Genomic DNA, 72,089 nt, shown 5'->3' with positions numbered 1-72,089 from the left:
CCTGCCCACAAAACTGGCCACACCCCCAGGTTGCCAATTGCGCTGGTTCCGGAAGCCTCTTCCAATTGCATTCATTTTCTTAGGCGCATGGGCACTAGTAGGCATGTTTTAAATGTTTTTTTCATATCAAAAAATATTTAATTTACTGAGAAACTGACTTAGTGTACACCAGTGAAACTATTAAATGGTGCAGTGTAGTATTTTTAAAGTTATTTTCAGTCAATTTAAATCTGGTTACTCACAGGCAGAGGACTGGACACACAATATGCCCATTTTGAGGGGGTTGTAAGAGCAAACGGATCGGGGGTGCATATTCACAAATCTTTGAAGGTGGCAGGGCAAGTTGATAAGGCTGTTAAGAAAGCGTATGGGATACTTGGCTTCATAAATAGGCATGATGTGGAGATGCTGGTGATGACCCTGCCACGGTAACCTCTGCAAGACATGCCAGATCATCGACACAGATACCACCATCACACGAGAGGACACCACCCACCAGGTGCACGGTTCATACTCCTGTGACTCGGCCAATGTTGTCTACCTCATACGTTGCAGGAAAGGATGCCCCAGAGCATGGTACATTGGCGAGACCATGCAGACGCTGCGACAACGGATGAACGGACACCGCGCAACAATCGCCAAACAGGAGGGTTCTCTCCCTGTCGGGGAACACTTCAGCAGTCATGGACATTCAGCCACCGACCTTCGGGTAAGCGTTCTCCAAGGCGGCCTTCGAGACACACGACAACGCAAAATCGTCGAGCAGAAATTGATAGCCAAGTTCCGCACCCATGAGGACGGCCTCAACCGGGATCTTGGGTTCATGTCACACTACACGTAACCCCACCAGCGAACAAATGTTATCTGTTTTTAATATAACGGGTCATTGACTGTCTTCCTTATCTCTCTCTCTCTCTTTTTTTTGGGGGTTTGTATATTCGGTGGCCTTTTTAGGTGACACCTTTCTGTCTGCTCACTGTGATTGCCTTGGCAACGGGCAGTAATCACCAGGCATTGTTCTGTGATCGAAAATGTCATTTCCACACCGCCTGAGGAAGGGGGAAGCCCCCGAAAGCTTGTGGGATTAAAAATAAAATTGTTGGACTATAACTTGGTGTTGTAAAATTGTTTACAATTCATAAATAGGGGCATTGGATACGAAAACAAGGAAGTCAAGCTAAACCTTTAAAAATCACTGTATAGGCCTCAACTGGACTATTGTGTACAATTTAGGAAGGATGTCGAGGTCTTGGAGAGGGTACAGAGGAGGTTTACCTGGGATGAAGGTCTTTAGATATGTGGAGAGATTGCAGAAGCTGGGATTGTTCTCCTTCGAGAGGTATTCCAAATTATGAGGGGTTTTGATGGAGCAAGTAGGGAGAAACAGTTTCCTCTGGTAATCAGAGGTCACAGATTTAAAATAATTGGCAACAGAACTAGAGGGGAAATGAGGAGAAATATTTTCACAGAGGGTTGTTAAGATCTGGCACCACCTGAAAGAATGTGGAAGCAGATTCCATAGAAACTTTCAAAAGGCAATTGAACATGTGCTTGAAGAGGACTAATTTGCAGGGTTATGGGGAAAAAGAAACAGAGTTAACGTTTCAGGTCGAAGACCTTTCGTCAAAACTGGAAGAAGTTAAAGATTTAACAGTTTTTAAGCAGGTACAGAGCCAGGGAAAGGAGGGGGGGGTGGTGGGTGGGAGGAAGGGGACGGGAGGAAAGAACAAAAGGGAAGGTCTGCGATAGGGTGGAGGACAGGAGTGATTAAATGACAAAAGATGGTGCAAGGCAAGGGAGGTGATAATGGGACAAACGAAGAAACAAAGACTGTATTGTTGCAGTGTATTTAAAAGTGGAAGTGCATTAGGTGCTGTGTCAGGTCCCTGAGGTCTTCCAAATGAACTAACCGTTAATAGTATCCTTTTTCAGTGCTGTATTATACATGCAATAGCTGTAATGGTTTCTTTACTTGAGTCATTGGGATCTATTTTCTAGTAGTGATCCTGAAGCAGCCCTCCCTAACTGTGCAACGTGAGCTCCAGGCCTGGATTGAGCCGGCAGGTAGAAAATAATACATGTCATCAGTTCTTAAAGGGGTTTCATGTCAGAGTTCAACATATGTGGCAAGTTAAAGGTAAGTGGCTGCATGTGGGGCAAAATTATTTTTCAGTTTTACCAAAGAAACTATGGGCCAAAAAAAAGTGGCTGGCAACAAACAGTGGTTGGCAAAACAAATATGGAGACAAGAAAATGAGTCTTTGGGCAAGTCATGGGTGGGTCAGCACCTGAAGCCTTTGCTTGTTGGCTGGTGAGGCACAAGTGTTGCTGCACGAGGTAGATCGGAGGAACGTTGTCTTGTTTGGCATTCCACAACAGTTCAGTAAACCTGACAGGAGATTGTGGCCAGGCGGACCACTAACATCAGTATCTGCAGGATTTGGGAACAGATGTGGAAGAAGATGGCATATCCTAAGAGAGTTGTCAAGATAAGACTATCTAACAGCACCATTTACCAGGTAATGATTCAAGTGTGCATCCCATAAAGTGTCACCTGCCCTCCTGTTTTACAATTATTGCTTACCCATGCCAAGCCCTTGCACAACCTTACAGCTTTTTCATTCTTTACTGTACATACCCATACTCTGGCAGGGCACAAATTCAAACTGCAAGAGGCTCTAATTCCCACCACTGGGAGAAACACCTGAAAGGAGCATTAGAATCATAGAGTCATAGAATGATACAGCACAGAAGGAGGCCATTTGGCCCATCGTGCCTGTGCCCTTCAGTTTTAGAACACATATACTGGGATCAAGCATTATCACATAGAAACATTCATCACCTTTAGAGCATAAAGTCTGATTATTTCACCTATGATCAGAGCACTTTCTTCTGATGGTACAGAATAAAACATCAATAGAGCAAAGAATGGCATCCAAGGTAATTCAGCTGGTGCAGAGGACAATGTTGCTGAAGGAGTTTTGGGCCACTGCATGACAATATTGGACAGCTCAGCCACTTAGGTAATTGTCTTGTTTATAAGAGAGTGACTTAGGATTCTCCCTGTCTGCAAAGGTATTTCAGCAACAATAGAGTCGATATTGACGCAAGGCCGGGATCTGAGCGGGGAGGGGGGCAGGGATGGGGGGGCAATAGCGGCCGTGAAACCTGGAAGATCATGGGATGCATAGGAATGTCCTATTTCAACAGAGATGCCTCATTATCATTCTACTTTCAGGTTTCGCATCTCCAGTGCGCGTGAGCGGGCATGATGCGCACCTGCATGATGCGATTTCACCTCGACTATTTAAAGGGCTAGTACGAAGATGGCATTTGGAGGAGTTGGGAGCATTGTAGGAGAGAGAGAAATATTTACAGATGGAGTCAGGAAGGGCAAAGGCTGCGCCCCATTTCAATGAGGCGTCACTTGATGTACTGCTGGGTGCAATGGCAAGAAGAAACCTGCTGCTGTGATGAAGAAGGCATGGTTAGAGGTGGCTGTGCAGGTCAGCAGCAGGAGTATTGTGCTTTGTACCTGGATCCAGTGCAGGAAGTGGCTTAATGACCTAACCAGGTCAGGAAAGGTGAGCACAGTTGCAGATTCACCTACATCCTGTAGTGCACCCCCCCACCCCCCTCACTCTGCCTTGCCAAACGCACTCCATCACATCACTCTACACACCCACTTAATTTTAAGTAGCACCCATTGTTCCATTTTAATGCACTTCCTCACCTCCCCCTTTTCCATCCAACACTGCCACTCACCTCTATCCTCATGTAATCTGATACCACCTCAAGTCAGCTCACGTGATTCTCAGCACACATCCTCAAATGGCACAGTCAACACATTCCTCAAATGTATGCCAGTGCCACTCGTGATGCATCTGCCTGATTATCACCCTCACCGAATGCATTGCATCCATCGAATTCACACATGCCTTAGAGCCGCTCATAGGTCTGTCGTTTCCCCTTGCAGGAGAAGAGAGGGCAAAATACAAGGGAGAAGGAGAGGACCGGAACTGGACCACCACAGATCTTCCAGTTGGCATCTGCAGAGGAGGGAGCCATGGAGATAAGTGAGAAATCAGCATCCTTAAGCATCATAGATGGCAAGACTCGAACATCACTGCTGCATGATCACAGCATTAAATATTTCCGACCCACATCTCATGCAAGACTAAGTCATGGTGACTTGATTTCAGCACCAAATTAAATATGATCTCTTTAATAATGCTGAATTTCAACATTTTTACATTCCCATGACTAAATCATATCCGTCTCTCTGTCCTCAAGGGTCATCATGCAAAGAACAGTTGCCCGTGCCCCTTGAACTGACATTTCCTCAGAGGAGCTGATTCCTTCTGAGGGTGCATTGTCTTAGGACACATGCTTACCAGGCACCAACACTGATACGAGCACTTCGTTGGGTCCTGTTAGAGAGTTAGGTGGGATCTCACTTGGTGAATGACACTTCATAAGTGAGCACGAGAGAGCAGTGGCAGGGACAGCTGTAGAGAGTCTACGTCAGAGGGCACAGTCCTGTCTAAGCTCTGATCAGCTGGACAAAGATGCTGAACCCGGAAGGCCATCAATGAAAAGGAGAATGATAGAGGATCAGCAGCAAATGTGCGAAGTATTGGCTGTCATGCCAGGATACATTTTCCACAATATTAGAGAGGATGGAGGAGTTCAGCTCAAACATTTGTGGATTGATGTTGCAGGCCATTGCGAAGATGTCTTCCATGGATAGAGTGGCCTCCCCTGTGGGACTTGAATCGCAGTACACTGAACAGTCCCTGCAAGATCTGATGATGGCCGTGGAAACTATGGATATCAATTTTTCTGCTGGCATAAACAGGATGACAGATACATTAGCCGTGGCCTTACAAGGCGTCACTGATGTGCTCCAAGCAGCACTCCCGCAGAGAGGTAGGAGAGATGTGCCGCTGGCCCAGGAAAGGGATGATGGAGAAAGGGGACATGGGAGTTGGGAACTCCATTCAAAGTGCTCCCATGTCTCACCCGTCGCCACCCCCCTCAACCAGTACCAGACATGCTGCCTCTTCTCCCGATGGCCAAGTCTGCCCCTGCACAGGTGCAGGTGGAGCAGTCTTTGGTAGGGCGTGTTCTCACTGGAAAAGGGAAGGTTGAGAGGGGATATGATTACTGTTTTTAGGATTCTAAAGGGACTAGATAATGTAGACCATGACAAGCTGTTTCACCCTGTGCAGAAGAGTGGAACCAGAGGTCACTGTCTGTGCTTGAAGGGGGGTAAATTCAAAACTAATCTGCAGAAACATTATTTCAGTGAGCAAGTGATCAATCTATGGAACATGCTGCCTAGGGAGATGGTGAAAGCAGATAGTATTGATTCATTCACATTCACAAATCATTAAAAAAGCAACACAAGTTAACAAGGCAATAAAAAATTCAAATAAAGCACTGGGTTCATTTCTAGAGGGATAGAATTGAAAAGCAGGGAGTTATATTAAACTTGTATAGAACCTCGGTTAGACCACACTTGGAGTATTGTGAACAGTTCTGGTCACCAAAAGGATATAGAGGCACAGGTGCAAGTAAGATTTTCAAAGATGATAGCAGAATGGAGAGGTTATAACTATCAGGAAAGACTAAAGAGGCTGGGGCTCTTTTCTCTGGAAAAGAGAAGGCCGAGGGGTGACCTAATAGAGGCCTTTAAAATTATGAAGGGTATTGTTAGGGTAGATGTAGAGAAGATGGGTTATTAATTCAGCCATTTTTTAGGCGCTACACGGCATCCTAAGGTCCCAAAATGGCGTCCGGAATGTGTGCGCACGTGCGCTGGATGGCATCTTGGCAAAGGCATTTGCGCATGCAGAGATAACGAGCGCCGGTACCATGTAAAGTAAGGAGAATATGCGTTGGATCAGTGTGCAGCGCTGATTTAAAGGGATAGATACCATTTTGGCACTCACCGCTCCAGCCAACTCATTGACTGAACCGCGAACAGCTGAACATGTCGTAGATGGCCTGGAGGATCCCCCACCATCGTTATTTAAAGGGACCGTGCAGGATTTACAGGTTAGTTGCTGGATTATTTCTTCTAGCTGCTGTTGCATTTGTACCTGTTTTTGGAGGCCTCCTGTACTTGAGTACTAGGACTAGGGGACTTAGCCTAAAATTTAGAGCTAGGACTTGCAGGAGTGAAGTTAGGAAACGCTTCTACACACAAAGGGGGTAGAAGTTTGGAACGCTCTTCTGCAAATGGCAGTTGATGCCAGCTCAGTTGTTAATTTTAAATCTGAGATCGATGGATTTTTGTTAACCAAAAGTATTAAGAGATATAGGGCTAAGGCGGGTATCTGGAGTTAGGTCACAGATCAGCCATGATCTCAATGAATGGCAGAACAGGCTCGAGGAGCTAAATGCCACTGCCACTTGCTGCTTCCTGTTATGTGCCACCTTCTCCGACAAGAAAGCGAGAGTGAGTGCCCTGCAGGATGTTTGGGTACTGTGCCTGTCATGTGAATAGCTGCCAGTGTGTGTGACCTTTGAGTTGTGGGTGTGCGACTTGCAACACTGATAACGTGTGAGGGTGAGAGGAAGCATCTGATTGGAAGAGTTGAGTACTGATTGAAAGAGATTGTTGGTAGGTGGGTGATGGGGGGGTGCAGCATGTGGAGCAGTGGACGAGGCTAATGGTGCAGTTGGTAGGCGCTGCCACTTGACAGTTGACCTCACTCACCTTGACCACTCGTGTCAAAGCATTGAACTTCTTCCTGCACTGCATCCATGTTCATGGTGCTATGCCCCTGGCATTGACTTCGTCCCCTACTGCCTCCTGCTGCTTCTTGAGCATATGTCTGGAGGGCCTCTTGCCTTCCTGCGGATATAGGATGCCCCTCCTTTGTCCACTCTTGCACCAAGGCCTCTAGTGCATCAGCAGAGAACCTTGGTGCATGCACTCTCGCAGGCCTGGTACAAACTCAGACTGACAGATTGGTGAGGTCTGGTGTGCAGATTGGAGGATGTGGGATCTAGTAGTTTGCAACCTTTATTCAATACTTTAAAATAACTCATCAGTTTGTAAACATAGGGATGGAACCTGCATCTGTGTTTTACGTGTGCATCATCTGATCTCCGTTCAGACTCCGTGCGGATCCGTATCTTATATTTTGCACATAAGAGGTGCAGGCTGCCTTTAAGAGGTGCGAGGCACTCACGCAATATCAGGCCCCCCTGCTGGTGAGAAGTCATTCAACATTGCAGGTAGGCCTGGCTGCTCATGCCGGAATCTGGTAAATGACCAGGCAGCACGAATCTCCTGCATCGGAACAACTGGGAACGGGTTAATCGTGACCACGACCCCCACACCTGGATTCGGGGGTTATCAAATTTCACCCCCAATGTTTCTACTTGTGAGGGAGTCCAAAACTAAGAGCCATAAATATAAGATAGTCACTGATAAATCCAATAAAGAATTCAGGGGGAACTTCTTTACCCAGAGAGTAGTTAGAATGAGGAACTTGCTACTACATGGAGTAGTTGAAGCAAATAGCATAGCCGCCTTTAAGGAGAAGCTAGATAAGTACATGAGGGAGAAAGGAATGGATGGGTATGCAGATAGGGTTAGATGAAGTAGGGTGGGAGGAGGCTCGTGTGGAGCATAAACACCGGCATAGAACAGATGGGCCAAATGGCCTGTTTCTGTGCTGTAAGTTCTATGTAATTCAATGTATTTCTATGTAAAATGCAAATTAGATAGATTTCTTGCAGAAAATAATATTTTGTGATGCAGTATATGAGTAATTTGAGTAATTACATATGATAAGTGTGGTATACCTGGGAGGAACAGGTTAGACCTATGGTTCCCAAAGATCTCCACCACTGGGGCTTTCCTCGGATCATGCTGTTGTAGATTAATTGATAGAGATTGATTGCTATGATTAGTCAACAACTCCATTATCATTGTATCATGCGACTGCCAGGATGGTGGAAGGTGAACTAGATGGACTTTGGTCTCTTTTCATCTTGCAATTCCTATATCTTATGATTATTAATTATCTTGGAGGCTGCACATGCCTGTTGAATCTTTCATAATATCATAGCCCTCTTCTTTTTATAGATACCCCTTAAATTTCTCTTTTATATCAGACCAAATACCTTTTTTTCTGTTCTTCAAAAATTTTACTTTTCTTCCACTTTTTAAATAGTTCAACTCCACAAATTGCAACAATTAATAAAAGGATATATTTTTATTGGTCTTTTTCTGTGAGTGGTAATGCATATATACATCTGCTATCTCCTCAACGTGTCATCCTGGTGTGCTTCCCATCACCTTTGAGTCATTCACTTCTGTGTAGTGGTGAGTACAGTTCTTGATTTTACCTGCATGCTCCCCTAGGCGAGGAGAGTCATTGGGTTGTCCAATGCTTCCAGAAACACCCCTAGAAGCCAAATATGTAGAGTTTGGTACTAATACAAAGCTTCTGATAGTATCTCAGTCACTTAGCTGCTCCTGTGCATGGAGTGCTTCTGAATTCTTTCCAAAATGATGTCAGTAACACCTTTATGACAGACTCCATACTGCAGGGTATTCTGGTAACCACTAGAGTCACGGGTACCAGACAATTATTCATTCATCTCCATATTTGGGAAACAGAGGGAAGAGATTTCTCTATGCTGCATAAACACTAAGCACTCCAGTCCACGAAGGTCTGGCATGTACAGCTAACATGATGGATTCTCACTTTGGGGACCCCGATCAGTCCCTACAACTCTTATGCCTTTAGTTCATTACTGGATGAGCAGAAATTTGCTCCAACTGAAAATTGGGAAGACCGAAACATTTTCTTCGGTCCCACCACAAACTGCATTCCCTAGCCACCGGCTCCATCCCTCTCTCTGGCCACTGTCTGAGGCTGAACCAGACCGTTCGCAACCTTGGCATCCTATTTGACCCTGAGATGAGCTTCCGACTACATATCTGCTCCATCACCAAGACTGCCTACTTCCACCTCCATAACATCTCCCGTCTCCACCCTGCCTCAATTCATCTGCTGCTGTAACCCTTATTCATGCCTTTGTTACCTCTACACTTGACTATTCCAATGCTCTCCTCGCCGGCCTCCCATCTTCCACCCTCCATTAACTTGAGCTCATCCAAAACTCTCATACCTGTATCCTAACTCGCACCAAGTTCCGTTCACCCATCACCCCTGTGCTCGCTGATCTACATTGACTCCTGGTCCGGCAATGGCCCGATTTTAAAATTCTCATCCTTGTTTTCAAATCTCTCCATGGCCACGCCCCTCCCTATCTCTGTAACATCCTCTAGCCCTACAACCCTCCGAGATCTCTGCGCTCCTCCAATTCTGACGTCTTGCACATCCCCGATTTTAATCGCTCCACCATTGGTGGCCGTGCCTTCAGCTGCCTAGGCCCTAAGCTCTGGAAATCCCTCCCCAAACCTCACTGCCTCTCTACCTCTCTCTCCTCCTTTAAGACGCTCCTACCTCTTTGACCAAGCTTTTGGTCACCTGTCCCAATATCTCCTTATGTGGCTCGGTGTCAAATTTTGTTTAATAACGCTCCTGTGACGTGCCTTGGGACGTTTTATTACATTAAAGGCGCTATATAAATGCAAGTTGTTGTTGTTATATTCATTCTTTAACACTATGCTGTGCAATATGCAGTGCTTCCTCCCTCCCCTCCATGTCTATGAATCCCAAGATACTAATACATGGTCTGGCACATAGTGCAAGTATAAATGGTGACACTGACTGCCATGGTGTAGTGTTCTATTCTAGTTCATGCGCTATCATCTGTAAAGAGGGCAGAAGGTACATTTATGAGTGCATTTACTTTGCCAATTCACCACTGCCTTTGGGAGAAATGTTGAATAAAACTAACGTTTTCCATGTGAAAGCATTGAGCCGAACATGTTAACTGTGCTGCAAATAAGGAGAAGGCAAAATAGATTTGGAATGTACCAACTGGCGAGCATTTCCTTGTCACCTCCAAACACAACAATATTTCACTCCCTCCATTTTGATGCAGGTCAGCATTCTTTGTTGAAAAATGGACAGGGGCTCTATTGTATTGCTGCACACTCTGGTATCACTGGGTACCGTATTGATATATGCCACCTTTTTCTGTGAAAGTGCCACGTCTAGACATTATTGCTAGGTTTAGCCATGTTGGGTTAGCTTTTTCTTTACAGTTATGCCATCGTAATGCAAATGTGTTGAGGGCACTTTTTCAAAAGAATTCTACCTTCATTTTGATACCTTTACACAATTGTATCATTGTCAGTACAGGGCCAAGTATGGCTTCTAATGACTAACACCTCAAGCCATCAAATTGAAATATATGCATTCGGTGAATAGTGACAGCTGCAGTTTAATTTCTGCATTGCCTTAGTAGCTATCTTTAAGTTGTGGCTCTTCTTCCTCACATTCATCCATGCCTTTGGATTCCTCAGGCATGTTGATGCACTCAACAATCTACATTAAGATAGCCAGGCCGAGGGAAAAAAATTAAGTAGCATGCCCCATTCAGTGCCTGTTATTAATGAGCAACCGGAGCACTGCTCAGGTATTCTAGCCACATTATAGGGAACAGCTAAATTTGAATAAGTTTTCGGGCCTTAATGAGCATAGTGCATTGTTGGTGCTCAGGCTCCTAGCACTCTGCGTACTAGCTGGCTGCATTGAAGTGTGTGGGACACATTGTGCATGGAGTAGACCTCAGGCCTCTGTGGCTGATAATATGGGGTGCTGACACCTGATGCTCTTCAGCACGATGAACGCCAGCTATTGCATTATAGACCTCACAGGCTGTATTCATCTTCATAAGTATTACGGATATAACACACAATTTTCATCCGTGTACACACCTTTAAAATCTAAAGCCTTTGAAGCAAAAGTCAAATTTAAGCTGATAAGCTGTTACTCATAAATTTATAAAACTTGAAGGATTATAATTGTTTGCTGAAGAAGAAGAATATTTTAATTTATCATGCTAATTAAATCTAATTAACATAATGTTCTCCATCTTTATCTGATAATTAGTCTGGTTGAAAGTAGACTATTGTTCAGCTATCAAAAATATAAATCCTTTCTTTATGAAACTTATAGGCTATATTTATGTTATCAGGGATATTATAATGACGAATTCTGCTAGTTCAGAGAAATGCAAATAAGCAAAACCAGGTTCATTGGAAGACATGTTGTCATGGTACTACTATAGTACATGCAACTACAATGAAATTTTTTGTAATATATTAAAAACCTTATGTTTGTACACACTTGCTGTCAGTGTTATTTGACTTCCTGCTGTGATGTTTTTGTTACACTTTTTGGTGTCAGCTTTTACCATTACACATTCACCTATATAATGGTAACTGGCTATGTAAACTCATCACAACAATTGCGTGTTAGAAATATGATTTCTATAACAAATCATAATCATGTATCCCATCATGCAAAGATTCAGGTGCTTGGCTAAAACGCGATGCTGTGGGAAGCGTAGACCCTGTGTCTGTATGACAAAGGGAGCCAACATTCCACAGGAAATGATAACTTTGATATTGCTGAGGCAGTTATGTCTGACAACATTAAGTCGAACACCAGGCACAGTGATTGGGAAGATTGCAGAGACAATAGAAGCATGGAACAGACACATTGAAGACCAGTTTTCAGAAGCAGATAATAGAAGTCCCAAGGCATAATCAAAGGCTCATGACATCGACAAAGACTAATCCTATTATGTTAATTGCAGGAGCTTTGTTCAGACAATTAGGTAACCTTCATGATTGGCATACACAGGATGAGACATCTTAAATGCCTGCATCAGAACAATCCAAATTAAGATTGTGGAGCAAGAACAGGAGATGCAGAGGCATGCCTACACAGAAAGTTAAGGGCATGCCCTCCCTCATAAGATAGGTAGAATTGACAACAGTTAACGCCATAGAAAAGGTGTCTGACAAACAGTTAACACCATAGAATGGATCCAAAAGATGCCTGGAACAATGGGCACCCTGGGGGAAGATATCAGGACAAGTGACATCATGGGGCTAATGTCGTTAAGCTACTAGAAGGAAATATGCTTCAGAAAGATATAAGAGCTGGGGCATTGTCCCACTAAAAGTTAGATGCTTCTCGAGACGGCGGAGGTCCACATGCCCTATGAATCAGGTCTGATCAGCCTGACATCTCCTAGGGATAAGCAGGTTGTACAATCCTTGTTTATTTGATATAACTGTATTAGAACATTGTTATATAAATACTTGTTGTTTGGTATACTGCTTTGTGTCTATACTAAAGCTTGCATGTTCTGTCACACTTGAGCCCAAATCATTGTGAAAGTTATTATTAAGAAGGATTAACAGCCCTTGGTAGCATTAATGGTAACATATTTCTAATACTGTGCAATTGTGAGTGACTGCAGCCGATTTCTGATCTGTCTGTGCAAGCTTGGCCATCATTACGGGTTATTCTTGAGTTATTTTTCCTAACGTGCAAGTTGCCTTTAAACTTCGAATTTCAAGTTTTAAATTGAAAGATTTTTGTTCCTCAGGATGAATACTAATAATAAAATTCTTGTCTGCAGGTCTTCTTGTGTTTGTTTTTTACATTGAAATCATATCTCTTGCTCCAGCACCTCTGACTCTCAACCCCTGCTGTTTAAGACCAGAATCTCTGCTCTGCCTCTTGCACGCCCAATCTCATCAAACCAGATGATGGCCCCCAATATTGCCTCATTGGTAATTGGTACATTTTATATATTTAATATTTTTATTAATTTAATTGGCCTTTATTGGCCATTATTGTTTATGTTGAATATAAAAATTGCTTCCCTTTCAGAAAATCTATCGGAAAATGGGGTCATACTAACCGATCTTACCAGAAGGATACATATTGCTACCGTGCTACCCAGTGATCAAGATAAGAAATTGCTTGGTTATTTGAAGTACCAGGATTGAGCTGTGGTTTCTCTTGTCACCGGTAATGTTATGTGACATCATTGTAATTACCTATCACAGCACCACCTATCACAGGCATTCCATCACTGCATTCCCAGTGGTATTCATGATTGCAAATAATAGAATTTACCTCTTATGTACTGCTGGAACTCAAACTTAAAGAAAGCATGTCACAGACCATTCTGAGTTCTCACATCCTGTATACCATATCACAGGCAGCACGTAGATGAGAAATAGGGAGCACTAAGGATAGGCCCTTGGGAGACTCCAAAGGTAATGATGCAGAAGCAGGAAGAGAAGTAATTGCAAGTGATTCTCTGGCTACGACTGGATCGATAGGAATGGAACTAAGTGAGGGCAGTCTCACCCAGCTGGACAATGGAGGAGAGACACTGGAGGGGGATGGCATGGTCCACCATTCCAAAGGCTGCAGACAGGTCGAGAAGGATGAGGAGGGATAGTTTACTATGCTCACAGTCGCATAGGATGTAATTTGTGACTTTGATAAAGGCCGTTTCAGTGCTGTGGGAGGGATGGAAACCTAATTGGAGGGGTTCAAACATGGAGTTGTGGGAAAGATGGGTACGGATTTGGGAGGCGACAACACATACAAGGACTTTGTAGAGGAAAGGGAGGTTGGAGTTGGGGCAGTAATTTGCAAGGACAGAGGGGTCAAGGGTGGATTTTTTGTGGAGGTGGTGATGATGGCAGATTTGAAGGGGAGGTGGCCAGTACCTGAGGATAGGGAACCGTTAACAATATCAGCTAATATGGAGGCCAGGAAGGGAAGTTGGGTGGTCAGCAGTTTGATGAGAATAGGCTCGAGGGAGCAAGTGATGGGTCTCATGCACAAGATGAGCTCGGAGAGGGCATGAGGGGAAATAGGAGAGAAACTTGAGAAAGATGCAATTCAGGGCTAGGCAGGGTGGATCCCTAGGGGAAGTTTGGCTTGATGGGCTAGGGGAAGGGAGGGAAGCAGCAGAGGCAGCTGAACGGATAGTCTCAATCTTAGTGACAAAGAAGTCCATGAGCTCCTCACACTTGTTATTGGTGGTGTGAGTGGAGGGGGCAGGGGAGAGGGGTTTAAGAAGATGGGGTTTGTAGTGGAGAAGAGAAGCCGTGGGTTATCCTTACATTCCAGGATGATTCAGGATTAGTGAACAGTTTTGGCAGAGGAGTGCTGGATCCGATAGTGCTTTATGTGGTCCAGCCACATAAACGCCCATTCTATGTATTGATTACTCCTTTGTATGATTAAGAATTTCCTAATAGCCCTAAAATTACCTTTTACTAGTTTGAACCCGTGTCCCCTAGTTCTACTTCCACAGTTTAATTTAAAGTAATATTTTGGGTTAACTTTTCCTAGACCCTTAACTATCTTCTGTACCTTTATAAGATCACCTCTCAGATGCCTCTTTGCCAGACTGAAAACCCAAGTCTCTCCAGTCTTACCGCATACCTCAGATCCCTGACACTGAGGATCAACCTCATGGCTCTTCTCTGCACTGCCCCAAGCACTTAAATGCCTTTCTTATTTCTTGGTGACCAGAACTGCTGTCTGACTAGAATGCTGTAAAGTTTGATTATGATCTCCTCTGACTTACATTTTATTGTTTTGCCTATGCAGTCTAGCATCCTACTGGCTTTGTTAATTGCTGCTCTGCATTGGTTCGACATGTTTAGTGTTGAGTCTACTAAGACACCTTGGACACTTTCAGCTGTATATTTAGATATTCCAATAGTTTCATGGAGTATGCGTGCTACATAGTTTTCCCTCCTATGTGTAGCATTTTACACTTTAGTATTATGTTTCACCTGGCATTCTCTTCCCACTTACATATTTTGTCCAACTCATTCTGTAATTTCTGAGCTGCCTCTTTCAATTCCACTGCCCCTTCCTAGTTTGGTATCATTTACAAATTTGATCACTTTGCACTGAATTCTGAATCCAGGTCACTTTATTCTTCTTGACACTTCGATCAATCTACCACTGCTATGGTAGTTCTATATTACATAGAGAAAATACAAAGTAATCCTATATTACACTGGCAAAGTGCTGTAGTGTTTCATTGCTTTCCTTTTTCTGATGATTCCTTGATGTAGATAAAAAACAAAACCTCTGTCATATTATGCTACCTGTGTGTATTTCCCCCTAGAGATTGTTTGCACAGGTATCAGTGAAGCTCTACCACATCTTCCAGAATACAATCTCCTTCCATCTGTCACTTAACAGCAGCAAATGACAAACCGATTTCTGTGAGCTCTCTCCACTCAGATGAACACTCTCCCATTAGGCCCAAAAGCAGAAGATGCTTCATGAAATATCCTCACCACCACAGTATAATCGGCAATAAATGATTCACTGGTCACCTCTGCTCAACTGATTTTGCCTGCTGACATTATCATATTTTATGTTGTTTTTCACAGTTTTAGGTCAGATAAACTGAACACCACGTTTTCTCTCAGCTCAAATACTGCTTTTGCCAATGGCCTCCGAATAAAGCAATGGGGAGTTGCAGCTTGAATTATTTACCTTGCACTTGCCTCTTCAGGAACACACTTTTATAGAACTGCTGCACAAATGATGTGCAATAAGGAGATACTCAATCCCATTCTAACTGAACTGTGACAAAGTATAGTACGGCACTAAGGCTCAAAAAGAATATGTGCAGATATCGGCCAAATTGTTTTGTAAATCTCAATTTTGCTTCCTTTGATTTAGTCAGAAATGAAATTTGCTTAAAAAAATTTGTTTCTAACTATTAAAATATCCTGCAAACGTTTTTTTTCCGAAAAAATGACATTTTGTGAAAGTTTTCTGTTGTGTTTGGAGGTTGTGACAGCAGTGTCATCATGTAATTGTTGTATTGACATGAACAAAAAATGGCAGCAGATGTCATGAGAACAGAATATTAAACATCCATCAAATGTGCAATGCATGAACATCTGCTAGGGAAATCTGCAGTACTGGCTGTGGGAGAAGGCTGGATTCTCCCTGGAAATGCTGCATCATCTGCATGTGAAGGCCAAGCCAACCACTGGAGAAAAGCAGAACGTCAGTTGAAGGAATAAAAGTGCAATCCCTCTAGAAAGCCTGTAACATGTGTCACAGGAAGCGTGGAGCAGTTATGAGGGACAGCTGGAAAACGGGCCATAATCGTCTGGAGGAAGTGTTTAGCTTGATGCCATCACAGGAGGAGCCTACATTTGCCATGAAATAATGGGGGTAAGTTTGGATACTGGGCTCTTTTATCCCTAGAATTTAATCTAAGGTGGGGGTTAGGAACTCTGATTGGCTGGAACTCAGGTACGGGTTAGGAACTGTGATTGGCTGGAACTAAGATGAAGGGGTCAGGAACACCGATGGAATTGAAGTGGAGGGTTTAGGAACTCTGAAGACTGGAACTAACTAATATCCATTAAATTTGGCGCTGCTTGAAATGTTTCCAAACCCTCCCTGCACTCTGGTGACAAATGCTTCAGACTTTCTGGAGGGGCTGCAACTTTATTCCTTCAGCTGATGTTCTGCTTTGATCCTTCTAGCCATTGTACACAGATGATGCAGGATTTCCAGGGAGAATTCAAGCTTCTCCCACAGCCAGTGCTCCAGGATTCCCTAACAGATGTTCATGCACTGCACTTTCGATGAATGTTTAGCACTCCTTTTCCCATAGCTCCCGTTGCCATTTTCTTTTGATACCAATACACAGATGATCCACAATTTCCAGGAGAATCCTGCCCTTTCCCATTTGCAATGCTCCAGGTTTACATCAGTCTCAGACTCTCGGCGAGCAGGATTCCACTTCCTCTAAGGTCATTTGCAAGGCTACACATCAGTCAGCTTCTTCAATTTCTTCAGTGTGTCACTCTAAATGGGGCCTGTTACGTTTACCAGAGCCTTAGGTGGAATTGTTTAAGCAAGTTTTCTTGCTTTAAACCTCAGACTGCAAGTTACTCTGGAAGTAGAGACTACATGATACAGAGGTGCAGAGCTTTGTACGATGAAAGTGTACATCAGGAATTTGAGCAAGGAGGTTCCACATTTTAAACACCCTCCTTGCAAAATAATTTTATTCTAATCTCTGATATATTTTTTGTGTCAGTCGTGGCTCAGTGGTAGCACTCTCACCTCTGAGACAGAAGGTCATGGGTTCTAGCCCCACTGCAGAGATTTAAGCACATAATCTAGGCTGAGATTTGGATGGGTACGATAGTGTAGAGGTTGTGTTACTGGATTAGTAATCCAGAGAACATGAGTCCAAATCCCAACATGGCAGTTTGAGAATTTAGTTTAAAAAAAATCTGCAAGTGTAAAGCTGGTATCAGTAAAAAAGTGACCACAGAGCCATCCGATTGTTGGAAAAACCAATGTGCTTCACTAATATCCTTCCTTTAGGGAAGGAAACCTGCCGTCCTTACCCAGTCTGGCATATATGTGACTCCAGTCCCACACCAATGTGGTTGACTCTTAACTGCCCTCTGAAGTGGCAAGCCACTCAGTTATATATATTTTTTTATTCGTTCACGGGATGTGGGCGTCGCTGGCAAGGCCGGCATTTATTGCCCGTCCCTAATTGCCCTTGCAAAGAATATAAACAGTGGCAGTTCAAAAAGGTGACCCACCACCACTTTCCCAGGGCACCTAGGGATGCCCATGAGAATCCCTACGTGGTCAGTTTTCAGTAAAATATTAAAATGCCTACGTGGCAAAGAAGCAGAATGCAAAATGGTTAGAAAGGGTTAATTAGTTAGTAACTGAGATTGATACAAGTGGCCTGGCCCTCCTGCTGGGCCATATGTTTGCTTAGTCAGCAGGCCTGCATTGTCTTATCAATGATAGGTCTTTGATGTGAGTCAAGGACTGGTCTGAATGTCTCCATGTTTATGGCAGATCAATATAGGTAACGAGCTTAGCCAAAGTTGAAAGACATTCCAGGTTGGGAGATAAGGAACAGAAGGAACAGGGAAGAACATTCCAAGTTGGAAAGTGAGGAAGTTATCCCCTTTGATGTCTCACAGCAGCATGATCAGCACATGGACGATCTATGATTGGCCGGCAATAATGTAACCTCGCATGGCAACCTATGCCCGGCTTATGATTGGTGTTGACCCTCGTTAAGTATGTTCCAACCCTATTGATTTGTATAAAAACGTGTGGATTTCTGTATGTTGTTGTTCTTGCTCTGCCAGCATAGAGGGACTCTATCAGGAGTCCAAATCAATGCTGCAGACTAAGAACCCTGCTATTAAAGATGTGTTGAATTTTAAAATGTATTCGACTTCAGTTATTACTGAACCAGACTGAGGGGAAAGAATCCGGATCGTCATTTGGTGGCAGCGGTGGGATCTTAACGGTCGTTCACCGAGAGTTCGCGGAGTAAGAGGCGGATTGTCTCAGACACGGAGGAAGGAAATGGCGCCCCGATGTAAGTAGTCTTCATTTACTACGTCGGTTTTCCTCCAATCCGTCAGTCTGACGACGAATCGTCCAATCGCTAACACTCGTGTGGCGTCCTTACAAGATTCAGGTCAGTCTGGCGAATACACAAAAATAGCAGGAGGAGGTCAGTGGTCGAATATCACTGAGGGAATAACTTGTAAGCGGTAGGTCAGTGGTTAATATCACTGAGGGTAGTCAGGGTTTAAGTTCCTGATGATTGGATATAAACAGGAACTATTGATAAAACTTAGATGCCGAAAAAAAGGCTCAGGAATTAATTTGGAAAAATAACAGAGGTACCTCAGCCAAAGAACTAATTGCTTTATGGAGACAGTACTGTAAGAAAAAAATGTGGATAGAATTAAGTGACTAGACAAATGTTTAAAAGACAGAGACCCGAAAAAGAAAGGTTCTGTTGTTTAAGTGTACTGTCCCTTTAAAAAGCCTGTCTTGATCAGTGTTTTTTTTGTCGGTGTTGTGGGCCACGCCCCCTTCTTACTGTGTCTTGTGTGTTTTCTTCCTTTGTGTAATGTATCTGTCTTGTCGTGTGTTTAATTCTGATACTGCCGAATTAAAATTGGAGTTATTGAGGTTAAGTGACCTATTAAATTCTGGTTCTTATAAAGTGTGGGCATGTTAAATTCCAGACATGGGATCTTCAAAAAATTGGCATTTTGAATGTTTATTTTGTGATTGGCTGTGGTTTAAAAAGAGGTTAAAAATTAACAGGATAGATTAAAAAAACTATCAGGATCATTGTGATAGGAAAAGTCGGAAAGCTGGAACAGCTCGGAGCGTTGATTATAATCACACCCACTAAAAGTATGTGAAAAAATAGTGTGCAAAAATATAGTATAAAGCAATCCACAAATGTGAGAAGTAAACAAATCAGTCAAACCTGTGTGAAGTTAAGTATGTTCCAACCCTATTGATTTGTATAAAAACGTGTGGATTTCTGTATGTTGTTCTTCTTGCTCTGCCAGCATAGAGGGACTCTATCAGGAGTCCAAATCAATGCTGCAGACTAAGAACCCTGCTATTAAAGATGTGTTGAATTTTAAAATGTATTCGACTTCAGTTATTACTGAACCAGACTGAGGGGAAAGAATCCGGATCGTCACCCATATCCCGAGAATGAATATAAAGAACTTCAGTAAAGGACTGAGGGAGTTCTGTATTCTCAGAGGTGTGGATGAGATGTTAAACCTAGGCCCTATCTGCCCTCTAAGGTGGACATAAATAAATTTGGAGAAGAGCAGGGGCATTCTCCTAGTGTCCTAGCCAATATTTATCCCTTAACCTACATCACTAAAACTGATTATCTGGTCGTTTGTCTTATTGCTATTTGTGGAAACTTGCTGTGTGCAAATTGGCTGCTGTGTTTTCCCTGCAATTTAGCACTGACTATATTTCATTGGTTGTGAAGTACTTTGGGATGTCCTGAGGTCCTGAAAGGCACTATATTTTTGTGATCATAAATTGCGTGCAACCAACTTCTATCCCGACGGCTCACTTCTAATTTTAGAGATTTCAATCTGAAGCCATTGAGCAGAGGCTTGTTCCTCTGTCTAAATATACATGTGTGGAGCTTACATTCCCTGACTTGAGTGGTGCAAATCACAGCTGCCTGATTACATCCTCTTCAAACAATGTTCTTAATATTGTGTAGCTTGGTGTAATATAACTGGAGCATAAACCTCTGTCACTGAGCAGAATTCTAGACTTCAGTTGGAGTATTGTCTATGAGTTTTGGCAACCTGATATAGGAAGGATAAATTTACCAGGATGTTGCCAGGAATAAGGGGTTACAGTTGTGAAGGGAAATTTGTGATGATAGGGATTTTTTCTTTCCAGCTAAAGTTAAAGAGTGACCTGACAGAGATCTTCAAGATTTTGATGGGTTATGATTGGGTTACTAGTGGTAGATTGTTTCCATGGCTCAGTTAAACAATCACAAGAAAGTGGAAATGGTGTGGACAGGGGTTTATGATGATGGGTGGGGACTTTGTGCCGTGCTCCCTATGTATTCTCACCTCCCACCATTTTAACTTACCTGAAATCAGGCAAGGGAATGCCGCCCACCCCAGAGGAGCGGAGGCCTAATTTAAATGACAAAGTTGTGTCCCAATGGCGTCATCGGGCTGCCACACCATTGTAACCGAGGGCCTGCTAAGTGCCGCCCAGTCTCAGACCTGCCAGCAAAAGCTGGCGACTGGCAGCCTCCTGGCCACGGGAGGCCCTGGAAAGTTTATTTATTTTTTTACTTTTTACAGGTTCAATGTGCTCCTTCTGGTCCCACAAGGATACCTTAGGCCTTTCCTGTCCTTGGCTTCCCCCCATCCCCGATCATGAACTTTTCGAACCCTCCCCCACTCGCCTGTTTACCTTGCTACAGACCATTTTCTTGGGTCCCCGATAGTTACCTGTCCCCTCCCATGAATTTCCACACCTGCCTGCCGGAGTTGACATCATTCCCGCCCGTCTCAGGCGGGAGTCAGTATCGAGACACACAACTAAGGCACGGGAGTTAAAATCTCCCGGCCTCAGGCTCGGGATCGGACAGATTGCTGGCCCCTTCAGCCCCCGTACACCCTATTCCCATCCCCATTTAAAATTGGGGCTAAAATCTTTGCTCAAGGGAATGGTTAGATGTTGAATTTTATGGAAACTATGTAGCGCTTTGGGTTAGACACTAGCCATCACCTCTGGGACCTGGGTTCAAATCTAGCCCATACTGATGAGATAAAAGTCTTCTCTGACAGATGTGAAATGAGTTTGGTCAGTCGCAGCCCAGTTCCTAGTGGACAAGGTTCTCCAGCATAAGACAGTCCCTAATTTGGATATGTCACTTAGTGAGTCCATAGGTTGGCTGGTGTGGGAAATAGGAAAAAAAATGTCACACTGTAGGTGGTGTTTTTATGAGGTTGGGGCTGACACATGTTGGGCCGGAGGAAGGTGGAGATCTGTGCTGCCCTGCCTGGACAAGATCTATGCCCTAAAGGTCTCCCCAGGGCTTCGACCTCCAGAAACTGGACTATCCATGCAGCCTCTGGAAACTGAACTGTCTGAGTCATCTTTAACAGCGAATACTGCATTTTTTTTTTATTTAGGTTCATCAGGTTCACTTAAAATTCTGCTTTTTACTGTAAAGTGTGCTTTTTATATTTTGTGCAGGCAGTGATCCATTAAACCCAATTTTACAACAAATGTGCAAACACCGTCTGGCTTTCAATTGCATAACACCAGCTGTTCTATCACTGTGTCTTTGCCTTTGATAAAACGTCTCCCAGGAGAGCACAGAATAAAACTATGCTTCAAACGAAATATGGACTTTCTGCTTAGCTGTTGAAAGCCCCCAGTGTTCTTTGCTGTATATTATTTTAACATAATAGCAGTCACATTATGAATTTTTCTCCTAAACTGTATATCATTCAAACTCATTTATCTTTTATTCATGAACCTCTATCTGAAGGAAATAGTGCATCATATGTTGATGTTTCACATGAATCATTTTTATAACAAGTATCAAATGCTTATTTATACACATAATATTTCACCCAGTCTCCATGGCCCAGAAATTGCTCCGAGCAGCGAACCAACACCAGATTTGTACTAACCCATTAACTTACCGTTGTCTTTACTGGGTGTACTACCTCTGACAGGAAGCGGAGAAAGCCCAGTGTTTGGTCCAGTGAAGCTAGGACCCATGGGAGAAGCGAGAGGATCATTCTCTCCCCTCAACCAATCAGATTGCAGCTTTCTTGACAAGCTGCAAAGCGTTTTCTGCAAGTTGGAAAATCCAGGAAGTGAAAGGTACGACACTAAAATCATTGGTAAAAACAGTTATAGACAGCGAAATAAGAGAGGGTAAGAAATAATCGAATTAAATAAAAGGGACAGAAGGGAATAGTAAAATTAAGGAGTAATGAGACTCCATATTTTAAAAGTTAATTTTTAGTTGTTTGGCAGTCATTAAGACTATTTAAACTTAGCTGAGACCTGAGTACCTGTTTTGTGGTGTTATTAGTTACTTTCCAGCTGCATAGATGAGCAAGTTGGTGCTGGTCCACTGTTTCCACTGATTCCAGCTGGCGATATTGCTTTAATATGAAGCTGTCATATCACCAGCGAAGCGGGAACAGCAAGTTCTGGATTTCCATGTTTCATTGTGCATGTGTGAATGCTGGAACTTGCTCCTCAATTTCGTCACTACCAACGGTGAGCACTGTTGAACTCACCATTCTTTTTTAAGCAATATCTGGGTCCATCTGCTTTCTTCCATTGCTTGCCATTATGTACCTCCTGTACTTTGGAGGGTTGGGCTAGGTACTGCTCTTAGACTGTCTTATCAGTGTTGCTCAGTGGCTGGCCAACAAAGTAAATAAGAAGGGAAAATAGGATAATGTCAATCTTTTCCTATCCAAGTCTCTGCCCACCCCACAACAATCAGCCAAGTTATCACACCTTGTTTCTACGTACAGCTCTACCCTATATGATGAATTCATTAAAGCCTGGGAGCTGATCTTTTATCCTTAAAGAAAGAAAGAACTTGCATTTATATAGCACCTTTCACAGCCTCAGGACGTCCCAAAGTGCTTTACAGCCAATTAAGTACATTTTGAAGTGTAGTCACTGTTGTAATTTAAGAAATGCAGAAGCCAAATTGCACACACCAAGGTCCCATAAACAGCAATGTGATAATGAACAGATAGTCTGTTTTAGTGATGTTGTTGAGGGATATTTATTAGCCAGGGCATCGGGAGAACTTCCTGCTCTTCTTCAAAATAGTGCCATAGGATCTTTTACATCCACCTTAGGGCAGACGAGACCTCGGTTTAATGTCTCATCATAAAGACGGCACCTCTGACAGTGCAGCTCTCTCTCAGTACTGCACTGGAGTGTTAACCTACATTATGCGCACAAATCCTGCAGTGACACTTGAACCCACGATCTTCTGACTCAGAGGCTAGAGTGCTACCACTGAGTCACAGCTGACACCTAATAGTGGGAAGACTGAAGCCATTGTCTTCAATCCCCACCACAGACTCTGTTCCCTAGCCACTGACTCCATCCCCCTCCCTGGCCAATATCTGAGACGGAACCAGACTGTTCATAACCTCATCATCCTATTTTACCCTGAGCTGAGCTTCCGACCCATCGCTAAGACTGCCTGCTTCCACCTCCGTCTCCGCCCGTCTCAGCCCCTGCCTCAGCTCATCTGCTGCTGAAACCCTTATCCATGCCTTCGTTACCCCATTATAAAGGATGTAATAACAGGACACTTAGAAAATATCAACAGAATTAGACAAAGTCAACATGGATTTATGAAAGGGAAATCATGTTTGACAAACCTACTGGAGTTTTTTGAGGATGTAACTGGTAGAATAGATAAGGGAGAACCAGTGGATGTGGTTTATTTGGATTTTCAGCAGCCCTTTGATAAAGTCCCACAGTAGAGGTTAGTATGCAAAATTAAAGTACATGGGATTGGTGGTATTATACTGGCATGGATTGAAAATTGGTTAATAGACAGGAAACAGAGAGTAGGAATAAATGGGACTTTTTCAGGGTGGCAGGCAGAGACTAGTGGGGCACCGCAGGGATCAGTGCTTGGGCCCCAGCTATTCACAATATATATCAATGATTTGGATGAGGGAATCAAATGTAATATTTCCAAGTTTGCTGATGACACAAAATTAGGTGGGATCGTGAGGAGGATGCAAAGAGGCTTCAAGGCGATTTAGACAAGTTGAGTGAATGGGCAAATACATGGCAGATGCAGTATAATGTGGATAAATGTGAAGTTATCCACTTCGGAAGGAAAAATAGAAAGGCAGAGTATTATTTAAATGGTGATAGATTGGGAAATGTTGATGTACAAAGGGACCTGGGTATCCTTGTACACCAGTCACTGAAAGCAAACATGCAGGTGCAGCAAGCAGTTAGGAAGACAAGTGATATGTTGACCTTCATTGCAAGAGGATTTGAGTACAGGAGCAAGGACATCTTACTGCAGTTATACAGGGTCTTGGTGAGACCACACCTGGAGTATTGTGTGCAGTTTTTGTCTCCTTACCTAAGAAAGGATATATTTGCCATAGAGGGAGTGCAGCGAAGGTTCACCAGACTGATTCCTGGGATGGCAGGACTGTCGTATGAGGAGAGATTGGGTTGACTCGGCCTGTATTCACTCGAGTTTAGAAGAATGAGAGGGGATCTCATTGAAACATATAAAATTCTGACAGGGCTAGACAGACTGGATGCAGGGAGGATGTTTCCCCTGGTTGGGGTGGGGTCCAGAACAAGGGGTCACAGTCTCAGGATACGGGGTAGGACATTTAAAACTGAGATGAGGAGAAATTTCTTCATTCAGAGGTGATGAACCTGTGGAATTCTCTACCACAGAAGGCTGTGGAGGCCAAGTCACTGAATATATTTAAGAAGGCGCTAGATAGATCTCTAGCCATAAAAGGCATCAAGGGGTATGGGGAGAGAGCGGTAATATGGTATTGAGATAGAGGATCAGCCGTGATCATATTGAATGGAGGAGCAGGCTTGAAGGGCCAAATGGCCTACTCCTGCTCCTAGTTTCTATGTTTCTATCAAACAGGGCCAACAGGGATGGACAATAAATGCTGACCTTGCCAGCTATGCCCACATCCTGAGAATTATTTTAAAAAGTAGACATAAGTCACGGGCTGGAAATGTGCACTTGTGCGTCATGTGCATGGTAGGAGTGTCACCCATGTACCAAATGTATGTTAGAGACCTGCTGGAAACAACAGTAAATAAAACAGAAAATGCTGGAAGTACGCTGCAGGTCCATCAGCATTCGAAAAGGGAAAATTAAAGTTAATGTTAACCTGTCTTGTTTCTTTTCAGATGCTGAAATACTTGCTGTGCATTTTCTGCTTTTATTTCAGATTTAAAGCATTTACGAACATACGAACAACGGCGGACAGGAAATGACCCTCTGGTCCATCTAACCTGAACCACAAAATTGTGATGCCTTGTGCACCTTGTGCAGCTTTTTTTTTAAATCTAGAAAGAATGGGCCATAATTTGCTTTGAGCAGAGCATCTCATGGCATCTGCCATTAGTTAGACTTGCCCTTGCCCATTTAGATTTTTAATTTTTTTACGTGGCAAGTTGCTAAAAGTGCGAGCTGATAACGTCACAGTGAGAGAAACAGGGCATCTGGGACCTGAGTGAACAGGGCAAACAACTGTGTATCTCTTTAACTGATCAGATTGAAGGATTGTGAAATTAACAGTGCAAGGACTGAGAAGGAAGTGTAAATTAGAGTGGGTGAATTCAATGTCAAATCAGGTACAGAAAGAGAAATAAAGAAAGGGAAAGACTGGATTAAGAGAGAAAAAAAAGACAAAAGGGAAAAGTAAAAAAAAATGTTTTCATTATAGATTTTAAAAATCTCCAACAACAATTAAAACCTGAAGGAGTGAGACTCCACACTTGGAATGGTTAATTTTCAGTGCTAGAGAGGTTGTTTGGTAGTAATTAACACTTGTTAAAAGGGTATTTAGACTTGAAATGGACAAGACTTAACATTCTGTGGTGAGTTTAGTTCGTAGCTACCGCGCAAATATAGTAACTTCACGCCGTTCAATGTATTTCAATGGTGGCAGACGGCGAGATAGCATTTTCAAGGAGCTAACGGCGGAACGGCACAACTGGGACAGCAACTTTTAGATTTCCGCGTTTAACCGCGCATCTGCCCCTCGCCTGAAGTTGCTGTACCATTTGTGCATAAATAACTGTGAGTGCCATTAGCCTCACCGTTATTTCGACAGCAAATCCTGGCCCAATATTAAACTGAAAATATTAAATCCAGCCAGTCCAAAGAGACAGTCATTTCCTTGGTCCTGCTAGTAGGTTATGCGGTAAAAATAAAGTTATTATTATGTACAGGCTAACAAACTTCCTTGTAATCAACTGCATATTATTTCTCACTAAATCACCAGTAATACTATGAAGGTCATAGTTCACAATTGTCAATTAGCAGTCGAGCTTTCAAGCCCAGATCAGCCTGGAAAATTGTCAGTTCAACTGAAAATAGTAAGAATTAGAAACTTAATTATATGCAAAACTTGCCAAGTGGTGGTACAGTGTGTTGGGACTCCAACATGTTGCTCGAGGTTTGTTTGAATGCAGTTTGTTTCGTTAGTTCCTCAAGCATTGAGTTGCAAATCACAACTGTGGAATTATCAATGTATATATATATGTGTTGGGTGGGGGGGAGGGGAGGAGGTTTGTTTGTCAATCTACAGGCACATCTGCACAGGAAAAAATGGAGGATGTCATTCCCTGGCCTCTCTCACATACCTCTTGGGAAGCTGGACACACACCAGCATTTGAGGCGTCCTAGAGACAATAGCCTAGAAATTTGATCATGCTGTACCCATTTTACATGCGTGAAACAGGAACATAAGGGACCAATATGGTGGGCGGCGTACGCACGCTCATTCCGCGATGCAAGTACACTGCCCACCATATTGGATCAGGATCCTCCATAGGCATTTAGGGCATGCACTGGCAGTATTAAAAACACTCATTACAATATTTAACTAAGGGTCCAACGTTTGTTGTAAGACTCTTTTGTGAAATTGGGCTACCCCAGCACCTGACCCGCCACGTGATAAAGTCAATCAGCAAATCATGCCACTAACAGGCAGCAAGGATCCTTCAGCAGTGCTATTTAAAGGGCTCATCCCCTCCATGCATTAATTGTGGTTTGTCCTTTCAGGCTGCTGGTTAACCTGGGTGCTTTTTCCTGCCTATTTTCTGCCTTCTACAACGGATTTCTGACTTCTGCTAACAACTTTTTGCAGGTGCTGGACTGCTTTTGTCTGCCTTCATTACAGTTGTGCTGCAGTCACAGTTGTTCTGGGAGCCTTTGGGGCTAGAGGACGAGGGGGGAGCAGCCAAGAAGACAGGACAGAGCAGGAGCAGCTGGGCGAAGAGGGAGGAGGAGGGTACTGTGCAGGAGGCCATGCACACAGCAGGATTCCAGGGAGCAGTTCTTCTACTTTAACTTCACTGAGGGGCAATGTGTCAAGTGGCATCGCACAAGGATGCTGTTGCTGTGCTGTGTCACCTGCTGCAGCCTGGAACCAGGGCATGGACAGCGCTGCCTCTGGCTTTCAAGGTCAATGTTACCCTTAGCTTTTATGTATCAGGACCTTTCCAGGCTGCAGCGACACCACCCAGTTTACTGTGCACTGCTGTTTCAGTGAGGTCACTGAGGTTCTCTACATCAGGAGGAAGACCTACATCTATTTCTCAATGGAGAGAGTGAAGCAGGATGAGAGAGCACTAGGCTTCGCCCATATTGCAGGATCCCCCAGGGTCCAAGGTACCATAGACTGCAATCACATTGCCTTACTTGCTCCCCATCACCAGCCTGGCATCTTTCTGAATAGAAAGCGATTCCACTCCCTCAACGTCCAGCTTGTTTGCGACCACAGGCAGTGCATCATGCAGGTCTGTGCCCAGTTTCCTAGCAGAAGTCATGATTCATTCATCCTGCGCAAGTCCTCTGTGCTGCCTTTATTACAACCAGGCTGTCAGGTTAGAGGTTGGGTACTGGGCGACAAGGGCTATCCCCTTCAGACATGGATCATAACTCCTGTCAAGAACCTGGGCACAGCTGCAGAGCTGGCCTACGACAAGAACCACGCTACCACCAGCAACATCATAGAGCAGACATTTGGCATGCTCAAGCAACGCTTCTTTGCCTGGACCTTTTGGGAGGAGCTTTGCAGGACACCCCTGAATGGGTATCCAGATTTGCGATCATGTGCTGCAAGCTGCATAACTTTGCGATAATGAGGGACCTGTTCCTGACCACCACCTGGGCAACAAGAAGTGGAGGATGAGGAGTAGGAGGTGGAGGAAGAGCATGAGCAGCAATAACCCCCAGTGCCCCTAGCTGCCAGACCTCTTAGAGAGCAACTCATCCAAGAACGATTTACGTAAACCTTCTCTCCTATCCCCAATACATCAACAGTATTGCAACCTTTATCACCACCACCCTTGCAACCACCATGCAATTGCTTACTTGGGTTTTGCCTTCACTTCACTATAAATATTAACACCAACACCAAATCCAGAAAAAATAATTTAATCCAACAACTCAATTCCATCTGTGTATAATATTTATGTTAAGCTTCACAGTCATGCAAATGGAGTTGAGGTACAGATCAGTCATGATCTCATTGAATGGTTGAACTGGCTCGAGGGGCTGAATGGCCTCCTCCTGTTCCTATGTTCCCCCAGTTCATGCTGGCACTTCCTTCTCTCTCGCTCCCCAGTTCACGATCGCCCTTCCCTTATTCAGTCCTCACCACTGATACTCGATAATGCTGCTCTCGGGTGGAGCTGTGCTGCACACTGTGAGCGGCAGTTCCTCATTTCACAAAACTATCGCCAGAATTACCGCAGAAAGCTGCTACACAGTTCGTTCCTCCCAAGCAGCAGCAGCAGCACCAATGAGGAGGGACAAGTCACGCAGCACAGCAGGCCAATTCTTCACAGATTCCACGATAAAAACACAGCTACAATCTTCCAGTAATCCTGTTCATAGGCTATATTCCTTCTACGCACCAAACCATTTCACACACTGCTTTATTTAATTAGAAATAGTGAAATACTGTTTAAAACCAAGTATAAAGTGCAAGGTGATATTTGGCGTGTCAAATCTACACAAGCCCAGTTTTATTTGATGCCATTGGGTGGCATCTGTCGGACAACATTGCAGGAAACTTAGTAACAAATTATTCATCACCATTCATCGGGATACTTTATATCATAAGTGCACCATAAACTTTGCACTGATTCTTGGTGACCCTTTTACAATTTTCCTTCCGCAGGATTCATTCACTTCTCTTTGGATCTTTTTAGCACATAGTTAGGAATCGTTAGTAATAAAATATATTTCCCTTAGGAGCCATTTTATGGCGATCTTGCACACAGAGTAAAAATAATTTGGAATGGGCTAATGAAAAGACAAATAAAAATGAGTCCATTATTTTTATTCAGTAACTACAGACTTATGGAGCCTATTACTCTGACTGTAAGCCCTTATTAGCGGAATAATCTAATGTAGTTGATACACATGAAGGCACTAGACTGTACCACAGAATTTTAATTGCTTTCTGGAAAGTATTTATTATTTGCAATTGAAAATTAACAGGCATTCAGTTAACTGGGATCTGTAAAATGGGTGTTGATAAATTTGTTTTTTTAACAAAATGATAAGTCATCATGTAGGTCTTTAAAACAATTAACAATGAGTGTTACAGAAGATGCACGTTGTGCATGTTGGATAATAGGCAACAATTCCTCCATTAGTGACAGCCATGTTAAGAATAGACAGACTGCAGAGCGAGCTCCTTGGTTTGCACCTTCCTAGCAGGTTGACTCCACTGAAGTAAATTAATACAGTGTCCATGAAGGAACTAGGAAACAGGGTTATTCAAGTCACACATTAATTAAAGTAAAAAATTACCTGGATCTTACCTAAGGGGTAAGAACGTACCATTCCTAATGATTACTATTGTTTAACAATTCATGTTCAATACAGATTAATAATACAGCTTGTAGCTTTAAGTGATTAAATTAAAATCCAGTGAATGTTTAAATTTTCTTAAAATCCTTGAATTGGAACAGTGCAGTGGAACCACATTTTGTTATTCTGATGCACTGTAGGATTGGTAGGATATGGACTTGACCTTTTAGTTTCCCACACAGTGGATCCCTAATCTTTGCCATGTCCATCAATCGAGGTGCCGAGTAGAGATCAGGGTTTTCCCTACAGAGCAAGAAAGAAGGAAAAAGCAGAGGTGAATTACCATGGATGCTTTTATGCACTTTCTACTGGTTATCATAGAAGGGTTACAGCACGGAAGGTGGCCATTCGGCCCATCGAGTCCGTGCCGGGTTGCCTCAAGAAATTTGTAAACATGTCCCTTGTCTCCTTTATTACTTGAAGAACATAGGATGTGGGAACCTAAAGGGGAAGAGAAATTTGGCTAATGTCAGCCATGGCTCAGCGGTTGCATCCTCACCCCTGAGTCAGAGTTTGTGCGTTCAAGTTCCACTCCAGTGACTTGAGCACAAAATCTAGGCTGACATTCCACTGCACTGAGAGAGTGCAGTACTGTCGGAGGTGCAATGGGACTATTTCGAAGAAGAGCAGGGGAGTTCTCCCCAGTGTCCTGGCCAATATTTATCCTGCATCCAACATCACAAAAGCAGATTTTCTAGTCATTATCTCATTGATGTTTGTGGGACCTTGCTGTGGGCAATTTGGCTGCCGCATTTCCTACATTACAACAGTGACTACACTTCAAAAATACTTCATTGGCTGGAAAGCGCTTTGGGACTTTCTGAGGTTGTGAAAAGTACTGTATAAATGCAAGTTCTTTCTTTCTTTCTTTCTTTAGAATGAGGAGCAGACATACATAGCTCAATGCAAGGCCCCTTACTTAGGTATTCCTTTCTTTATATCTCTATCAGATTTCGTATTTTCAATACTGGATGCTTTGTAATTGCAATTGTCATAAGAATATAAGAAATAGGAGCAGGAATAGGCTATATGGCCCTTTGAGCCTGCTTCTACGTTCGATAAGATCATGGCTGATCTTCTACCTCAAATCCACTCTTCTGTCCTATCCCCATATCCCTTGATTCCCTTAGTGTCCAAAAATCTATCGATTTCAGTCTTGAATATACTCAATGACTAAGCATCCACAGCACTCTGGGGTAAAGAATTCCAAAGATTCACAACCTTCTGAGTGTAGAAATTTCTCCTCAACTCGGTCCTAAATGACCAACCCATTATCTTGAGATTGGGGTTTGGGGTCTGGCAGTACTAGGATGGGGTTTCAGGGTCCAGCAATATTTTGAGGGGTTCTGACAGTACATGAAGGGGCTCCCACAGCTCCTGGAACACTGCAGAGAGAGGATGGGGCAGTTCTGGGATCTAGGATCATCGGGAGGGATCTCCTCATGATCTAAGATCATTGGGGGTGGTCCTAGAAGGAGAGAACAGTGGGAATGCAACCTATGGGGTTTGTGAGCATTGAGTGAGAGTCCTGGGATTTGGGAATGGGGGTGGTGGGGCGGTGTGGGGGTTAGTCTTAAGAGGAGGATCCTGTTGTCCAGCAGGACTGGGGAGGAGACTTCAGAGCATGGGGAACAGAGTTGCTTATATGTGCAATACCTTACATTCTCCTGCATTAAATTTCATCTGCCACTAATCTGCTTACATACTTATTTTGTCCGACGCACTGTAATTTTTGAGTGCTTTCTCCAATTCCACTGCCCCTCCCGTCAACAACTGAAGTGAAAAATTAATGTTTTGAGTGTGGATCTTTCATCAGAAATATTGTGTGTGCCATTCTGGTCTCCATAGTATAGAATTGATGTAGAGGCATTGGAGAGGATGCAAGAAAGATTCATAAGGATAATACCAGGACTGATAGGATGGGCTAGAAATTGGGCTGTGCAGCATCCATTTTTCAGGCGCCATGCGGCCTCCTAAGGTCCCAAAATGGCATCCGGAATGCCACGGCGCTAGACGCCATCTTGGTGAAGGCGTTTGCGCACGTGCAGATAATGAACATCGGCATCATGTAAAGTAAGGAGAATATGCACTTGATCAGTGTGCGACGCTGATTTAAAGTGATTGATGCCATTTAGGCACTCAATGCTGCAGCCAATGGATTGTCTTAACCACGAACAGCTGAACAGATCTTAGATTGCCTGGAGGACCCCCGACCAAAGCGATTTAAAGGGATCATGCAGGTGTTGCAGGTTAGTAGCTGGATTATTGCTTTCGGCTGCTAGTACATTTGGACGTGTTTGTTGAAGTTTCCTATATTTGGATAGAGTTGCTATAGCATATAGAGAGTGGTATGGCAGATCCTGCATTACTGTTGGTGTCACTTACAACAGTGTGCTGCACAAGATTTCTGGCAACCATGGGCGGCCTGCTAGAGCTCCTGCTGGGCATAGAATATGACTGGGAGCATTCAGGGAGGCCACACAGAGCAGCTCAAGCTGTGAGGAGAGGGAGGAGGAGGCGCAGGGCACTGAGCAGGTGACCATATCCTATGAGGGCCTTCAGGGAACAATACTCTTACCATAACATGAGCAAAGATCAGTGCATCCGATGGCTGTGGTTCACCAAAGAGGTTGTGACGGAGATATGTCAACTGCTGCAGCCACAACTGCAGCCTCAGAGCAGGGCATGGACAGCATTGCCTGTCGCTGTAAAGGTAACCGTGGCACTGAACCTTTAGGCTCTGGGTCCTTTCAGGCCTCTGCTGGCGATATGTGCATCATCACGCAGTTTGCAGTGCACTGCTGCATAAGGGAGGTTACGGAGGCACTGCATGAGCTGCGCAACAGGTTCATCATGTTCCCTCTTGACAGAAAGAAGCAGAACGAGTGAGCACGAGGGCTTGCTCGCATTGCAGGCTTCCCCATGATGCAGGGCGCCATTGACTGCACGCATATTGCCATGCAATGCTCCACATCTCAACTCGGCCATCTTCATGAATGGAAAGAGGTTCCACTCCCTCATTGTGCAGCTGGTGTGTGACCACACGCGGTGCATCATGGAGGTCAATGCCCACCACCCTGGCAGCAGTCTTGAAGCCTTCACTGTGTGGCAGTCCAACTTCCCAACTATCTTTACATTGGCTCGGCAAGTCAAAGGCTGGCTACTGGGGGTGACAAGGGCTATCCCCACATGAAGTGGCTCATGACACTGGTCAGGAATGCATGCACACGTGCAGAGCAGGCATACAACAAGAGCAATGTGGGCGCACGGATCGAGTACACCATAGCTCTCCTAAAGCAATGCTTCCACTGCCTGGACCATTCTGGTGGAGCCCTGCAGTACTCAGCTGAGAGGGTGTTTCGATTCGTCATGGTATGCTGCATGTTGCACAACCTCGCCCTTATAAGAGGGCAGCCCTCGCCACCGCCTATCCGGCTAGACCCTGAGCCAGAGGCAGAGGAAGAGGCCGAGGAGGAGGAGGAAGAGATGGAGGAAGAAGTGGAGGAAGACGCAAGGAGGCAATAAAGTTGACAGGCCGTGTCTGCCAGGGCTCTGCGTGTTCATCTTATTCGTGAGCGATATCAGTAGCCTCAATGACACCTCCCATGTCACCAACAGTCCTACATTCCTCACTTTCCTCTCCCACATGACCATTAAATCGCCCTCCTTATGATTACACATTGCTTCATCCTGCAGCACATCGCATAAATAAAAACCACCACCAACTGCGACTTTCCATACAAATTTATAACGTTACACATTAACTACAGTATTAAACATTACACTGTTCACCCTTGCGCATTCCATCAGTGCCTGTTGTTTGTGTGCCTTTGTATTTCCTAGTGCTCCCATGAGGTGCATCCCCAGTGGCTGCAGCATGGGTGGTGGAAGGCTGTTGGCCTTCAGCTGAGGAGCGTGCAGATGGCCCTGGGGGACGATCTCAAGCAGCTCTGGACTGGGAGGGCCCGGCTTCAAACTGCACCATCTGCAGCAGTCTGGCCTGGCTGGCTAAAATGGCAACAGCAAGGGCACTGGCTGAGTGGCAGGGGTGGGAGCAGGATTGCTGTCGTCCGGAGAGAGAGGACAGCAGGTTTGACTGCCAAGGTACCACTACCACTTGCACGGGACGGCCCCTCCGCATTCCTGGCGATCAGCTGGAGAACGGATTGCTGGACTGTCGTGACACCCTGGAAGCCTCGTTCCATAGTGATACCCAGAACCATGATAGCAGTAGTCCGTGCTTCTAAAGCAGCTGTCTGAGCTTCATCTGAAGCATGCAGACCATAGAACCATAGAACCACAGAAAAGATACAACACAGAAGGGGGACATTCGGCCTATCGTGTCCGCGCCGGCTCGAAGAACACCAGGTGCCCATTCTAATCCCACCTTCCAGCACCCGGTCCGTAGCCCTGTAGCTTACAGCACTTTAGGTGCAGGTCCAGGTACTTTTTAAAAGAGTTGAGGGTCCCTGCCTCTACCACCAATTCGGGCAGTGAATTTCATACACCCACCATCCTCTGGGTGGAAATGTTTTTCCTGATGTCCCCTCCAATCCTTCCGCCAATCAGCTTAAATCTATGCCCTCTAGTTCTTGAATGCTCCACTAGGGGAAACAGGTACTTCCTGTCTACTCTATCTGGGCCCCTCATAATTTTGTACACCTCAATCAAGTCACCCCTCAGACTCCTCTGCTCCAAGGAAAACAACCCCAGCCGATCCAATCTCTCCTCGTAGCTGCAATTTTCAAGCCCTGGCAACATTCTTGTAAATCTTCTCTGCACTCTCTCCAGAGCAATTATGTCCTTCCTGTAATGTGGTGACCAGAACTGCGCACAATACTTCAGCTGTGGCCTTACCAGCGTTTTATACAGTTCCATCATTACATCCCTGCTTTTGTATTCTATACCTCGGCTAATAACAGAGAACATTCCGTATGCCTTCTTCACAACCTTATCTACCTGTACTGCCACATTCAGGGACCTGTGCACATGCATTCCAAGGTCTCTCACTTCCTCTACCCCTCTCAATATAATCTCGTTTACTGCATATTCCCTTTTACTATTTGCCCTCCCTAAGTGCATTACCTCACACTTCTCCGGGTTGCATTCCATTTGTCACTTTTCTGCTCACTCCACCAACCCATTGATATCTTCTTGGAGCCTACAGCTATCCTCTTCACTATCAACTACACGGCCAATTTTTGTGTCGTCTGCAAATTTGCCAATCATGCCCCCTACATTCAAGTTCAATTCATTAATATATACCACAAACAGCAAGGGACCCAACACTGAGCTCTGTGGCACACCACTGGAAATTTGTGAATTTCCATTCGCAAAGACATCCATCGACTTTTACCCTTTGTTTCCTGTTACTGAGCCAATTTTGGATCCAATTCGCCACATTTCCCTGTATCCCATGGGCTTTTACCATTCTGATCAGTCTGCCATGTGGGACCTTGTCAAATGCCTTACTAAAATCCATGCAGACAACATCCACTGCACTCCCCTTATCAATCCTCTTTGTCACTTCCTCAAAGATATCAATCAGATTTGGAAGGCATGACCTTCCCTGAACCAATCCATGCTGATTATCCCTGATTAAACCATGCCTTTCCAAGTGACATAGTATCCAAGTATCCTATCTTTCAGTATTGATTCTAATAGTTTGCCCACTATCGAGGTAAGACTGACCGGCCGATAATTAGTTGGCCTTTCCCTTGTACCCTTTTTAAACAATGGTACTACGTTTGCAGTCTTCCAGTCCTCCGGTACCTCCTCTGTATCTAGTGAGGATTGGAAAATGATCCTCAGAGCATCCACTATTTCCTCCCTGGCTTCCTTCAATAGCCTAGGAAACAATCCATCCGGCCCTGGTGACTTAACAACTTTCAAGGATTCCAGTCCCTCTAGTACTTCTTCTCTCGTTATGTTTACCTTATCCAATATTTCACACCTCTCCTCTTTAACTACTACATCTGGATCATCCTTTCCCTTTGTGAATACGGAGACAAAATATTCATTTAAAACCCTACCCACATCCTCTGCTTCTGCACACAAGTTACCCTTATCATCCTGATAGGTCCCACCTTTTCCTTAGCTATCTTCTTGTTCTTAATGTACTGATAAAACATCTTTGGGTTTTCTTTAATCTTACTAACTAATACTTTTTCATGCCCTCTCTTTGCTTTCCTTATTTCCTTTTTTATGTCATCCCTGTACTTTCTATACTCCTCTAGGCTTTCTGCAGTATTTAGTTTTCTGTGACAGTCATAAGCTTTCTTTTTCTGCTTTATCTTGCCCCATATATTTCTAGACAACCAGGAGGCTCTAAATTTGGCAGTGCCACCCTTTTTCTTTGAGGGAACATGTCTGCATTGTACCCGTCGAATTTAATTTTTAGTGCCTCCCACTGGCTTGTAACTGATTTCTCCTCAAGTAGTTGTGTCCAGTCCACTTCTGCCAAATCAATTTTAGTTCTGTAAAATTTGCCTTCACCCAATTTAAAACATTTACTCTTGATTTAACTCTGTCCTTTTCCATAATAATGCTAAAACTAACTGAATTGTGGTCCTTTGATGACATCGCTTTGTGCTGCAATGGAAACCGCGACATCGGTCATTAGACGCTGCTTCATGGTGGGTTCCACAGGTGTGCTGATGGAGGTGACCACCCGTTCCATGTGGGTAAGGTTGGGCTCCAAGCTCTGTGCAAAGCCCTGTGCCAAGTTCGAGGTGGACTCCTCCATGCCCCTTGACATTATGTGCAGGCTTTCTGGCAGGCTTTCCAGTGCACCAAGCATTTGGTGGTGTATGCCCATCAGCCGTCTTCTGTAGCCTGGCCCATCGATGTCATCATCTGACACCTTGGCAGCAGAACCATTGTGCGACCTCGCCCTCCGGCGAGCTGGCACCTGTGGTATCCATTCCTTCTGCCCTGGCTGCTACGCACTTGTGCCCACTGTCTCACCACATGCAGATCCCTTCTCTTTCCTAGCCTCTACACTACATGCAGTGTAAGTCTTTGAGCTGGTGGCTGCGAGTGTCAGATCGAGTGACGGTGTGGCTTCATTGTCAGTGTCCTGCTCCTCCTCGTCCTCGGACGGTGCGGGCTCCAGTTCTTGGGTATCTGCAATGACAAAGGGAGACGAGTTGAGTTGTGGAGCGGGGAGAGGAGGAAGTAAGACTCGCATGCTGACACCATCTGCGGCACGTGAGTCAGAAAAGATTGTGGGATGAGGGAGATGTGGGAAATGAGAAGGAGGATTACACATGCAGAGACCCCACTTTGTCATGACCTCCAACGGCACCAGTGGTCACGGCCACAGCGACATCCACCCAGTGGTCCGCTGCATGGTCTCCTCCAGGGGGCTGAGGACGTGTAGGCATGCCTGTTCTCCCTCTGGTCTTTCGGGCTGCTGGCTGTTATGTGCAACCTTTTCCTGCAAGGCAGAGGGAAGTGTGTCAGTGAGTGTCCTGCAAGATGTTTGGGTGATGTGCCTGTCATGGTCAAATATCTTCTAGTGTGTGGGACCTGTGAGTAGTGGGTGTGTGGCTTGCAAGAGTGGCATCATGTTAGGGTAAGATGCAGCATTCAAAGTGCAGCGTTTGTTGGAGGGTGGATGACTGGGGGTGTCGTGCGTGGAACAATGGTGCAGTTGGTCGGATGTGCCACTTGACACTTGCATTCACTCACCTTGACCACTCGTGTCAAATCATTGAATTTTTTCCAGCACTGCATCCACACGCATGGTGCAATGCTCCTGGCATTCACCTCCATGGCCATTTCCTCCCACTGCCTCCGCAGCTGTGTCTGGAGGGTCTCCTGCCGCCCTGCAGGTACAGGATGGCTCTCCGTTCATCCATTCCCCCCACTGAGGCCTCCAGTGTGCTGTCGGAGAATCTCGGGGCATGCTCTCTTGCCACACCAGACATTCTGCCTGTCTTCCTGTACTGCTTCCATTGACAGTGCACCTCCCCTTTATAAGAGGTGCTGGCTGCCTTTAACTAGTGCTGGCCACACCCCATATCAGGCCTCCTGCTGGTGTGTGCTGCCACTCAAAGGCGCGGATAGTGCTGGCTGCTCACAGCAATCACAGAAATGAGGTTGCAGCACGAATCGGGATGCGCATCGCGACCCCCTCCCCCGGATTCAGGGGTTATTGAAATTAACCCCCTCTATCCTTATCAGGAAAGGCTGATCAGGCTGGGACTCTTTTCTCTTGAAAAGAGAAAGCTGAGGGGTGACCTGATAGAGGTCTAAGATGATGATAATCTTTGATAGGGTAGATGTAGAGAAAATGTTTCCACTTGTGGGGAATTCCAAAATTAGAGGTCATAAATATATAATAGTTCCTAATAAATCCTATAGGGAATTCACTTCTTTACCCAAAGAGTGGTAAGAATGTGGAACGCATTGCCACAAGTTGAGGCAAATAGCACAGATGCATTTAGGAGGAAGCTAGATAAGCACAAGAGGAAGAAAGGAATAGAAGGGTATCCTGATAGGGTTAGATGAAGTAGGGATGGAGGAGGCTCGTGTGGAGCATACATGCCAGTATAGACCAGTTGGATGGAATGGCCTGGTTCTGTGCTCTGGTTTTGATGTAACTCGATGTAACTCGATTTTAGAGGGCCGGATTTTGCTGTGAAAATAATGGTGAGTCTAACAGCGGTCACCGTTATTTATGTGCAAATTGGACAATAATTTCCGTCGAGTGCACATGTGGAGTTGGACACGAAAATCCAGTAGTTGCTGTCCGAGATGTGCTGACCCTCCATAAGCTACGCGAAAACGCCGTCTGGCTCCCCATTCAAATGCACTGAACGGCGTGAAGTTCCTGTACTGACGTCGTAGATACGGATTAAACTCACCACAAAAAGTTAGGGCTTGCACATTCCAGTCTCTGCACCCTTTTAAGAACATAAGAACATATCGAATGCCTTTTGAAAAATCCAAATATACTACATAAGGGTTTACCCTTATCTACCCTGCTAGTTATACCCTTAAAATACTCTAATAGATTTGTCAAACATGATTTCCTTATCATAAAACCATGTTGACTCTGCATAATCATATTATGATTTTCTAAGTGTCCTGTTACTACGTCCTTAATAATAGATTTTAGCATTTTCCCTACTACTGATGTCAGGCTAACTGGCCTGTAGTTCCCTGTTTTCTCTCTCCTCCTTTCTTGAATAGCGGGGTTACATTTGCTACCTTCCAATCCACGGGGACTGTTCTGGAATCTAGGGAATTCTGGAAGATCAAAACCAATGCATCCACTATCTCTGCAGCCGTCTCTTTTAAAACCCTAGGATGTAAGCCATCAGGTCCAAGGGATTTGTCGGCTTTTAGTCCCATTAATTTCTCCAGTACTTTTTCTTTACTAATCTTAAATACTTTAAGTTCCTCACTTTCATTAGACACTTGGATCCCCACTATAGTTTTTCTGCCTTCTACTGTGAAGACAGATACAAAATATTTGTTTAACATCTCTGCCATTTCCTTATTCCCCATTATACTTTCTCCTGCCTCTGCTTCTAAGGGACCCATGTTTACTGGTCTGACCATTTGGGAGCTGTCATGTTCTTTTTTTCATATTGATTGGTTTGGTTTGCAAGACTTGATGGTTAACTCAATTCTATTTTGAACATTATGAAAATCTTTAAATAAAAAGTTTTTTAAAAATAAGGTTAAGTGTTTCAAAAAACAATCCTATTTAATCAAAGGGTGTTAGAGCTGATGGCAGAACGTGGTTCGCAGTAATAGCAATGGCACTAGACATGCCTTTGGCCGAAGGTGAATTATGTTGTGTAGCTTGACAATGGCTATCATGAGGCATGTATGTAAATCAACATTCGTCCATGCAAGGGAGGCACCACAGAATCACAGCTTCCATGTTTGTCCGGCAATTAGGGTGAACAACTGTCAGTTTCGAGTTGGATATTACAGCTTCAGGTTTTGATAATCAGACATGGTGAATATTGAAAACCAGCCTGGTTTACCAATGTTGGAGTTTTATAAGAAAGGTTGTGTTAACCCATGACAATCTGTTTCATATTTGTGTATGTAGAACCCACTGCTTTGCCCGTGTACAATAAGCCCTCTTTTACCACGTGCAACACATGCCTGCATTTGTTTTTTAAATAAAAGCAGAAAATACTGGAAACCCTCAGCAGGTCAGGCAGCATCTGTGGAGAGAGAAACAAAGTTAACGTTTCAGGTCGATGACCTTTCGTCAGAACTGAAAGATATCAGAGATGAACAGCTTTTAAGCAGGTACAAAACCAGGGAAAAGGGTTCCAGGGAAAGTATAAAAGGGAGAGGTCCAGGGTAGGGTGGAGGGCAGGAGTGATTAAATGACAAAAGGGATGATGGTGCAAGGCAAAAGGACGTGATAATGAGAGAAGTATAGAAACAAAAGATGGGTCCAGAGGAGGTGTAAATGGTTGCAGCAGAATAGCAGAGGGGAGGATGCATGGAAAATCTGGCAAAGAGGAGAAGGCTCCCGTGGCCTGGGAATGTGGCGGAAGAAAGGCAGGTAGATCCCATGGGTGGGGACTATCCAGGGGATCCCCACCCCAAGCACCAGCCCATACCACCTCCACTCCCTGCTTTTTAAATGTCTGGTCCAGTTTTTGACTGATCAGATCGTGATCACCCAAACTATAATGCAAGCAAAGAATGGTTGTAAATGGCATTGGTTAGTAAATGGGCCATTTGTCCCCAAATGTATAAAAGAATAATTTTCAAAATAAATCCTGGGCATGATGTAAATATCGCTCAGTATCCTTCCCCTTCTGGGACAAGGGTTTTTATATGGTGGTATAAATGGGCCTATTACATTTCCCACAGTTACATTACAACAGTGACTACACTTCCAAAGTACTTCATTGGCTCACAAGCGCTTTGAGATGTCCTTCGGACGTGAAAGGAGCTATAGAAATGCAAGTTCCTATTTCAGTTCTCTATCTGGCACGTTAGAGGAAGCATTAATCCATTTAAAATGAGTGGGCTAATACCTGTGTTCACCTGCTAATATGACCAGCAATAATTATCAGGCTTGCATCTTTAAAACAGTTGAAAAACAAATAAAAAGTCAAAACAAAATGCAGCATATGTCCCATAACATTGGTCACTATGTGTTGGGCTATATTGTCAAGTGTCAGCCTCGGCTCAGTGGTAGCACTCTCATCTGTGAGTCAGGTTGTGGGTTCAAGTCCCATTGCAGAGATTTGAGCAGATAATCTAGACTGACACTTCAGTGCAGAATAGAGGGAGCACTGCACTGTCAGAGGTGCCGTCTTTCGGATGAGTCGTTAAACCGAGGCTCCGTCTGCCCTCTCAGGTGGACGTAGAAGATCCCCAGACACTATTCGATGAAGCGCCGGGGAATTCTCCCTGGTACTCTGGCCAATATTTATCCTTCAACCGAAATCACTAAAACAGACATTCTGGTCATTTAACTCATCGATACAACGTTTCCTACAGTACAGCAGTGACTACACTTCAAAAGTATATCATTGGCTATAAAGCGCTTTGGTACATCCTAAGGTCCTAAAAGGCACTCTTTAAATGCACGTTCTTTCTTTCTTATTGTACTGCATAATGACATGAGTGCCATACCATGTAACATATAATGTATTATCGTACTGCTAAATTGGAGCTGTGTTAATCTGGCCTAAACCTCTAAAGCTGCAAAGTCACATTGCTGTAAACATCCTAAAGTCAAATACAGGTTAATTACTTCGGTGATAGAAGCTTGCAGATTGCCAGATGCTTGTAAATTTTTGGCTCAAGATCAATCTGTAAACTTCCCTCAACAGCAGCAATTAACCTCGTTAACCTTAGTGTGATATAATTGGCCTTTCTTTTATATAAGTTACATTTTGAAGCATGACATCTGGAGGTAAATTTTAACAATGAGGTGGGATCTCAGCTGGGGGTCAATAAGTGGGTGGGAAACTTGGAAAAAAATTTTGTGCGTGCTTTTGAGCGATCGTGACTCAATTCTACTTCTGGGCTTCGCGTCTTGAAGCTGCGCAGCGGGCGTACTGTGCACCCGCATGATGCGATTTAAAACCCACTATTTAAAGAGCCAGTGCAACAATAGATTTTGATTCTACACGCCCTCACCGGTGAGTACTGAAGGGCTCCCCCAGATCCATCCAGGCACATGAAGCACATCTTGAGAATTCCTATGGCTTGTTCAATGACGGATCTGGCGGTGATGTGACTGCTGTAGGTAAGTATGTAAATATGTAAGAATTCTGAGTGTGAACAAAGAAATCTCAGTCTGAACACAAAGAACTCCTAGCCAAAGGTTTGCCTGAGAGAACTGATTGCCCTGCTGCAAAAACTCACCTGTTGTTCACATGTATTAATCACTTGTTTAAAGGTCCAAATGGGCGCTGGTTGCAACTCGCCTCCATTTCCATGGCGTCTTTCAGCGGCCACGGAGGACACATTAAGGAAAAGCTAAATATCGTTTGTCTGGCTGAATACCACAAAAATTTAATCCACTTAACTGCTTCAACAGTGTTAATTGGACCTTTAAATATTGGCAGAAGCGCGCACACAGATGCATCTGGGTCAAACCCGAAAGTCGACGGATTGGAGCCGGGATTCGGTCCCACTACCAAAACCAACAATTTTCATTTCTTACCTGCCCACAACCCACCCATTCTTGGGAGTTAAAATTTACCTCCTGAAGTCTGACATATGAAGTGTGACTGTCTCAAAACTTTTATATAGCTTCTGTGACATTGCTCATAGTAAATTGGATAGTACACAGTTCTATAAGCACATTTGCACACAGTATTACTCTGATAAGATGAAGTTATGTCATTTTAATTCCGCAAAGTCTTATTGTTGTTAAGTAAACGCAGGTTGAGGTCACTCAGAGTTTAATTGTTCTTCGGTCAGGGAATCTTACAGATTGAAAACTGCTCATCAGAGTTAGGCTACTGCTCAGAAGCAGCTTGTTAAGATTGTTTTTGCACCAGTAGCAAAGTGTGACATCTGGAGTGTAATGACTGGAGTGTAACATTGACATGTTCAGATGTATCATTTTTCATATATAAAGGTGAATCTCCTGTAGTGTTGCACATGGTAAGTCAGAGGTTGTGCTGTGTTGTGAGGATAGGAACATTGTACTATGTAAAGGGGTAGATTTCCGATGTGTCTTCAAACTGGCATTGTGGATTGGCCACTCGATAAAACCCCATTTGTGAAAATGAAAATTGGACGGTTGCTGTAATGGGCAGCTGATCTACAACATCATTTTTACGCACGGGGGCATGTATTATTTTGTGCCAAAGCATAGTTATTTTTCTCTTTAAGGCTGTAAAGTCTAATTTCTGTTAAGTAAACATTGGCTGAGTTAATACAGAGGTCAATTTAGAGGCTTCCTACATTCTGGCTCTGGTAGTTTGTGTTCCTGCAAATTTTTTTCATTATACTTTTCTTAAAGTGTGACACTGAGATTTGAGTATGACATGTAGGAGGTAATTTTAACCTAAGCCGCCTGACAGGAAACTGACGGAATGTAAAACAAGCAGCTGATCTGATCCTGTCATTTCCTGCCAGGCAAAGTAGGTTAAAATTACCCCCTTAAAGTTTGACAGACAGGAAATGTACACCAAATGTACAGCTTTTATAATATTACTGGCAGATAAATAGATTCTATTGATGATGCTTACCTGTTTCTCTGTTTTCGTACTTGTCTTTAGTTGATGGGGTAATTTAGTAATAATGTTGGGGAAGACTTTTTAATGCAATAGGGCCCTGAAATTATGCTGTGGGATGCGAGTATATGAATGCTAAACAATGTTTGTCTGAAATTCCTCTCTCCACTATTTTAGTGGAAGTGTCAACCTATTTAAAATAAACGGATTAACGCCTCCACTAAAATAATTTCAGACAAACTTGTTAAATGTTCATATGCCAATACTCTACATTGATTTCAGGGTTAAATAAAATCTTGTCCACCAGCTAAGTGTCAACTGCTGGATGTAGCTGAGACATTGGGCATGATTTTGACCCCAAGCCGGGAAGGGGGTGGGGGGATCCAAATTGCGGATGGGAAACCCAGAAGTACGGGTTTCCCGGAAGTCCTTACAATTTTGATGTAAGGACGTCTTTTATTTTTTTGTTGTTGGTTTGCCATCCGACTGATCGGCCTGATTGACAGGTTGGCCTCAGTCGGACGGGAGACCAGTCAGGGAGAGGACGTGTTCAGGTAAGTCTTCAGGTAAGTCTTTGTTTGTATGGATGGGCGGGGGCATAGGTGGGCATGGGGGACCTGGGTGGGCATAGGTTGGCATGGGGGCAGATGGGGCATGGGTCAGCATGGGGCATAGGTTGGCATAGGTTGGCATGGGTTGACACGGAGCATGGGTTGGCATGGGGGCCCCGGGGCATCAGTCATGGGGGGGGGGATCGGGGTCAGTAACGGGGGCGGGGGATGTCAGGATCGGGGGTCATTGCAGGAAAGTTCTCCTGCTGTCCTTGCCAAATTTATCCTTCACCAAACACAGATTAACCTGTTCAGGTGGACGTAAAAGATCCCACAGCACTACTTGAAGAAGACCAGGGGACTTCTCCTTGTGATTTGGCAACAATTATTGCCTACTGAAAAACAGATTAACTGGTCCTTTACCTGATTTACTGTTTGCCGGACTTTACTGTGCACAAATTGACTGTTGCATTTATCCATGAAACAACAGTGAATGCACTTTAAAATATATTAATTAGCTCTGAAATGCTTCAGGTTGTCCTGAGGTCATGAAAGCTGCAATATAAATGCAAGTTCTTTCTTTAGTAGTTTCTGGGAGTGCAAATATTATTGGAGAAGTTGTACTGGGGTATCAAGCAAGTTAGAGATTTCTCATAACCTAATACATATTGCATCAAGCCTGGCTGATCAAGAGGCGGTTAGTGATCTCTATGTTGAACTTCTTCATCAATTCAGATTATTTTTCAGAATATTGACATATGTTCTGGGTTCAAGAATTAAAAAACTGAATTATTAATGGTTTATTTTAAATGTGACCTGTAATGTTGGGAGTGCAATTTAGCCATAGATAAATCCCAATTAATTCACTTACCTGTTTCTTTTAAGCAATATACAGATGTATGGACCTAAAAGGTTCATCTAAATATGTGCCTTGTCATTTCGCCTATGCTGTGTAGAGACTGCCTTTCATGACTGGAGCTACAGCAACTCAGATACATATTTCTCATCTTGCTAATGTCGAATTCACACAATCTTCGATAGTTGGGTAGAGAGGTAATAGCTTTACCAGTAAAATCCAATTCAAAAAGTGGCAAATCTAGATTCAGATACAACTATGTGAATGGCGTAAATTTAGACTTTCAAAATTTTCAAATTTGAACTCAAAGTCTGGAGATTATGTATCTTTACCCACTGTCTTTTTGTACACATATTATGCATGTGCACTATCCTTCACACTGCGTGTACCACAAATCACCAGACTGGAGACTCCTTATAGGGTAGGGTTGAATAACTGGAAAGTCCTTGCAGTTTTAATTAAAAAGCCAAGCGATCCATCACATTTTGAATAAACACTAAACACTTATTTGCCAGTTAATCAATAATCAGAGATGTGTTTCATTATAAATATAGAGAAACTAATTACTCAGCTCAAATCTCTGCACTGATGTGGGTTTGTCAAATTAGAACGCATTACATAGTTACTTTAATCATGAATTTTGACTGTCAGCAGCACAACAACTCTTTCAAATTTCACTCGTTCCAGTATTACTTTGATGCCAAAAGTATAGCAAATAATACAATATCCATTCTTAGAGCATGCATATTTCATTATCCTCTTCCTGGAGGGAATTGAAGTATTGTAATCATTGTTTCCGTTCATCTATCTGTCTGGAACCATGATAGCTTCAGAATTTTTTAGTAGGCATCAACTGAACTCACTCAAAGGGTTTTGAGGAGTAATCCATCAAACAAGTTGGATATTGGGCTGGATCTAATGATATCATTATATAGTGCATGAGGATTTTAGTTTCCTTCATCATCTCTGTAAGTCAATAAATCTTTAATGGATTTGTAGCAAATTCACTAAGGGGACCCATGCATGGATTTTAGACAGGAAATTCAAGATGGAAGACAACATGATATTGTGCCTGTCATTTGGTGTTAAGAACAAAAGAAAGTATGGTATGTGAGAAGGTCAGTTAGCTTTTTGAACCCTTTCTTTACGGAGGGTTGCAATGAGATCTCGGTACCTTGAGTAATTGTGCCGAGTTTAATATGTAATCTTAGCTCATCGCTGTGGAGATTCAAAGCAAAACTCAGATTGTAGGGGTGAATCATTCCGGTGACTCTTACCCACAAGATATTACCTGGTTGTGCCTTTATGTGAAGGGGATGATGGAATGGGATGATAGTGGATGAACTATAAAGCTTCCTCAGAGAGAATGTGATAGTTGAAAAATAAAACTAAACTCAACTCTGATCATATTTTCTGTATCATGGTCGATTTTTGTGTTAAAAAAAGCAAGAAAATTCCATCATGCCAGAGATTAACAATGCTTTGTTATTATTTTTCATAAGTCCTAAAAGCAATCATCTCTGAATAATCTTATTTTTCACAAAGCCATCGGTGAGATTTATTGCGATTGACAGCTAATTTGGCCAATTAACAGGCTATCTGTGGAACCAGATTGCATAACAGAAGATGTGTTTGATGTTTTAAAATGGTGTCTTCATAAATTCATCAGAGCAGCACCATACAGTCCCAGTTTATATTTATTTTGAGTGACATGTGTGGAGTAGTGAACATTGTACCAAATTAAATGCATATTTAAAGAAGCTTTGTCTTCATCACTGTGTTTGTAACAAAATTGTGATGATATTTTCAATATTGTTATTTAATGAGATTAACATTATCCTGCTGTTTAATTGGTAAACAGATGAAAAGGAATTTACCAAAGTATATTTATGCAAAGTAAGTGCGCTATTACCATACACTATTTCAAAACTTTGGTGTACACTACATAACAGCAATTCCCCTTTCTTATTTATTCTTTCACTTCATTCACTTCACAAGTCACAGTAAAAGAGGAGGTAGTTGAAATACTGGATGGGCTAAAAATTGATAAAGAGGAGGTACTAGAAAGGCTGGCTGTACTTAAGTCACCAGGTCTGTATGGGATGCATCCTAGGTTGCTGAGGGAAGTAAGGGTGGAAATTGCAGAGGTACTGGCCATAATCTTCCAATCATCCTTAGATATAGGGGTGGTGCCAGAGGACTGGAGAATTGCAAATGTTACACCCTTGTTCAAAAAAGGGCATAAGGTAAACCCAGCAACTACAGAACAGTCATTTTAACCTAAGTGGTGGGGAAAGTTTTGGAAGCGATAATCCAGGACAAAATTAACAGTCACTTGGACAAGTGTGGATTAATTAAGGAAAGCCAGCACAGATTTGTTAAAGGCAAATCGTGTTTAACTAAGTTGATTGAGTTTTTTGATGAGGTAACAGAGAGGGTCGATGAAGGGAATGCAGTTGATGTGGTGTATATGGACTTGCAAAAGACGTTTAATAAAGTGCCACGTAATAGGCTTGTCAGCAATGTTGAAGTCCAAGGAATAAAAGGGGCAGTGGCAGCATGGATATGAAATTGACTAAGTGACAGGAAACAAAAAGTAGTGGTGAACGGTTGTTTTTCGGACTGGAGGGAGGTGTACAGTGGTGTTTCTATATTAATATATTACCCCTATATTAATATATTGATATATATCAATGACTTGGACTTGGGTGTACAGGGCACAATTTCGAAATTTGTAGATGACACAAAACTTGGAATTGTAGTGAACAGTGAGGAGGATAGTGATGGACTTCAAGAGGATATAGACAGGCTGGTGGAATAGGTAGACATATGGCAGATGAAATTCAATGCAGAATAGTGCAAAGTGATACATTTTGGTAGGAAGAATGAGGAGAGGCAATATAAACTAAAGGGTACAATTCTAAAGGGGGTGCAGGAACGGAGAGACCTGAGGGTATATGTGCACAAATCGTTGAAGGTGGCAGCGCAGGTTGAGAAAGCGGTTAAAAAAGCATACGTGATCCTGGGCTTTATAAATAGAGGTATAGAGTACAAAAGCAAGGAAGTTATGTTGCACCTTTATAAAACATTGGTTCAGCCACAGCTGGAGTATTGTGTCCAATTCGGAGCACCACTCTTTAGGAAGGAGGTGAAGGCCTTAGAGAGGGTGCAGAAAAGATTTACTAGAATGATTCCAGGGATGAAGGACTTCAGTTATGTGGATAGATTGGAGAAGCTGGGATTGTTGCCCTTAGAGCAGAGAAGGTTGAGAGGAGATTTGATAGATGTGTTCAAAATCATGCGGGGTCTGGACAGAATAGATAGAGAGAAACTGTTCCCACTGGCGGAAGGGTTGAGAGCCAGAGGAAAACATATTTAAGATGATTGGCAAACCAAAGGCGACATGAGGAAAACCTTTTTTATGCAGTGAGTGGTTATGATCTGGAATGCTCTGCCTGAGGGGGTGGTTGAGACAGATTCAATTATGGCTTTGAAAAGGGAATTGGATAAGTACTTGAAAGAAAAAAATTTGCAGGGCTACAGGAAAAGGGCGGAGTGTGGGACTAACTGGGTTGCTCTTACAGAGAGCCGGCATGGGCTCGACGGGCCGAATGACCTTCTTCTGTGCTGTAACCATTCTATGATTCTATAATTCTAGCTATTAAGTACAGTGAGTGCCAATTTTTTAATTCATTCCTGGGATATGGGCATCGCTTGCAAGGCTGGCATTAATCACCCATCTCTAGTTGTCCTGAAAAGGTGGTGGTGGGCCTGCTTCTTGAACCGTTGGTTGCAGTTTGATACAACTGAGTGGCTTGCTAGGCTACTTCAGAAGACAGTTAATTGTCAACCACCTTAGTGAGGGATGGGAGTCACATGGTAAGGATGGCAGGTTTCGTTCCCTTAAGGTCATTAGTGAACCAGTTGGGATTTTATGCCAAAAGTTGGGCCAGTTTTACTAGCTTTTAATTTTTTTAAACTGAATTCAAATTCTCAAATTACCATGGTGGGATTTGAACTCATATTCTCTGAATTTTTAATTCACACTTCTGGAATGCTATAACATAACTATTACACTACCATACCCAGATTAGGTTAAATCATTCAAAAAAGAAATGAACAAGCTATCAAACAGCAGATGAAGGAATGCAGCAACTAGAAAAGTTAACAGCAATTCACATTCAGTACTGATGAAAAGAATGTTGATCGAGAAGCAATGAATGAATGTTGTTTTAAAAGATGTTGACTATCGGGTACACAGGGCTTAACTGAAGTTAATAGGATGGAGCAATTCATACAGTTTTTCCAAATGCTTCACTATTCCAAACATTTCCGGCCCACCTGTTATTGGATCATTCCCTATGAAAATGAAATGTGGAGATCTAAGACAGTACAAATTGTGCATATTGAGAGGAACAGATTCAATTGGTTAAATGGGCTTTTCCTGTTCACCATTTGCTCTTTATTCATTTACTCTACTAAAGGAGATGAGTAAAACATCAGGACCAAGCTCTGCAATTATTCTGTGACCCCATGCAGTTAATCACATGCAAATTCCCAGATAGCAGTCTAAAATTATAATTTACATTAATGAGCCATGGCAGATTATAGTTTGCAAATGACATCCAATGTCTTCACTTGACATCCACACTTTCAATTTCCCCTTCGCCCCAGGGGCACCGAAGCCATCTTATACCTCACTGAAGCATCTCTACCTCACCTCAGCTGAGATCAGTTGATTTAGTACAGATCCGTGATCATTTTGATTTGCATGGCTCAGCTACACATTCTTCTTGAGGCACCGAGGAAACCTATGTTACCTCTTTCCATGGGATGCATGCCTGACATATGCCTGGTCCATTCTTGGTACTGTCTTGGAATTGTAGCACGTCCTACATGACTCAATTATTCTAACTCTTCTATTCATAACCTTTTTTCAACCTGATGAGACTTGCCTGATTTCCATTGTGTTCATTGAGCATCCATAGGATGTCTCAGAATCTGGATGTACAGATGTAACCTCTCAACTGTTACTGTACCTTGAAACATATTGAGCAGTGCTTGTGGTTGTCCTCTGGTCTCACGGTATATTGGACCTTACTTGTAGTATCCATCCAGGCTGCTACAATATCCTGGACCTATCTTCTGATTACAATCCAGCCTGCCAGTTATTTGAGGTTAATTAGCCCTTCCGGCTGGCTTGCTATTATAGTATGGAGCATGTTCAATCTTAATTCTTGTTTAGCTTTATACCAGATATTCCCTTTTACTTTACGATATGTGATCCCCTTCCTCTCACACTTCAGAAAATTAAGGAATAAATCATTTCAATCAATAAATACCAATGTGAATGTGAATAAATAAACACGCCAACCCAAAATCCTCATAGGATTCCCAATTGGTTATTTGCCCCCATTACAAGGCTAATAAATCAATTGGTTTGACATCCCTTAATAAGCTGCCTCTCAGAAGTACCCTGCCAGTCCAACCATCAGTTTACCCTTTATACTATGATAAATTAATTCCCACATAAATTAATTAAAAATACACAATGCTGCTGCTTCCCCAGAAATTCAGTCTCAACCCCATGTTTGATTTGATTCTAATTAATTCCCTACTGCTGCTTTCCTCATAGACTTTTACTAATACTTTCCATTTAGCTTCTCCTGGAGCCCATCATAAGTTATTGCTATGCCACAACAGTTCTCTGCTGGGATCTCTAGCACTATAACTTAACTTTGCCTAATAGCATAAGCTTCCTTCAACTGCTTGTAGGAAAAAATGTAATGGAAATTGAAGTTCCAAATTTCCTTAGAGCCAGAGCATAAGTTGGCCAGGAGTGGAGCAGTGGCTGTGCAAAATTAGGGGTGACCCAGATATGCCAGGTCTCAACCCAGCCAGCTAATCTCCAAGAGGCCCTGGGGCGGGTGAATCTCCAACCTATTTTATCATTGGGAGATGGACCAACAGGAGGATTTCCCATGCTGGGAATTTCCTTGGCCCTGGCCTCCTTCCCTTCCAGTGACCTGGATTTCAAAATGAACCCAGTGTTTGTGTCAGGTTAAGAGCAGACGTGGGACCTACTATGGTCTCCAGGCTGGGGAACTGGCCTGGAAGACCCTGGAAATGGAGGCAACATTTTTCCCTAGTTGGCCCTTTTATAAAGGGGGCTGATCATTGCTGTTTTCTGCACTTTTGGGAGGAATGGGGTTGCCAGTAACCCCCCTCAAGCAGTTAACTGGCGTTGCATTTCCCACACCTGCTCTAGCACACACATGAGATGCATCCACATTGGCACAGATGCCTGCTAATGGCAGGCAAATAGATTGATCCTGGGTAATCTGGCAAGGTCAGGTGCAGCAGTGCTGGCACACTGGAGGGGGGCCGAGGATTTTAAGCCCTTTGTTTAGAATGAGTCACTTTTGGCAAAGTTGTAAACCATGACTCGTAAGCACCCAGTTGGCCAAGAGGTCACTCTTCAGCACAGATAAAGGTTATCAATTATCTTTAACTGACCTTACAGATTTCAAGGACTGGGCATGACACACTTTGAAAAAATAAACTGTTTTATTTAACTTACTTATGTGGCATATTATAATAACACACATATCAACTTAATCATACATGAAACTCAACTAATAGGATTATAATGGCACAGCTCTAGCTGTGATCAACTTAAAAATATACACCAGGGGACAATTTCCTCTGTTGACTATCAGTGGAAATTATACATGAGTATCATGTATGATTTTGCTGCAATTAGTGAATAGTGGAAATGTGTCTGGAATTGACAGTAGGAACATAGGAACAGGAGTAGACCAGTTAGCCCAGCGAACCTGTTCCGCCAATCAATGAGATCATGGCTGACCTGTGACCGAACTCCATATACCCGCCTTAGCCTCATATCCTTTAATACTTTTGGTTAACAAAATCTATCAATCTCAGATTTAAAATGAACAATTGAGCTAGAATCAACTGCCATTTACGAAAGAAAGTTCCAAACTTCTACCACCTTTGCGTGTGGAAGTGTTTCCTAACTTCACTCCTGAAAGCCCTGGCTCTAATTTTTCGGCTGTGTCCCCTAGTCCTAAACTCCCCAGCCAGCGGACAAATTCTACAGTAGTAGAATAAATAACTGCCAATTATTAAACATTGTGAGACCAAAACATACAACATATTTCATCTGATTCAACAGATTAAACATTGAGTCGAACAATGCAGCAGGATTCAGGTGCCCTCTGGAAGTGTCAACCTGTGTCTCCAATAGCCCCAGAATCACTTTGTTTTTTTTGTTCCAAAGCGTCTTGTTTAATCATGTCTCCTCTGAGTTCTCAAGACATGTCATGGATGTTTGTTCTGTTGGAGCTTTGAAGTAGAATTGAGCATAAATTCAGACCTGCCCTTCTGGTCTGTTACCTTCTGATGTGATGACAAGTCTTCAGCTGACGTTAAGTGGCCTTCAAGTTGTTACTAACTTTGGCTCTCAATAGCTGACCATTTACTGTTCCTAAAAATCTGAGATAAAGACTATTTGGTCATTCACAGGTAAAGGATTATAGGGTAGAAATTCTTGTCAGCAGTTGAGGGGGGAGAGAGGGGCAGCAGAATTGCTGTGCAATTCTGGCAGGGGAGACCACAATTCAGGTAAGAAACTGGATCCACCAGATTCCTTAAGTTCTCTGTCAAATTGTGTTTTCTGGGGCGGGAGGGTTGCTTCTAAGGCTACTCTGGTTACATTGCTCTGGGGGCATGCCTGGAGAGCAGGTGTAGGTCCCGTTCCGGGCTTTAAAAGGTCCAATCAATGCAGGAAACAAAGGTAGTTGATCCTTTTGGGATTGATTACCTTTACTTAGTTGTCTCTCTGTTCTTTGAGGGGAATTTCAAAAATATTTTAGAAATGACTTATTGTCAGCCTGATTCTGGCTTTGGATGCCCTCTTTCGGAGTGGCAGGGTGCTGGTCCAAGTTCTGCCCTCACGGTGGGGTGGGTATCTACAGTGTGGATGCTTGCCCTAAATGTTCTAATGATCTTCTTCCCTGTATTTGCAACAGGGTCAGTGGCCCAGCTAAGTGGGCAGGTGGAAGTCGAGTGCCACCTCACTTCTGCCCCCTCAGTGGGTCCATGGCATTTTCAGACTCATAACTAAGTTTTGAGTAAATTGTTTTAATTATGTATTGCTAGCTTCTTAGGATTGATAAATGCTTTGATATAAAAACACGCAATGTTCAGAACAATGAGGAACTGACTCCCCTCCCTTTTGTGACCCCATTTACTCCTGGATCTGTCACTCGTTTATCCTCCCAGTTTCCTTTTGTCTCTGCTGTCACCCCATTCTCTGAACATTCCTGATTTCTCTCCGCTGTGACTGTTACATCAGTCCTCCTTTACTACCTCATTCTTTTTCCTTGTTTTCCTGTCAGCCCTTTTTATTCTCTGCACTTGCACTTTATCTTTGTGTATTTTCCCTGCCTGACGTCCATTCTTGTTCCTGCAGCCTGGGTGCCTCGAAGGCACCTGGTTCTTGTGCTGGGGTAAAAATTACCAATCAACCTTTTCTCTGCTAAGTTACTAGTCTAAAAACCTTGCCCATGTTGCACCTAACTTAATTAATTGGTTACAGGAAGGCCCCTGTACATTTGTCCTTCATTAAAATCGTAACCAATCTCCACAATCTAATCACCCTCCTTGCATGCCGCTCTACATCAATATTTTATCTGCAAGATCCAATATCCAGCACTTTCCCATCTCTTTTTATGCACAAATCTGCCTTCTGATAAATTATAGAAACGACGAAAGCTCACAAACACCCCCTCAACTCTGTGAAATGAAGGTTTGGGGAATGGCTCAAACAGCAGCTTAAATGTAGTGATGCCAAGGTAAAAACTCATGCAGAAATATCGTTGTAAAATTAAAATGGAACTCAATGCCTTTTAAAAATAGAAAACATTTTGCTGTGGCTTTCTGGATTTGTATGGCTTTAATAGGTTGTAACTGGTGATAATGGAGATTCACAATGGGGGCACATATCTAGCCGTTAAGGCAGCAGGAACATTCAGTTTGGGCCTGCCTGAGTTGGTTGACCCCAACAAACTCTCTGGGGTCAGGTCACATTGCATGTTCCCAGCCAATTCCCAGCATGTAATCTCCTGGCGATTGTCAGCTCGCACTTTCAGCAACAGGATTTCCAGTGCTGCTGAAGGCACTAAAGGCCTGCAGAACTATTTAAAGGAGGGGGGATCTTTTTGGTGCTAACAGGTCCATAACACTCGCTTAAAATTACAGATGTGACAATGTGGCTTTACAGAAGAGATGGTCCAGAATACCTGGGTGAAGTTGGCACACCACAAAGCTGCATCCAGCATCCAAAGGAATTGTTTCCAAAAAATAAATTTGCAAACCTGATAAGAACAGCCAAGGTAAGGCAACGCATCATTAAAGTATGCACAGCTGAAGTGTTTCTTCCACTCAGATTAGAGTCCTTTGAATGTTTACCATGCTTGCCTATTGTGCAGCAGGGCACATATTGCAACAACTTCACCTGAAATTGTTGGCACGTTGGCATTTTTAAAGGGGCTTCACTCAAAAAAATCTCTCTAACAATGTATGATGCATGTACATCTACTAACACTCACAAAGAGTTTTGGGCCAAACAGTTGAATGATCTCTTATGTGCTCCTGACACTTCCAGCATTTCAACCTAATTTTTCTGCTTGTAGGAGAATGCAGCATGGAACAGAAGGGAAAAGACACAAACGTGAAAAGGGTCCTACATGAGGAAATTCAATTATGAAGAGAGATTTGAAAAACTGGGGCTGCTTTCATCAGAACAACGAAGATTATGGGATGATTTGATAGAAGTGTTAAAATTACGAAGAGTAGATAGAAACAGATTGTTTCCAGTGTTTGAGGGATCTAGATTGAGAAGACATAGATTTAAAACTAAATGTAAGTGATTTAGCACAGATAACAGGAGAAACTTTTTTACACAGATCTTCGAGTGCTAGTGACACCCAATGGTTTTTCCACACATTCACAGCAGGCGTAAAGGTATGCTGCATGCAGAAGGCAGCTGTCAAAGGGACGTTTTCTTTCACCACTTCAATTTTAACTAGTTTTTTTTGTTTGGATCTTGAATAGTTTTTTAGGGAGCCTTTGGTTAGAGTTGCTTCTTAAATCAGAATATGCCAATTTAATATGATTACATGAAGTAGTCAATCGCTATTTCAAAATCTGCTTCAGTTATGGCTAGGCAGGAGGGAGGCTTGAGGTGGACAGGAAGTGGTCAGGCTGGCAATAACTGCATTTTTGGTGGTTATTTTCTCTTTCCTTCTCAAAAAGACTAATGGAATGGCCTTTACCTCAAGTGGATTGGAATTCAACAGTGAGGAAGTTATACAGAGCCTTGGTCAGACCCCATCTATAATATTGCATTCAGCTTTGGGCACCAAACCTCAGGAAAGATATATTGGCCTTGGAGGGGGGGTAGCAGCAGAATGATACCAGGGTTTAAAGCATTAAATTATGAGGTTGCATAAATATGATTTGTATTTCCTTGTGTTTAGAAGGTTGAGGGATGATATAACTTAGATCTTTAAAATGATAAAGGAATTCGATAGGGTAGATACAGATAAATTATTTCCTCTGGTGGGGGATTCCAGAACAAAGGAGTGTGATCTTAAAATTGGAGCAAAGGCGGGTAAACGGAGTTAAGGTACAGATCAGACATGACCTAATTGAATGGCAGAACAGGCTCAAGGGGTTGAATGGCCTTCTCCTGTTCCTATGTTCTGGTGAAGCTGCTTCTCATTTTAAAAGACGAAGTTTTACCACTAGGAAGGCAAACTTGCAGGAAGCCTGGTTCATTGCTTTAGCAATAAATGCCATCACTGTCACCTTGATGATGAATATTGTCGTTGTCTTCTGGGAAAAGAACCAGAGTAAGTTAACCTGTAGAAAAAACTTCACGAATTCTTTCTTCTTCCTTGATGCATTAGAAATCTGAATTGAATCAGTGCATCAGATTCAAGCTGGAAAGTCTGAACAGCTTAAAATGCCCGAACAGACTGGAGGTAGCAGTTGAAAGGAACTCCAATAATCACCAAGGCCAGAAAAGAATCAGGTGGAAACACTCTTAACTCAAAAGCTTTTACTCGTCTGGCACCAATCCATTTGTATTGGATAAAAGAAGACCAAAGAGCTCCACAAGCCATTAAAGATGGAGACCGATAGCAGAATTATTCATAAGGATTTGTGTTTATGTGATTGTATGTGTGTTTGGATGGGGTTATTGTGTGACCAGCACTACTGTTTATTATGTTTGCTGTAGTGTTTTCAGGTGGAGAGTGATATGTGGCGCTGGGAATAAATAAGCTCTGTGTGGTTTGTGCAATAGTGTAAAATGGGTGATAGCGAGTCGGCAGCCTCTCCCTCAATTTTTATTTCAAATCGGGAGAGATGTAAAATGGGCTGCTGAGTTGCTATCATCTGTTTTACACTATCACTTCCAATTCTGTTTATAATTTGATTATTGATCTGATGAAGTTTTGTCCGTAAGTTAACACAGGTGGGTGGCTGCATGGTAGAAATAGAAAATGATTTGTGCCTTAAATCCTTTATTCAGTGCAAAATTTACAACTGTTCTGCCTGAAAGAAATGAAATGTGACTGGGAGCTCAATTTTTCTTCTGCAATCTGAGCATATGTATTGTGCCTAATTTCTTAGGATGCATCAGTATTGTTCAGTCAGCTGTACTGATGAATATTTTTTCTTAAGCTTCTAAAACTTTCCACTAAGTAGCTTTCCCTCAGACAATTTTGGAAATGAGGACATAGTTCAAAAGCTTTTGAGGTAAAATTTATATTTGTTTTAAACAGAGAAGATATGTGTGTATGTGCATGTGAGTGAGAGAGATAGCAGAGTTCTAACTGTATAACTGTTAAAATGTTTCTATCAACCTCAGAAAGCACATTAAGCTGAGAGGGAGAAAGATAAAAAGAGAATTTTCATGTTAATGCTAGTTCAATTTTTTAAAAAGTTGAAAAAGCCAACTGATTATCTCACCTGTGTTTTGTTGAAAGAAAAGTTCAATTCTAACTTGTGAGTCCAAGATTCTAACTTCAAACACCAATGAGCCAGAGTTTTAATAAGGAATTTGCACCCCTGCTTTGGATTCTGGAATAGCCTCACCCCTTTCTCCATTGAAAGACAAGGAAAATCTCATTTGTGCCACTTAACATCTGCCGCCAGGTGGGATGTGAAGACAGAAACAGAAAATAAAGAGAGCTTAAAACACAGACAGAGAGGGAGTAAAAAAGACAGAGATCATAGAAGAAAGACAGAACGAAGAGAACAAAGGAAGAGAGAAAGAGAACAGCACAGGAGGATGGGAGGGAAGGTAATGATGTCTCATTTATACTGAATTGAAGGATGCAGAACTGGTTCTATTTTACAGCAATGCAATTGGGAGATAAATGGTCACTTCCTTCTCACAATGTTGTGAAGTTGTGGAAGGCAGATCCCCACATGCAAGTCAAACACATGTGGAGCACTGCGATTTTTATTTTATTTTTTATTTCTTCCTTTCCTTTTTCTGTTAACTTCCTACCCTCTCCTCCCTTCTTCCTCCCTTCCAGGTGTTACCCCCGAGTACCATGCCTAAGTGACCATTCTTCATGTTGAGGCTGGGCAGTGTGTGTGAGCAGGCTGTCCAACAGTGGATAACATCACAGTTGAGCCCTATCCTGAACAACTCACAGACAAACTTCCAGCAGGGGATCAGGAGTGTGAAGCCTGGATGATTTTCCCTCTCTAATGCAGAGGTGTGGAGGCTAATTGTAGCACCGCTGTCCCTGCTCAGATTGGCTGCGTGATTTTTAATGATCAAAAATGGCTGACAAGATAGTCATTTCTTTCAAGTCATTAAAATGTAAATGACGGTGCAGCATGTTACTAGCGTTTGTTTTAACTTTAAAAGTTAACCTTTTTGTTGGCAGGGCTTCACATTCGTTGCTTTTATAGTGCAGCCCATGGCCATCCTTCCCAGCATGAGATCACCTCGTCCAGCTGACTTCTGATAGCTGATTGGTTGAAAGTGCTTCTTGTAGTTACCAGGCGACATGACTAGTTTGCTCTCAAGATAACTGAAGAAAATCAGTGACTTGGAGCAACCACATCAGCAGTAATAGGACAGTGAACTCGGAGATTAAAAGACAGACAGTCCATCCCCTGTGACCTGCGTGATGGATGTAGCTTGCCGCTTTTAATCATATTTATGCTCCTGGCACAAGGTGATGCCTTGGGTATGCTGCTGACTTGTGACTGAAATTCTCACACCCAGGATTTATCCAATACTGACAGCTCTGTATAAGTATACACACAGCATTTATGTAAAAGCTTACTTCTTAGAAAGGTAAGAAATTATTCTGGCTTTTAATAAATATGTACTTAACAGCAGAATTGAGATTTTAAGCTTTACTAATGCTTATGCATGGCTTTCAATGTGTTTCTCCATGCTTTCAAAGGGGAACTGAATCCTATTTATAAATTTGTAAATATTTTACTCATATATGAAAGCCTTTGCTAACTGTGAAGAGAATGGAACGTTGGCCTATTTTTATCATTTTTCTGCCCTGCAGTGAATTCTGGGAAGTATGAGATCACTGTTGACAGCTTTATCTCTATAATTATGCTCTACTTCCTTCCACAATATTTAAGCTCATTATACATATATCTTTTTTGAATGAGATAAAACATTTTTCCCTCTCTCCCTTCCTGCCACCTGCCCTCCAGAAGGTGTCTGGGATACGGTTCCATAGATACCTATCACTCTCCAATGCCTTGCACAAGTATCCGAAGTTCACGCATCATCCTCGGCCACTGAGTCGATAAGCAATTCGACTGTGGAAAGCATCACTGTCTTCTGGGCTCTCATCCTTGGCTGAATCTCACACAAGAACATTCCCAGTGGGGTTCATTAACTTGTGACCAGGAGCAGGAGCCCTGCCTGTTTTTGTCAATCCTACTTTAAGAGCACTGATAACAATTTAAGTGTCCTGCCTGCTGCTTCATGTGGGATCAGCTTACTCAGCATAAATCAGAGATGGCACAGATTTCCTTCGAAGGTTTTGCACCACATCTACAGAATACTAAACGGTTATAATTGTGTTACCTTTTCCAGAATATATTGCCTGTCGTAGAACCAGTGGTGATTAAAAACATGAAGCATTTCAAGCTGGATTACTCTACGGCATAGTAACAAATGGCAGTTAATACTGTATGCGAGCCCTATTAATCATTTGCAATTCTTAAATAGAGTCAAATTCACTTTTGGCTCAAACAATTTGACAGACAAGCTCTTTAAAAAATGTAAAATTAAGGGGTAGTTTAATAGTGTGGTGAGTTAGGGAGTTGCTCAATCGCGATTGGGAGCATCACACTGATAGGTTGAATGTTTGTGTTCACAAATGAACAGGCAGCAAGTTGCTTTTTTTTTTCAGATGATCAAAAGCCACACAGAGGCCAATGTCTCCCCCACCCCACTCATTCTTATGCACTTCCTGGTGCTCAGTACAGAACCTGGGATTAGATTGTCCACTATCCAGTCCCATGGAGGCCTGCCATTTTAAGTTTTCATGCTCATCTACGACAATCAATGGGCACTTCCAAAGAAAATAATTCTACCTCCTTCCCTTGATGCTGATTGAGAGGTGCCAAAATCTAAACAGTTTGTACTGGCTGACTGCTGGTGTGTATCCAACCATCTACCGACTTGAAGCCTTCTGTCACAGCCAGGTCATTGATTTTTGTTTTAACCATTTGTTTTTCTTTCTTGGGGGCAGTACATAATATTTGATATGCTTTGTAAAAGTGGCTCAGTGCCAGCACACATTGAAGAAATAGCAGAGGCCACCCTGGAGTGATGGTGTGTGAATTTAGGAGTACGGACTAGATACTTCTCCACAGTGTGTGTGATGGTGGGGGAGGAGGGGGTTCTCAGGAGGAGAGGAGTTAGTGGGTGGGAGGAAGGGTGGTTGGCAGATGGGGGAAGATTTGAAGGAGGATCGTTTAGATCATCCTCAGATAGTTTGCAAATCTACACAACTTAAGGCTTTTCTTGCTTATTTTTGTGGTCAATGTCCAATCTTTTGGGTGTGTCACATGACCAAGAACGACCAGGAAAATGAAGGGAAATAAAAGCTTTAAAAGTCAAATGGTTGTACATGCACAAAACAATACTAACCCTGCACTTCACCTCTTACATTGTGCCTTGTTCGACAAAAGGTCTGTTAATTTTATTACTGAACATTCATCCAGTTCATTTAGTTGCATGAGTTCTGTGTTCTTTGTGCAAATAGATTAAAAATCATAAGGTTTCTGATTATGAACCAATATGAAATCTTAACCAAAATCTCACTGCAGAAAAACATTGCAAAGGAATTTTGGCAAAGAAAACTTAGATTTTTGCATCTGCTAATGACCTACATTCATGTGTTAACTACAGTTTTAATAGCAAGGAGAAGCCATCTGTTGTTGGTTCTTTGTTGAGAATTTTGGATCATTCACTTTGCAATTTGAAACATAGCAGTACACAAATTTGCTCTATCCCATGCAAATTTCATACTAATTACAATTTCACAGTCATCAAGCTGCTTGGGTGAAGTATTAAGCCATCTTTTATATCTATGTCTAGCTATATCTTTTCCACATGTATAAATATATATTATACACACAATCACCTGTGTAGCTATAAACCAAACTTTTCATCATCCCTCCTAATGTCTCCTTCCTTACACCTTGGTGAAGTGCCTTGGGATTTTTTTTATGTTATTAAATGTAATGTTATTGTTGTTTATATATTAATGATAAAACAAAAAGTATGAAAAAGGTAACCTTTTTAAATGGGGTACGTCACAGAAAAACTGTGCATTCTTAAACCCTGGGAGAAACAGTCTACTCAAACATACTTCTTCACAGGCTCAGGAGATTATGCACTCTTAAAACGATATCATGTTTGCAGCTCTTCCACTGTTTCTGGCTGCTCTGACTTCTACTGATACTCTGGAGAGTCTGGGAGTAATTTGAACCTCCCACGACGACGAGTTACTGGCGGGTGGGTAGGTTAAAATTTTTAAAATGTGAAACCTGGCTCCAACTCACCTCCAACATGTCGGTTTTAATGGAGGCGGCTTTGGGTGCAGCAAGTGACTTACTCTCAAGAGGTGGGTCTCTCAATGTAATATGTTGATTAGGGGACTTTCATGAGATTTTGAAATTAAAGCTTCCAGCAAGGGTTTCCCGAACTCGGGAAACTCGGCAGTAAAACGGAGGTGAGATTGAGCGGCAATTTTTGGGAATGGCTAAAGGTCAGGTGCCCCGATATGAATAAAGGCTCAGGGCTCACAGCTGCTTTCTCAGTTCCCTCTGGGAAATGGTTTGCTGAGAGTTCTTGTGGAGACAGACGTATTGGTAAAGTTTGGAGGTTTTCAAACAGAGAACATCAGGATGGGTGGTGCCATGGCTACTTTAGATTGGACCTCGGACAAGGAAGACAATCACCATCCACAACAGCAAGGTCGTGCTGTGGTGGGACAACAGAGAGGGGAGAAACGGTGGGACCGATTTCACAGGAGGTACTACCCTAACAGGATGTATAGCTTCCTTGACCTCTCTGAACAGCAGTTCTTCCGGAGACTTGGATTGACAAATCAGTTGGTCACAGACATCTGCAGCCTCCTAGAAGAAGACCTGCCGCCTGCTGGACCTGGTGGCCACTCATTACTAGTGGCTGTGAAAGTCACCACCGCCCTCAATTTTTTTGCCTCTGGCTCCTTCCAAGGCGCCAGCGAACACAGATCCAGGGTCGCTCAGTCGGGTTCACATAAATGCATAAGGCAGGTAAAGGATGGGTTATTTGCCAGGGCGTCCACTTATGTCTATTTCCCCTGTGACAACAATAGTCAGAATGAGCGGGCAGTCGGATTCACATCTCTGGCCGGCTTCTCACAAGCACAGGGCACTATCGATTGCACACACATGCCAATCCGAGGAGGAGGAAGATGAAGATGGGGCATCTGACACCAGTCCAGCCGCTCACATTGCTGCTCGGGATGCCAGGGATGCCCTAATAGCTCGAAGGTTGAGTTAGTCACTCACACTGGACCTAAATAATTATCACATCCCCGGCTCCTCACCACCCCTCCCACCCCCCTGCCCCCGCCACTCATACAAAGCAGACCTGTAACCAACCATCCACCCATTGCACATCCCCCAACTGCTTCCGTCAATTCATGTCTTCACTTTCATCACCAAGCAACTGAAAAGGAGAACTGCCACCCGACACGCAAGAATCGGCAACACGGGGAAGTGGTGCAAATTAATACATTTTATGTGCAGTAATAACCAGAGGAAACCTAATAACATAACATTTTCACAAACACCCATGTGCATACCCTTGGTGAATTACAATGTTTTTTCTTTTCCTTTGCCTACTGCTCCTACATGGTGCAATCCTTGTGGCTTCATCAGAGGTAGAGGCAGGCGGCTCAGATCCCTGCTCTGACTGCTGAAACGCTCTTGGCCGATGGCCTCTGGGTTTTGGAGCATGTGAGAACCACGTCAAAGACTGCTGCACCTGAACCTGTGCAGGGGCAGTCTCAGCCATTGGGCGATGAGGCAATATATCTGGTACTGGCTGAGGGGAGGGAGCAACGGGAGAGGCGTGGGAGCACTTTGAGTGGAGTTCCCAACTTCCAGCCTCCTTTTGCCAATCACCCCTCTCCTGGGCCAGCGGCGTATCACTCCTACCACTCTGCTGGAGAGCAGTTTGGAACAGATCAGTGACGCCTTGTAAGGCCATGGATAAGGTATCTGTCTTCCTGTTTAATGCAGCAGATATGTTTACATCCAAAGTTTGCATGGCCGTGGTCATGGCCCGCATTGACTGATTTGACTGCCGCAATTGATGTTCCACGGAGAAGGCCACTCTCTCCATGGCAGACATCCTCGCAATGGCCTGCGACATCAATCCACAAATGTTCGAGCTGGACAGCATCATCTTCTCTGGTATTGTAGAGAGTGTACATGGGATGTCTGCCAGTACCTTGCAAGCTTGCCGATGTCCCTCTATGATTCTTCTTTTCATCGATGGCCACTGGGGTTCAGCATCTATGTTCAGCTGAGTAGAGTTTGGAGAGGAGTACGCCCTCCAACGTGGACTCTCGACAGCTGCCCCTGCCTGCTCATGCTCACTTGTGAACTGTAAATTACCAGGTGAAAACCCAACTGACCGTCTAACTGGACCCACCGAAGTGCGAGTATCTTCGCTGATGCCTGGTAATAGGTCCTGTGATGGTGCACCCTCAGAAGGAATCAGGTCCTCTGAGGAATCATCGTCAAAAAAATCGACAGACTGCGATTCTACGCTTGAAAGCCTTGGAGAAGAGATGAAACGGATATGAATTAGTACTGGCAATGTAGCAATGTTGCCACTCAGCATAATTACGCTTATCATATTTCATTTGTTGCTGTATTCAAGTCAACATGACTGAGTCTTGTTTGCGATGTGGGTCAGAGATATTTTTAATTCTGTCACCAGGCACCTGCGAAGTCCCAGTCTCTCCATCTCTGATGGTCAGGGACGCAGCAATGCCACTGATCTCCATGACTTCGTCCTCTGATGGTGTCAGCTGCACAATCTGTGGCAGGCCACCTCCGGTCCTCTCCCTCGTGTTTTGTTCTCCCTTCTCCTGTAGCAGACCTATGAGTGACTGTAAGGCATATGTTCACCCGATGGAACCAGTGCATTGGGTGCGGGTGACTATCAGGCAGAAGCATCACATTGCATAAGGATTGGAGTGAGTGACAGTGGTGGGTGGACAAATGGGGAAGTGAGGAAGTGCATAGAAAGTGAACGACGAGTGCTCTTGAAACCTAAGTGGGTGTGAGGAGTGATGTGATGGAGTAGGTTTGACAAGATAGAGTGAGAGAGGGGGTGTTGTGCACCACAGGATGTAAATGAACCTGCTCACCTTTCCTGACCTGATTAGGTCATTAAAGCGCTTACTGCACTGGATCCAGGAATGGGCCATAATGCTGCTGTTGCTGACCTCCTCAGCCACCTCCAACCACGCCCCTCCAACCTCGTCTTCTTGGTGACAGAAGCAGGTTTCTTCTTCCTGTTGCTGGGGAAGATTATCTGCTTCCTTTTCCTTACTGCACCCAGCATTCCATCGAGTGAAGCTTCATTAAACTGGGGCGCAGCCTTTGGCCATCCTGAATCCATGATCAAACTTCTCCCTCTCTTTGTATGAACTCCCAGCTCCTCCGAATTCCATCTTTGGAGTGGCCCTTTAAATAGTTGAGTTGGGTTGGTATCACGCCTGCTGTCGTGCATCGGAGATATGAAACCCGGAAGTAGAATTACTTTCAGGTAGCCATGTTGAAATTGGACATTCCGATGCGCCAAAACTTCTTCAGGGTTTTGTGCCCGCTATCGCGTCCCGCACCCCCCCCCCGCCCCGCTCAGAAGCTGCTGCTGTGTTATTATCGGGCCCTCTCTCTCCATAGCAAAACCACCTGGGATAGATGCATTGCGAGCTCAGTGATGAATATTATGTTCTAAAGCACAAATAACCTACATTACACACTGGCTTGAAGTTACACCACGGAAGTTGTACCAACATCTTTAACAGTTCTGGTGTCACGCCCAATTAATGTCATTACCTGAGAGATTTTTTAGAATTACTCGATTGCTCATATAAGTCTTTAAGACTCGTTTTGTTTAGTCAATGGCCTGGAAAGTCAGTTGCACCCATATTTGGGCATGTGGGAGGATCAGGCCTGAATGGTGAGGCTCAAGGTGCCCCCGATATTGGGCCTCAAACCTCATTTCCATGGAGTCAGAGAGTTGCAGAGAGCAACAGGTGCGATGGAAGCGCAATGGAAGATCTGGATCCTCAGGTAAATGATGAAGGGGGACAACTGTGAAGGGGGGGGTGATTTGGTCGGAGGGGTAGCAGTGGCCGGGGGGAAGGTAGCGGTGGCTGAGAGGGAGGTAGCGGCGATTGGGTGGTGGTGGGGGTATCGGCGGTGACCGGATGGGAGGGGAATTATAGTGATTGGCGTTTGGGGGTGGGGTTAGTGATGTCTATCAGGGTGGAGCAGCGGTGATCGGGGGGAGGTAGCGGCGGTGATCAGGAGGGGAGGTAGCGGCGGTGATCAGGAGGGGAGGTAGCGGCGGTGATCAGGAGGGGAGGTAGCGGCGGTGATCAGGAGGGGAGGTAGCGGCGGTGATCAGGAGGGGAGGTAGCGGCGGTGATCAGGAGGGGAGGTAACGGCGGTGATCAGGAGGGGAGGTAGCGGCGGTGATCAGGAGGGGAGGTAGCGGCGGTGATCAGGAGGGGAGGTAGCGGCGGTGATCAGGAGGGGAGGTAGCGGCGATCAGGAGGGGAGGTAGCGGCGGTGATCAGGAGGGGAGGTAGCGGCGATCAGGAGGGGAGGTAACGGCGGTGATCAGGAGGGGAAGTAACGGCGGTGATCAGGAGGGGAGGTAGCGGCGGTGATCAGGAGGGGAGGTAACGGCGGTGATCAGGAGGGGAGGTAACGGCGGTGATCAGGAGGGGAGGTAGCGGCGGTGATCAGGAGGGGAGGTAGCGGCGGTGATCAGGAGGGGAGGTAGCAGTGATCAGGAGGGGAGGTAACGGCGGTGATCAGGAGGGGAGGTAACGGCGGCGATCAGGAGGGGAGGTAACGGCGGTGATCAGGAGGGGAGGTAACGGCGGTGATCAGGAGGGGAGGTAGCGGCGGTGATCAGGAGGGGAGGTAGCGGCGATCAGGAGGGGAGGTAACGGCGGTGATCAGGAGGGGAGGTAACGGCGGTGATCAGGAGGGGAGGTAGCGGCGGTGATCAGGAGGGGAGGTAGCGGCGGTGATCAGGTGAGGTAGCGGTGATGATCGGAGGGGAGGTAGCAGTGATCAGGAGGGGGGTAGCGGCGGTGATCGGAGGGGCAGTAGCGGTGATGATCGGAGGTAAGGTAGCGGTGATGATCGGAGGTGAGGTAGCGGTGATGATCGGAGGTGAGGTAGCGGTGATGATCGGAGGGGAGGTAGCGGTGATCAGGAGGGGAGGTAGCGGTGATCAGGAGGGGAGGTAGCGGTGATGATCGGAGGGGAGGTAGCGGTGATCAGGAGGGGAGGTAGCGGTGATCAGGAGGGGAGGTAGCGGTGATAATCGGAGGGGAGGTAGCGGTGATGATCAGAGGGGAGGTAGCGGTGATCAGGAGGGGAGGTAGCGGTGATCAGGAGGGGAGGTAGCGGTGATCAGGAGGGGAGGTAGCGGTGATAATCGGAGGGGCAGTAGCGGTGATGATCAGAGGGGCACGGTGACTAGCAGCGACCCACGATCTTTGAATGTAGGGTCAGGATGACCACTCCTGCTCCACATTCAGGTAAGTATATATTCAAAACTTACCAATTTGAAGTCTGCAGTGGACCGTTTCAGGATTGCCTGTTAAGCCACCTGTAGGCCTAGTTTTCCTGGTGCTGGAGCTGCTGCCTCAGGACAAACCAAACTTGCTGTGGGGGTTTCAAACAGGCGCTAGGCCCCTTATGTTCAGATGTGAATGAACTAACGCCTGTTTCAGGCGTCGGTACTGTACTCCGATCTTTTGGCCTTTACTATTATAGCAGATGGGGCAATCCGGCTTGTAATGAATGTGTGCTACCTGCTCGCCATATTGGAGGCTTGGGAAGTTGTTTAGCGCCTGAGAAACAGTCGTTGCGTGGCCTATATATGAACTACAGGCCTTGTGAGTGACTGTTCTGAGCCTCATATTGAATGCAATCCAGTCCTGCGCTTCCTAATCCGTCTACGGTTATGGTGCTTCCATTGTCAGACCCTTAGTGCAAGAGGTGTGGAATCACAAATTAAAAGCAGTTGCTTCAAGCTGACTTGTAGTTTTGTCGACTAATGGTGTATGAACCTTTTTTAATTGCACATGCTGTGTCTCTGTCAGGTGACCCTCTCTCTTCTTGAAGTGTCAGCCTTGGCTCAGTGGTAGCACTCTCAACTCTGAGTCAGTTTGTGGGTTCATGCCCCACTCCAGAGACTGGAGCATATAACCTAGGCTCACACTTCAGTGCAGTACTGAACGAGTGCTGCACTGTTGCCGTCTTTCAGATGAGACATTAAACCGAGGCCCTGTCTTCCCGCTCAGATGAACGTATAAGATCCCATGGCAGTATTTTTTTCTTTTTTATGATCATAAATTTATGCCCTCTCATTACTGATTTTGTAGAATAATGCTTCTGATTTTGCAGTTTGGCTTTGATAGTGATCTGAGCTGAAAACATTTGTTCTTATGTCACTCATATACGTATTGGCTGCTGGTGTGCTACCAACTTCTATCCCGTCAGGTCTTTTCTAATTTTAGAAATTTCAGTCTAAAGCCAGTAAGCAAAGTCTTGTTCCTCTGTTTAAATATGCATGTGTGGAGCTCACATTCCCTGACTTGCATGGTGCAAATCACCCTCCGCTCGAAACAACGAGGATGGTGAGTTTACGACGATTGCATCAGCCTCCGGTCGTTCAAGGAGGGCTTTAAAATAAAACTAGTTTTCTTAGGCGCAAAGATACCAATAGGCAAGATTTAAACACTTTAAATATTAAAAAATATTAATTTACAAAGAAACTGACTAATGTACACCAATAAAAGTAGTAAATACCTCAGTATAGTCTTTTTGAGTCATTTTCAGTGATGTTAAATCAGGTTAATCACAGGCAGCGGACTGCATACCTTTATTAAAAATGCATATTTTTAGTGATTTGCCCATTTTCAGCTGTATTAATAAAACTGCATAAGGTTACTACTCTAAATGCATCTCTTAAATACATCAATGAATATTTTATATTGCAAAAAAATAAATAAATGATTACGCTACGTTCAGCTGCCGAATTGCACTAATTCATGACAGATTTTACGTTTGTGATTACATTAATGCATTTTAGCGGAAACCCGGCAATTCTCGGCCTAAAATGCGCCAGCGCAAATTTCGGACGCAATTTGTGCCCAAATGCCGATTGTGCCCAAAGCGGAAACTCCAGGCTGTGATATTTGCACTGATAGGCTAGAAGTAGCTGGATATATAAAAATTGAAGACCTTGTTCACCTTGAAAGCCACTGGCAGTGCCGTTCCTATTTACGAGTTTGTCTGTAAGTCTTCCTGAAGCAGAAGACATAGATCTGTGACTGTCTCTCTACCAAACATCAACCTTCAGCAGTAGTGCTCCTCAGTCATTGCCAGGTCACTGTGCCTGGCCATGTATTTGCATAGAAGTAGGAACAGGAGCAGGATATTCAGGTGCTCAAGTCTGTTCTGCCATTAAATTACATCATGGCTATATGTACCTCAACTCCATTTCCCTGCCGTTGTTCCATATCCATCGATACCCATTCCCAACAAAAATCTATCGATCTTAGTCTGGAAAATTTCACTAGGCCCAGCATCTACAGTCTTTTGGGAGGTCTATAGACAACTTCTACCAGCGTCTTGCATCCTTTGCCTTTCCTTACCTCTACCCATGGGGGGTGATTTTAAACCCCAAGAACGGGTGGGTTAGGGGCGGGTGGGAGTTGAAAATAATTGTTTTTTTTGGGTCGTAACCACAAAATTTTCGGACTTTGCATTCCCAGTGGGAAGCCTGTATTTTTACTCACCGATGTTAAACCCGGAAATAAAGCCGGGATGCGGTCGTGACCCAAAAAACAACTGTTTTCAATTCCCACCCACCCCCAACCCACCTATTCTTGCGGTTTAAAATCACCCCCAGCGTGGTTCCACTGTCTGACCACCCTTACTGAAATCCTTTCTTTCCTCTGGGGTTAATTGTGTTTTTTTATCAATATTGCTACTCCCCCTCTTTTCCCAATTTCTCAGTCCTATTTAAAGATCCTATAGCCTGGAATAGTTAGCTCCCAATCATGCTCAGGATGTATCCATGTCTCTGCAATGGCTACTACATCATACCCTATAAGCTGAAATTTTGCTACTATCTCACTCGTGTTATTTCTTATGCTATGTCCATTCGTGTACAAAACTCTTATCTGGGTAACTGACCCCAGTTTGCCCAAATGTCCTGCTGGTCTTTTTCTCACACTTTTTGCCTTATAGTTTGGATTCCATCCCCATCCCCTTAACTAGTTTAAATATTTCCCCAATATTCCTATTTACCCTTTTTGCAAGAATACAAGCGCCTCTCCGGTTTAGATGAACACCATCCCATTTGTACAGCATTCCCTTTCCCCTAAATGTGGCCCCAGTTTCCCAGGAACCTGAAACCCTCCCTTCTACACCATCCTTCAAGCCTTACAGCATTAAGCCTTATGGGTGGCATTACAGCAGATCTGAACCGAAAGTGTTGGGTGTGATCTGACATCTCTTTTCTGTTTCTGCTAAGTCAAGTGCCAGGCAAATACTGAAAGCAATCCCTTTTTTAGTGAACTTTATATCAGCAGAGACTTAATGGAACAGCCTGAACTGTAGGTCCACATGGATGGAATTAGTGCACATGTGTTATCACACTTGCGATGTGTGAACATTAGAATTTTGTATCTCCCTCTTTAACAAGCAATAATCCTGGAAATAATAAGCATGATAAGTACCATAATAAGTGCCGCTGTGGTGCACAGCAAACTCAGCATGTAACAGGAATATCAGGACAGGAGAACATTGGATGGAATCATGGGCTCATCAAATTACTGCCCAGTAATGCTCAATGACCACAGGTCTAAACACTTACACTAACAGCACTTTCTGGGCTTAAATCACCTGCATATATTTAAAATTCATCATTTTTCTTTTGAGTTAAAATTATGTGTTAAGATAATGCCATTAATACATTTATTGAAATGCCATAAGTAATATATAAAATAGAGATGGAAGAGGCGGTGAGACACAAAAGCTGTTAAAACTATCCTTTGTGTATCGGGAGTAGTTTTTTCCTTAAAAATTGGGTTTTACTACTAATTTCAAATGTATTTTAGAATACATTAATGACTTGAAAAAATAGTAATGAGGAAATCTTCTTCCCAGCTTTTGAGGTTCGAGATCACAATTTATTATCAGACTATATAAATGTATGAAATCTCTACTCAATAAAACAGCAGTAAATCTAAATATAGGCTGGTGACTATGGGCTCGATTTTTGCACCCCTGAGCGGGTGCGTTCGTGGCGGGGGGGCTGCAAAATTCGGGGATTCCCGGGGCGGGTCTGAAGCCCGGCTCCAATCTGCCCGCTTCCGGGTTCCCCAGTGACGTGCTGACATGCGCGCGCAGCCCCCGCATGTGGGACTCCCGCCGGCAATTAAAGCCAGCGGGGTGCCACTTAAAGTAATCATGAAGGTATTTCAGGTCATTTAGAGACCTGATTATCATGACATTTTAGGAGGGGTGGGAATTTGCAAACAACTGGGACTGTTTCCCGTACTGGGGGAAACACTCCCAGTTCAAATGGACATGTTGCAGCCATCAGCCTGTGGCAGCTGCAAAGGTCCATTTGACAGGTCGGGGGGGAGACCCTCACTCATTGCAGGAGGCCACTCTGTCACTTTGGACAAAGTTTGGCCTCCACCACCCTCCTCCTAACAATCAAATTCACCAACTTGCACACTTACCCCGGGGTCCAGACACATGTACCTACCTTGCAGACCCCCTCAAATGTACATCTTCCAGATGGGGGCCACCGTAGCTGCAGTCATGACCTCCTCGGAGGACGAACAGCATCACCAGCCTCGCCGGCCACGCCGTCCACCTCTGACACGTGGAGCTCCACAACACAGTGCTGTGACACATCCACCTGCACAGCAGGAGGGAGGGCAATGGCAGAGAGAGATGCGTTGCAGAGGGCACTACCCTCGCCACAGGGTCTACCGACCATGGCTCAGCTTCCTGGACCTCTCTGAGCAGCAGTGCACACGGAGGCTCAGAGTCACTCGACATGTAGTCGTGGACATCTGCAGCCTCCTTGATGCCGAGCTGCTCCTGGCTGGCCCGAGCACCATCTTCTTACCTGTCGCTGTCAAAGTCACCACTGCCCTCAACAACTTCTCCTCCGCATCCTTCCAGGGTGCAACCGGGGACATCACCGACGTCTCTCAGTCGTCTGCACAAAAGAGCTCTGCAAATACACCTACACCCACTCTGCAGTGACACAATGGGTGGCATCAGTTGTGGGTCTTCATTGTGATCCTCAGGAAAGGGCATTATTACACAAACCAGACAAGATTCGCAAAGACGTGGCAGTAGTGGTGACAATATATGTTATGTGAGTTGCTCAGAAATTAAATATCGGTAAACACCATGACAAACCCTCAAACACCCTTGTGCATCCCCTTCAAGCTCGCGACACGTTTGCCTTACGCTTCCTACTACACATATCTGATGCATGCCCTGTGGCTGCAGCACAGGTAGTGGCAGGTTGAGTGAGGCTGACTGTGAAAGAAATGCATGAGATGATGAGTATGAGATAGAGCCATGAGATTGTATGAGGATTGGGTTGAGTGGTAGTGGCAGGATGAGTACTGGCGAGGTGAGTAAGTGCAGGTAAGATGAGGATGAGCTTTGAGTGGGTATGAGGAGTGATGTGATAGAGTATTGTTGGCAGTGCAGAAGGAGATGTGGGGTGGGGGCATTGAAGCGCCTCCTGCACTGTATGCAGGTGCGCGATATGTTGGTGGTGAAGGTGACCTCCTCTGCCACCTCGAGCCAGGCCTTCCTGGTGGCAGAGGCAGGCCGCTTCCGCCCGCCCGCCGGGGGGACGATCCCTGTCCTCCCCCTCCTCCTCAAGCCAATAATACCTGGAGTGAGGCATCATTAAACATGGGAGCAGCCTTCCCTCTGGGCTGCTCCATGCTGTAATTTTTCCTATTTCCTGCAGCATCTGTCAGTGGAGGAGTGCCCCTTTAAATAGGGCTCCTCCAGCTGACAGCCTATGCTGCGCATGCGCAGTCT

General features: G+C 44.0%; 1 long non-coding RNA gene across 1 annotated transcript; it reads left to right on the top strand.

The window, feature by feature from the left end:
• Positions 1-22,180: 22,180 nt before the first annotated feature.
• LOC137320580 (uncharacterized) lies at positions 22,181-55,189 on the top strand. The gene is made up of 3 exons (XR_010962592.1): positions 22,181-22,220; positions 54,369-54,502; positions 54,803-55,189. It is a non-coding gene; the product is annotated as an uncharacterized lncRNA (long non-coding RNA).
• Positions 55,190-72,089: the final 16,900 nt, after the last annotated feature.

The sequence above is a fragment of the Heptranchias perlo genome, chromosome 4 (assembly GCF_035084215.1).
Source record: "Heptranchias perlo isolate sHepPer1 chromosome 4, sHepPer1.hap1, whole genome shotgun sequence".
NCBI lineage: Eukaryota > Metazoa > Chordata > Chondrichthyes > Hexanchiformes > Hexanchidae > Heptranchias > Heptranchias perlo.
The sequence above is the reverse complement of the archived record's forward strand: the minus strand, read 5'-3'. Positions and strand labels throughout refer to the sequence as shown.